Below are 72,089 nucleotides of genomic sequence, written 5' to 3'. Positions count from 1 at the left end.
TGCGCTATGCTTAGGATTGGGTCTTGTCCATCACATCATTCTCCTAATGATGTGATCCCGTTATCAATGACATCCAATGTCCATAGCCAGGAAACCATGACTATCTGTTGATCAACGAGCTAGTCAACTAGAGGCTTACTAGGGACATGTTGGTGTCTGTTATTCACACATGTATTACGATTTCCGGATAATACAATTATAGCATGAATAAAGACAATTATCATGAACAAAGAAATATAATAATAATGCTTTTATTATTGCCTCTAGGGCATATTTCCAACAGTCTCCCACTTGCACTAGAGTCAATAATCTAGTTACATTGTGATGAATCGAACACCCATGGAATTCTGGTGTTGATCATGTTTTGCCCTAGGGAGAGGTTTAGTCAACGGATCTGCTACATTCAGGTCCGTATGTACTTTACAAATCTCTATGTCTCCATCTTGAACATTTTCACGAATGGAGTTGAAGCGACGCTTGATGTGCCTTGTCTTCTTGTGAAACCTGGGCTCCTTGGCAAGTGCAATAGCTCCAGTGTTGTCACAAAAGAGTTTGATTGGCCCCGACGCATTGGGTATGACTCCTAGGTCGGTGATGAACTCCTTCACCCATATTGCTTCATGTGCTGCCTCCGAGGCTGCCATGTACTCCGCTTCACATGTAGATCCCGCCACGACGCTCTGCTTGCAGCTGCACCAGCTCACTGCTCCACCATTCAACATATACACGTATCCGGTTTGTGACTTAGAGTCATCCAGATCTGTGTCGAAGCTAGCGTCGACGTAACCCTTTACGACGAGCTCTTCGTCACCTCCATAAACGAGAAACATGTCCTTTGTCCTTTTCAGGTACTTCAGGATATTCTTGACCGCTGTCCAGTGTTCCTTGCCGGGATTACTTTGGTACCTTCCTACCAAACTTACGGCAAGGTTTACATCAGGTCTGGTACACAGCATGGCATACATAATAGATCCTATGGCTGAAGCATAGGGGATGACACTCATCTCTTCTTTATCTTTTGCCGTGGTCGGGCATTGAGCCGAGCTCAATCTCACACCTTGCAAAACAGGCAAGAACCCTTTCTTGGACTGATCCATTTTGAACTTCTTCAAAATCTTATCAAGGTATGTGCTTTGTGAAAGACCTATGAGGCGTCTTGATCTATCTCTATAGATCTTGATGCCTAATATATAAGCAGCTTCTCCAAGGTCCTTCATTGAAAAACTCTTATTCAAGTAGGCCTTGATGCTGTCCAAGAGTTCTATATCATTTCCCATCAAAAGTATGTCATCTACATATAGTATGAGAAATGCTACAGAGCTCCCACTCACTTTCTTGTAAACGCAGGCTTCTCCATAAGTCTGCGTAAACCCAAACGCTTTGATCATCTCATCAAAGCGAATGTTCCAACTCCGAGATGCTTGCACCAGCCCATAAATCGAGCGTTGGAGCTTGCACACCTTGTTAGCATTCTTAGGATCGACAAAACCTTCCGGCTGCATCATATACAACTCTTCCTTAAGGAAACCATTAAGGAATGCCGTTTTGACGTCCATTTGCCATATCTCATAATCGTAGAATGCGGCAATTGCTAACATGATTCGGACGGACTTTAGCTTCGCTACCGGTGAGAAAGTCTCATCGTAGTCAACTCCTTGAACTTGTCGATAACCCTTAGCGACAAGCCGAGCTTTATAGATGGTCACATTACCATCCGCGTCTGTCTTCTTCTTAAAGATCCATTTATTTTCTATGGCTCGCCGCTCAACGGGCAAGTCAGTCAAAGTCCATACTTCGTTTTCATACATGGATCCTATCTCGGATTTCATGGCTTCTAGCCATTTGTCGGAATCCGGGCCCGCCATCGCTTCTTCATAGTTTGAAGGTTCACTGTTGTCTAACAACATGATTTCCAAGACAGGGTTGCCGTACCACTCTGGTGCGGAACGTGTCCTTGTGGACCTTCGAATTTCAGCAGGAGCTTGATCAGAAGTATCTTGATCATTATCATTAACTTCCTCTCTAGTCGGTGCAGGCACCTCAGGAACATTTTCTTGAGTTGCGCCATTTTCCGGTTCAAGAGGTAATACTTCATCAAGTTCTACTTTCCTCCCACTTACTTCTTTCGAGAGAAACTCTTTCTCCAGAAAGAGTTCATTCTTGGCAACAAATATCTTGCCTTCGAATCTTAGGTAGAAGGTATACCCAATGGTTTCCTTAGGGTATCCTATGAAGACGCATTTTTCCGACTTGGGTTCGAGCTTTTCAGGTTGAAGTTTCTTGACATAAGCATCGCATCCCCAAACTTTTAGAAATGACAGCTTAGGTTTCTTGCCAAACCATAATTCATACGGTGTCGTCTCAACGGATTTAGACGGAGCCCTATTTAAAGTGAATGTAGCTGTCTCTAGAGCGTATCCCCAAAATGATAGCGGTAAATCGGTAAGAGACATCATAGACCGCACCATATCCAATAGACTGCGATTACGATGTTCGGACACACCGTTACGCTGAGGTGTTCCAGGCGGCGTGAGTTGTGAAACGATTCCACATTTCCTTAGTGTGTGCCAAATTCATGACTCAAGTATTCTCCTCCACGATCTGATCGTAGAAACTTGATTTTCCTATCACGTTGATTCTCAACCTCACTCTGGAATTCCTTGAACTTTTCAAAGGTTTCAGACTTGTGTTTCATTAAGTAGACATACCCATATCTACTCAAGTCATCAGTGAGGGTGAGAACATAACGATAGCCACCGCGAGCCTCAACACTCATTGGACCGCACACATCAGTATGTATGATTTCCAATAAGTTGGTTGCTCGCTCCATTGTTCCTGAGAACGGAGTCTTGGTCATCTTACCCATGAGGCATGGCTCGCACGTGTCAAATGATTCATAATCAAGAGACTCTAAAAGTCCATCTGCATGGAGCTTCTTCATGCGTTTGACACCTATGTGACCAAGGCGGCAGTGCCACAAGTATGTGGGACTATCATTATCAACCTTACATCTTTTGGTACTCACACTATGAATATGTGTAGCATTACGCTCGAGATTCATTAAGAATAAACCATTGACCATCGGAGCATGACCATAAAACATATCTCTCATATAAATAGAACAATCATTATTCTCGGATTTAAATGAGTAGCCATCTCGTATTAAACGAGATCCTGATACAATGTTCATGCTCAAACTTGGCACTAAATAACAATTATTGAGGTTTATAACTAATCCCGTAGGTAAATGTAGAGGTAGCGTGCCGACGGCGATCACATCGACCTTGGAACCATTCCCGACGCGCATCGTCACCTCGTCCTTCGCCAGTCTCCGTTTATTCCGCAGCTCCTGCTGTGAGTTACAAATATGAGCAACCACACCGGTATCAAATACCCAGGAGTCACTACGAGTACTGGTAAGGTGCACATCAATTACATGTATATCAAATATACCTTTGGTGTTGCCGGCCTTCTTGTCCGCTAAGTATTTGGGGCAGTTCCGTTTCCAGTGACCCTTCCCTTTGCAATAAAAGCACTCCGTCTCAGGCTTGGGTCCATTCTTTGACTTCTTCCCGGCAGCTTGCTTGCCGGGCGCGGCAACTTCCTTGCCGTCCTTCTTGAAGTTCTTTTTACCCTTGCCCTTCTTGAACTTAGTGGTTTTATTCACCATCAACACTTGATGTTCCTTCTTGACTTCTACCTCTGCTGATTTCAGCATAGCAAATACTTTAGGAATGGTCTTTTCCATTCCCTGCATATTGAAGTTCATCACAAAGCTCTTGTAGCTTGGTGGAAGCGACTGGAGGATTCTGTCAATGACCGCATCATCCGGGAGATTAACTCCCAGCTGAGTCAAGCGATTATGTAACCCAGACATAGTGAGTATGTGCTCACTGACAGAACTATTTTCCTCCATCTTACAGCTGAAGAATTTGTCGGAGACTTCATATCTCTCGATCCGGGCATGAGCTTGAAAAACCATTTTCAGCTCTTCGAACATCTCATATGCTCCATGTCTCTCAAAACGCTTTTGGAGCCCCGGCTCTAGGCTGTAAAGCATGCCGCACTGAACGAGGGAGTAGTCATCAGCACGTGTCTGCCAAGCGTTCATAACGTCTTGGTTCTGTGGGACGGGTGGATCACCTAACGGTGCTTGTAGGACATAATCTTTCTTGGCAGCTATGAGGATGATCCTCAGGTTCCGGACCCAGTCCGTATAGTTGCTGCCATCGTCTTTCAGCTTGGTTTTCTCTAGGAACGCGTTGAAGTTGAGGACTACGTTGGCCATTTGATCTACAAGACATATTGTAAAGTTTTAGACTAAGTTCATGATAATTAAGTTCATCTAATCAAATTATTAATGAACTCCCACTCAGATTAGACATCCCTCTAGTCATCTAAGTGTTACACGATCCGAGTCGACTAGGCCGTGTCCGATCATCACGTGAGACGGACTAGTCATCGTCGGTGAACATCTTCATGTTGATCGTATCTTCCATACGACTCGTGTTCGACCTTTCGGTCTCTGTGTTCCGAGGCCATGTCTGTACATGCTAGGCTCGTCAAGTTAACCCTAAGTGTTTTGCATGTGTAAAACTGTCTTACACCCGTTGTATGTGAACGTAAGGATCTATCACACCCGATCATCACGTGGTGCTTCGAAACGACGAACTTTAGCAACGGTGCACAGTTAGGGGAGAACACTTCTTGAAATTGTTGTAAGGGATCATCTTATTTACTACCGTCGTTCTAAGTAAACAAGATGCAAAACATGATAAACATCAAATGCAATCAAATAATAATAGTGACATGATATGGCCAATATCACATAGCTCCTTTGATCTCCATCTTGGGGCTCCATGATCATCTTGTCACCGGCATGACACCATGATCTCCATCATCATGATCTCCATCATTGTGTCTCCACGAAGTTGCTCGCCAACTATTACTTCTACTACTATGGCTAACGCGTTTAGCAATAAAGTAAAGTAATTTACATGGCGTTTCTCAATGACACGCAGGTCATATAAAAATAAAGACAACTCCTATGGCTCCTGCCGGTTGTCATACTCATCGACATGCAAGTCGTGATTCTTATTACAATAGCATGAACAACTCATACATCACATATATATCATTCATCATTCATCACAACTTTGGCCATATCATATCACAAAGCACTTGCTACAAAAACAAGTTAGACGTCCTCTAATTGTTGTTGCAAGTTTTTTTTTACGTGGCTGAAGTAGGGTTCTAGCAAGAACGTTTTCTTACCTACGTGAAAGCCACAACGTGATTTGTCAACTTCTATTTACCCTTCATAAGGACCATGTTCATCGAATCCGCTCCAACTAAAGTAGGAGAGACAGACACCCGCCAGCCACCTTATGCAACTTGTGCATGTTAGTCGGTGGAACCGGTCTCACGTAAGCGTACGTGTAAGGTTGGTCCGGGCCGCTTCATCCCACAATACCGTTGAAGCAAGATAAGACTAGTAGCGGCAAGAAAGTTGACAACATCTACGCCCACAACAAATTGTGTTCTACTCGCGCAAGAAGAACTACGCATAGACCTAGCTCTGGTACCACTGTTGGGGAACGTTGCAGAAAACAAAAATTTTCCTACGGTTTCACCAAGATCCATGTACCTTGTATATCGCGAGCGGAAGCATTCAAAGAACGTGGATGAGGGAGTCGTACTCGACGTGATTCGAATCACCGAAGATCCTAGCACCGAACGGACGACACCTCTGCGTTCAACACACGTACGGAACAGCCACGTCTCCTTCTTCTTGATCCAGCAAGGGGGAAGGAGAAGTTGAGGGAGATGGCACCAGCAGCAGCACGACGGCGTGGTGATGATGGAGCTGCAGTACTCCGTCAGGGCTTCGCCAAGCGCTATGGAGGAGGAGGAGGTGTTGGAGAGGGAGAAGGAGGCAACCAAAGGCGTGGGAGAAAAGCCCTCCTTCCCTCACTATATATAGGAGGGCCAAGGGGGGGCGCCGGCCCTAGGAGATCCAATCTCCTAGGGTGGGGCGGCGGCCAACGGGGGTTTCCCTCCCCCCCAAGGCACCTAGGAGGTGCCTTCCCCTCCTAGGACTCTTTCCCCTTGTAACCCTAGGTGCATGGGTCTCTTGGGGCTGGTGCCCTTGGCCCATGTAGGCCAAGGCGCACCCCCTACAGCCCATGTGGCCCCCTGGGACAGGTGGCCCCACCCGGTGGACCCCCAGGACCCTTCCGGTGGTCCTGGTACAATACCGATTACCCCGAAACTTGTCCCGATGGCTGAAATAGGACTTCCCATATATAAATCTTTACCTCCGGACCATTCCGGAACTCCTCGTGACGTCCGAGATCTCATCCGGGACTCCGAACAACATTCGGGTTACTGCATATACATATCCCTACAACCCTAGCGTCACCGAACCTTAAGTGTGTAGACCCTACGGGTTCGGGAGACATGTAGACATGACCGAGATGACTCTCCGGTCAATAACCAACAGCGGGATCTGGATACCCATGTTAGCTCCCACATGCTCCACGATGATCTCATCGGATGAACCACGATGTCGAGGATTCAAGCAACCCCGTATGCAATTCCCTTTGTCAATCGGTATGTTACTTGCCCGAGATTCGATCGTCGGTATCCCAATACCTCGTTTAATCTCGTTACCGGCAAGTCACTTTACTCGTACCGTAATGCATGATCCCGTGACCAGACACTTGGTCACTTTGAGCTCATTATGATGATGCATTACCGAGTGGGCCCAGTGATACCTCTCCGTCATACGGAGTGACAAATCCCAGTCTCGATCCGTGTCAACCCAACAGACACTTTCGGAGATACCTGTAGTGCACCTTTATAGTCACCCAGTTATGTTGTGACGTTTGGTACACCCAAAGCACTCCTACGATATCCGGGAGTTACACGATCTCATGGTCAAAGGAAAAGATACTTGACATTGGAAAAGCTCTAGCAAACGAACTACATGATCTTGCGCTATGCTTAGGATTGGGTCTTGTCCATCACATCATTCTCCTAATGATGTGATCCCGTTATCAATGACATCCAATGTCCATAGCCAGGAAACCATGACTATCTGTTGATCAACGAGCTAGTCAACTAGAGGCTTACTAGGGACATGTTGGTGTCTGTTATTCACACATGTATTACGATTTCCGAATAATACAATTATAGCATGAATAAAGACAATTATCATGAACAAAGAAATATAATAATAATGCTTTTATTATTGCCTCTAGGGCATATTTCTAACACGAAGCTGTCTAAATCCTCGTCTAGTGTTGCATTTCTTGATTCTGCCCAACCCCTCTCAAGCTACCACATAGATGCGTTGGCCTCACGACTAAGTCCTTCCGATAGGACATCTGACGTGACAGTTCCACGACAAGCCCTGAAGCCGGTGGTTGAAGAACTGACCGGCTTAAAACGGCAGATTAATGCCATGACCTCTGTTGTATTTGGTGAGTATCCTCATATGAAGTTTCTCCAATTCATAGTATCTTACCAATGGCCGGTTTACTGATGCTTTACCATGACAGGGACCCGCATCACTCATCTGGGTTCCGACATGCGGATGAAGCTTAAAGCGGCCTATACTTTGATAGAACAACTGTATTCTGGATCCCAGCGAGCCATTTGCACTGCAGCGTATAACAAGCCTCCTCCAACGCTGACAAAAGAAACCATTGAAAAGCTGGCCATGATGCCTGTCCGGTTGGATGAACTGAAGAGATCAGCCGCAAGGTCAGGTGCGCTGACCGCGCTAATCCGGGCCAAGGCGTGGATTCCAGATCTTGAACCGGCAGATATCAGCAAAGGTTATCCTGGTGTGAAGGAAGACGGTTCAGATTTCAACAATGACGATCGCTGAAGGCTCACAAAGGAAATGCGGCCTATAGCAAGCAAATTGGCGGATGACACAGATCTATCTCATTATCAACCGGTTTATGATGTTGAAGGGAAAAGACAGCCTGCGCCGATTCATGATGTAGAAGATCTTGTTCCGCCGATTCATAAGCATACTTATGCCCCTGACATTGACCGTTCCAACCTTATTCATGAAGAACCGTTTTTCAAGCCTTAACTGGAATCGATTGGTCAATGATTGATTTCCAGCGACTGGGTAGGATGAGGAGAATGCACCCGCTCAAGATGACCCTCAATCTTCAAGCCGTCCGGATGAAGAATCTTAATCCGGAAGCCGGTTTAATCATTTGCCAAACTTTGTGGGCACTAAAGCGCCTTGTAATAGGCTAGTTCAAATACTTATCTGCTTATGCCATCGAGCATACTTGTTTTGCTTGACATTGATAACTTGCCATGCTTTTGGGATCTATTATATGCATAATCCACAGTGGCTTTATTTAGCTTATTCCTACAAAAAAATTGAAAGTGTCCTAGCGGTTTACCGCTGGACGGGTCATGGTGCCCAAACATATATATAACCTGGATGCCGAACCAAGGCTGTAATATGTAGATATAAAATAGATGATACCTGTGGTATATCTTGTTTGGCTTACCAACTGTTGTTATAACAAAAGGTGATAACACCAATCTGGAGTGTTGATGACTCCTTGCATCCTTGTCGGTTCATACCGAAATCTTGTCGGGTGATGGTAAACACCGGTTTATGCATATAATTGTGGTGACCTGTAGTCAAACCAGACCGGAGCAATATTATTGTCAAATTAAAACTGACCATGTACTGACAACTTAGCGTTGAAAGCCATGCCGGGTTGTAACAAAAACCGGTTTATCGGAAAATATTCATAAATCCCTTATCAAAAGATGTTTAAAACAGCAAATAAAAAAGAAATATGCAAGGCTTTTCATGGGCTACCAGGCCCTAAATTGAGGCTTTTCATGGGCTGCCAGGCCGCTGAGTTAAACCATTTTTCAAAGCCTTTTAAGATGGACCTCAATCTTTAACCAATCATCATTTTAACTTTGACAAGTTCAGGGTCTATGAGATTGACTTGACAAACGTTCGATGGGTCATACCAGGTTTACCTAGACGGAGTGGCTTACTTAAAAAGGCAGGATAACCCAGGGTTTTAGGTGAATACACCTGGCTTCCAAGCCTGGCTTGATAGCCTATTACAAGGGTGCAAGCTCGTTGTTCTTTGAGAAGCAAGGAGCCCCCAAGTAATATTTTAGCTATGCTCAGTGGTTACCTATGTTTGAGTTGTGCTTTATGCAACATACTCTCTTTGGTTCCACATAATTTCCCTTTGGCTTTAAGCCTATCAAAAGGTGTAGCTATGGTGTAAATACAACCAAGCCCCCTAGTGATTTCCCTTTTTGGTCTTAAGCCGATCAAGAGGTGTAGCTATGGTTCGAATACGACCAAGCCCCCTAGTGACTTCCTTTATATCTGTGTGGCTTTATAGGCCGAGTTAATAGAACCCCGCTTTGTAAGTAGAAGCCCCCATGTAACCACACATGATGTAAAAAAAGAACAGAGACCCCGCTTTAGCTGAGGCTCCGGTTTATTATATAATATATACATTGTCATAAGTATGTACATAAGAAGAGTCTGTGGCTCAAGTATAGTAAGGCCGAAGAAGATCTATATTCCATGGCCGCTGGGTCTCCTCCTCCGATTTGCGTGAGTCTTTGTGCTCTCGAACATCGATAAGGTAGTATGACCTATTGTGTAGGTTCTTGCTGACCACAAAAGGTCCTTCCCAAGGTGGGGATAACTTGTGCATATCAGTCTGATCCTGGATGAGCCGGAGCACCAGATCGCCCTCTTGAAAAGTTCTGGTCTTAACCCGGCGGCTGTGATAACGTCGGAGATCTTGTTGATAAATCGCCGACCACGCCGCTGCAAGATCACGCTCCTCATCTAACAGGTCCAGTGAGTCTCGACGTGCTTCTCATTTTCAGCTTCAACGTAAACCGCCACATGGGGCGAGTCATGACGGATGCCACTAGGGAGAACCACCTCTGCTCCGTAAACCATGAAGAAAGGCGTGTAACCCGTAGATTTGTTTGGTGTGGTGTTGATACTCCATAATACGGAAGGTAACTCCTCCAACCAACAACCCGGCGTCCACTTTATAGGAACCATAAGCCGGGGTTTAATACCTCTCAAAATTTCTTGATTTGCCCTCTCTGCTTGACCATTGGACTGAGGATGAGACACTGACGCTACATCAAGCCGGATGTGCTCACGTTGACAAAATTCCTCCATATCACCCTTGGATAGATTAGTACCGTTATCAGTTATAATGCTGTGTGGAAAACCAAACCGGAATATCACCTTTTTGATGAATTAGACCGCCGTGGCTGCATCACACTTACTGACTAGCTCTGCCTCTACCCACTTGGTAAACTTATCAACTGCCACCAACAGGTGGGTCTTTTTGTCCTTGGACCTCTTAAAGGGCCCAACCATATCTAGCCCCCAAGTTGCAAAAGGCCAAGTGATTGGAATCATTCTCAACTCTTGAGCCGGAACATGAGGGCGGCGTGCAAATTTCTGACAACCGTCACACCTTTTTACTAAATCCTCAGCATCAGCATGAGCTGTCAACCAATAGAAGCTGTGACGAAAAGCCTTAGCCACCAAGGATTTTGAACCGACGTGGTGACCACAATCTCCTTCGTGGATTTCTCGCAAAATCTCACAACCCTCTTGAGCAGACACACAACGCTGAATTGCTCCTGCGATGCTGTAATGATGTAGCTCCCCATTGATAATGGTCATTGATTTGGATCGCTGGATTATCTACCGTGCCAAGGTTTCATCATCCAGTAACTCGCCCCGGTTCATGTAAGCCAGGTACGGGACTGTCCAATCCGGTATAACATGCAAAGCCGCCACCAACCGGGCCTCCGGGTCAGGAATAGCCAACTCCTCCTCTGTGGGTATATTGACCGATGGATTATGAAGTACGTCGAGGAAGACATTAGGTGGCACCGGTTTACGCTGAGATCCTAGACGACTTAAAGCGTCTGCTGCTTCATTCTTTCACCGGTCTATATGGTCAACTTGATAACCCTTGAAATGACCAGCCACTATGTCCACCTCTCGTCGGTATGCAACCATGAGTGGATCCATAGAATCCCAAGTGCCAGATACCTGCTGAGCCACTAGGTCCGAGTCACCGAAGCATTTAACCCGGCTTAAGTTCATCTCCTTAGCCATCCTCAGACCGTGGAGTAAGGCCTCATACTTAGCTGCATTGTTAGTGCAAGGGAACATTAAGCGGAGAACATAACAAAACTTGTCACCTCATGGGGAAGTTAATATGACTCTAGCCCCAAGCCCTCCAACTATCTAGACCCATCAAAGTGAACGGTCCAATATGTGTTATCTGGCTTTCCCTTCGGTGCCTGCAACTCTGTCCAATCATTGATGAAGTCCACAAGTGCTTGGGATTTGATTGCTGTGCGAGGCGTATATTTTATCCCGTGAGGTCCAAGCTCAATAGCCCATTTGGCAATCCGGCCAGTTGCTTCTCTGTTTTGAATGATATCTCCCAGAGGGGCTGAACTGACCACTGTGATAGGATGACCCTGAAAATAATGCATGAGCTTTCGGCTTGCCATGAAAACCCCATACACCAACTTCTACCAATGCGGATACCTCTGCTTTGACTCGATAAGCACCTCACTGATATAATAAACCGGCCGTTGAACCGAATACTCCTTTCCAGCCTCCTTGCGCTCCACAACAACAGCCACACTAACAGCCCAGGCATTAGCAGCCACATATAGCAATAAGGGCTCTTTACCGATCGGAGCTGCAAGGACTGGCGGTTCAGCTAACTATCTCTTCAAATCCTCAAACGTTTTATCAGCTGCGTCACTCCAGACAAAGTCATCCGTTTTCTTTAGCATCTGATATAAAGGGATAGCCTTCTCCCCAAGATGGCTGATAAACCGACTCAAAGCCGCAATCTGACCCGCCAAACGTTGAACGTCATTGATACATGTCGACTTAGCCAGAGAGGTGATAGCTATGATCTTCTCCGGATTAGCCTCAATGCCCCTGTTAGACACCAGAAAACCCAAGAGCTTGCCTGTCGGAACACCAAAGACACATTTGGACGGATTAAGCATCGTCTTATAAACCCGGAGGTTATCAAAGGTTTCCTTCAAGTCATCTATTAATGTTTCCTTCTTCCTAGATTTCACCACAATGTCATCCACATATGCATGAACATTGCGCCCAATCTGTTTATGAAGACAATTCTGAACACACCATTGATAAGTCGTCTGGGCACTCTTGAGCCCAAAGGGCATAGATACATAGCAGAAGGCTCCAAAGGGAGTTATAAAAGCTGTCTTTTCCTGGCCCTTAACTGTCATTTTGATCCGATGATAACCAAAATAAGCATCCAGAAAACACAAACGGTCACAACCCGCCGTAGCATCAATAATCTGATCAATACGAGAGAGGGCAAAGGGATTAGTTGGACAAGCCTTGTTCAAGTCTGTGTAGTCCACACACATACGCCAAGTGCCGTTTTTCTTAAGAACCAGCACTGGATTGGCCAGCCACTCAGGGTGAAAGACCTCCACGATAAACCCTGCGGCCAACAGCCGAGCTACCTCCTTACCAATAGCCTTACGCCTTTATTCGTTGAAGCGGCGAAGAAACTGCCTGACCGGTTTAAACTTAGGATCTATATGAAGTGTGTGCTCAGCGAGTTCGCTCGGTACACCTGGCATGTCAGAAGGCTTCCATGCAAAGATGTCCCGGTTCTCACGGATGAACTCGATGAGTGCGCTTTCCTATTTGGGATCTAGGTTAGCACTGATGCTGAACTACTTGGACAAATCGCCAGGAACAAAATCAACCATCTTAGTATATGTAGCCGATTTACACTTCAACGCCGAATCATGCTCCGTAGTTGGTTTTTTCAAATAAGTCATGTCTGCCGGATCAACATTGTCCTTATAAAACTTCAGCTCCTCTATGGCACAAACCGACTCAGCATAAGCCGCATCACCCTCTTCACATTCCAAAGCAATCTTCCTGCTCCCATGTACTATGATGGTCCCCTTATGACCCGGCATCTTAAGCTGTAGGTAAACATAACACGGCCTCGCCATGAACTTGGCATAAGCTGGTCGTCCGAACAGGGCATGATACGGACTCTTGATTTTTACCACCTCAAAAGTCAACGTTTCTGACCTTGAATCATGATCATCTCCAAAAGCCACCTCTAGGGCTATCTTGCCAACTGGATACGCCGATTCACCAGGCACCACACCATGAAAAACGGTGTTCAACGGTTTAAGAATCTTATCTGTCAGTCCCATACGGCGGAAGGTATCATAGTAAAGGATATTGATACTGCTTCCCCCATCCATAAGCACCTTGGTGAACTTATACCCCCCAACTTGAGGCGCCACCACTAAGGCTAGATGACCCGGATTATCAACCCGGGGTGGGTGATCCTCTCGACTCCATAAAATGGGTTGCTCAGACCATCGCAGATACCGAGGCACCGCCGGTTCAACAGAGTTCATGGCCCTTTTATGAAGCTTCTGATCGCATTTACACAAGCTAGTGGTGAAGACATGATACTGCCCACTATTCAACTGCTTCGGATTACTCTAATAACCCGATTGCTGCTGCTGCTGATTCCCCTGATGGTTATAACCTCCCTGATTACCCTGATTGCCTTGATTACCATGTCCGGTTTGATTGCCTTGGAACCCTGAACCGGAGTTGTTACCTCCATAACCTGGCCCATGAAATCCACCTCCTGAACCGCCGGGCAAGCCATTGTCGTATTGAAATAGATTGGAATTTTTGAACTCCCGCATAATGAAGCAATCCTTCCAAAGATGCGAAGCTGGCCTCTCCTTCGATCTGTGTTTTGGGCAAGGCTGATTTAGCAGGCGTTCAAGATTGGGACCTGATCCTCCACCCCGCTGGGGCGGTTTAACCTTGCGATGCTGACCGTTATCCTGGGCATTAGTGTTAGCCACAAATTCCAAGCTATTGTCTGCCTTGCGCTTACCATTGTTCCCATGACTTGCCAGATTATGCTGTTGTCCCTTGGCACTGCCGTCCTTTTTCCCCTTCCCCGGTTTGTCATCCTCAGACTCAGGGTCTTCGGTACTATCTGAATCGGCATATTTCACCAAAGCAGCCATAAGGGTTAACATGTCATTGCAGTGACGTCTGAGCCTTCCTAACTTCAGTTTTAATGGCATGAACCGGCAATTGCCTTCCAACGTCAAAAATGTTGTATCCGCGTTGATGCGGTCTGACGAATGCAGAATAGCTGAGACTCGCTTCACCCAATGGGTTGTAGACTCCCCATCCTCTTGAACACAAGCGGCCAGGTCCACAATCGACATAGGCTGCTTACACGTATCTTTAAAATTCTGGATAAACCGGTTTTTTAACTCGGCCCATGACCCAACAGAGTTAGCCGATAAGCTCTTTAACCAAGTACGAGTTGTCCCCTCCAGTATCATGGTGAAGTACTTAGCACACACCGCTTCATCCACATCCAGCATCTCCATCGCCATCTCATAACTCTCAACCCATGACTCAGGGGGTAAATCGGCAGTGTAATTGGGCACTTTACGAGGGCCTTTAAAATCCTTGGGTAGTCGCACATTACGCAAAGCGGGGGTGAGGCACGGCACTCCTAAAGAACTGAAGACCACACCTGGCTCCACTGAAGCGGTAGGACGAACCGGAGTAAGCTGACGAGCCGCATGTTGTGCTGCTAACTCAGCTTCTTAACGTGCGCGACCATGATCCACCACATCCTGTGCATTAGCTCCACCACCCGCCGGGTTATGCCCTTGCGGCGAGTTATGGTGACGTGGACTGCTTGACACGGCCGGTTCATCAATGTGCCTGCTGTAGCTCCGACTCGGACAGGGGGGTGGAATGAATCCTCTCGCGACTATGCGAATAAGCCTGCTGCTGGGTTAAAGCTGTTTGAATGAGCTCTCTGGCCCGTTGTGTCTCAATCGCCACTGGTGACTCGCCGTTAATTGGGAGGGCTACCAATCGTTAAGCGGCGGCCACAATGTTATCCAACGGGTTGGAGTAATGCCTCGGGGGCGTCGGAACATACAGTGGCACAATGTTGTTCTGACGAGGCGTGTCCATCATGTGCGGCTGACCCGGCGCTCCTGTTACCGGTGCCTTCGTCCGGTTTATCACTGGCTGGTTACTGGTTCCCGCTCCTGGCATGTTGAAGAGGTTTCTTGGCTCATAACCTGGCGGGAGGTGCGACCGGTATCTCCTCCTCATGACATCATCTGAGGCACTCTGATCCAGCCTAAGCCGGTAGGCCTGAGCTTCTAACTCGGCCCGTTCTGTAGCCATCCTGGCGTTCACTGCTGCCAGGTCCGCTTTAGCCTAAGTTATCTGATCTTTCACCTTTGCAATCTCCGCGTTGTGCTGATCTCGGTTTGCTGCATCCACCTCTGCTGCCAGCAACGTTGCTAAAGCGTCGAACAAATCAGACAAAACCTAAGCCGGAGGTGGCACAGAGCCCCTGCCCCTGCCGGCGTTGTTGTTGCTGAACCGGAGATCATTGCCGTAGCTGTAGAAGAGTGTTGTGTTGGCTGTGTACCGGCCATGAAGACCGCGACCCGGTTTGGCAGATCAAGGGGGTCCGGAATACTGGTGCCATCAGAACCTCCACTAATACGACCATCATGTAACTGGTATAGCGACCCGGTCTCTCCGGTTGAAGACTTGTCATCAGAGAAGACAACGGTTTCGCCACCAGATACCGATCCATCCGCATATTCCGCTCCGTGGATGACACCTACGAAGACATGCTTTACGACAGGCTGAACCGGGGCAGAGCTTGCACACTGAGCCATCTCGATGGTGTTGGTGCAGATGTCCGGCTCAGGGCCCGGTTCGCCGGTCTTGCCGATGAAGACGTGAATTCCACCAAAGGGGACCTGGTACCCGTATTCAATTGAACCGGCCACGGGACCCCATCCTACGTCGTCGATGTAGAGCTTGACGTGATGCTACCTCTTGAGCACTGCGTTGGTTTTCCCTTGAAGAGGAAAGGGTGATGCATGATACGTCCATTTTGCATCATGCTTTTATATCGATGTTTATCGCATTATGGACTATTATTTAACTTTATGTCACAATACTTATGGCTATTCTCTCTTATTTTACAAGGTTTACACAAGGAGGGAGAATGCCGGCAGCTGGAATTCTGGTCTGGAAAAGGAGCAAATATTAGAGACCTATTCTGCGCAACTCCAAAAGTCTTGAAACTCCACGGAATGTCTTAAAAGAAATAAAGAAAAATCCACGCCAAAGATGAAGGCCAGGGGGCCCACACCCTTCTCACGAGGGTGGGCCCCCCCCTAGGGCGCGCCCCCTACCTCGTGAGCCCCCTGGTGGCTCTCCGATTCCCATCTTCTCCTATATGAGGTCTTTCGATGAGAAAAAAAGAGAGAGGAACTTTTCAGGACGAGACTCCGCCGCCACGAGGCGGAACCTTGGCAGATGCAATCTAGAGCTCTGGCAGAGCTATTCTGCCGGGGATACTTCCCTCCCGGAGGGGGAAATCATCACCATAATCATCACCAATGCTCCTCTCATTAGGAGAGGGCAATCTCCATCAACATCTTCACCAGCACCATCTCATCTCCAAACCCTAGTTCATCTCTTGTATCCAATTCTTGTCTTAAAGTCCGGGATTGGTGCTAGTAGGTTGCTAGTAGTGTTGATTACTCCTTGTAGTCGATGCTAGTTGGTTTATTTGGTGGAAGATCATATGTTCAGATCCTATATGCATATTATTACCCCTCTGATTATGAACATGAATATGCTTTGTGAGTAATTATGTTCGTTCTTGAGGACAAGGGAGAAGTCTTGCTATGAGTACTCATGTGAATTTGGTATTCGTTTGATATTTTGATAAGATGTATGTTGTCTAGCCTCTAGTGGTGTTATGTGAACGTCGACTACATAACACTTCACCATTATTTGGGCCTAGAGGAAGGCACTGGGAAGTAATAAGTAGATGATGGGTTGCTAGAGTGACAGAAGCTTAAAGCCTAGTTTATGCGTTGCTTCGTAAGGGGCTGATTTGGATCCATATGTTTCATGCTATGGTTAGGTTTACCTTAATACTTTTGTTGTAGTTGCGGATGCTTGCAATAGAGGTTAATCATAAGTGGGATGCTTGTTCAAGTAAGAACAGCACCCAAACACCGGTCCACCCACATATCAAATTATCAAAGTATCAAACGAGCATCATATGAACATGATGAAAACTAGCTTGATGATATTCCCATGTGTCCTCGGGAGCGCTTTTCCTATTATAAGAGTTTGTTCCGGCTTGTCCTTTGCTACAAAAGGATTGGGGCCACCTTGCTGCACTTTATTTACTTTTGTTACTTGTTGCTCGTTACAATTTATCCCGTCACAAAACTATCTATTACCACTTATTTCAGTACTTGCAGAGAACACCTCGCTGAAAACCGCTTATCATTTCCTTCTACTCCTCGTTGGGTTCGACACTCTTACTTATCGAAAGGACTATGATAGATCCCCTATACTTGTGGGTCATCAAGACTCTTTTCTGGCGCCGTTGCCGGGGAGTGTAGCGCCTTTGGTAGGTGGAATTTGGTAAGGAAAAATTATATAGTGTGCTGAAATTTACTATCACTTGTTACTATGGAAAGTAATTCTCTGAGGGGCTTGTTCGGGGTATCTTCACCCTGTCCAGTAGAGCAAAGAGTTGCTCCTCAACCTATTGAACCTATTGAAAATGAAACTCCTTTTGAATTTCCTGTGGCTATGATGTAAAAACTGCTAGCTAATCCTTTTACAGGAGATGGAACAAAACATCCTGATGAGCACTTAATATATGTGGATGAAGTTTGTGGATTATTTAAGCTTGCAGGTATACCCGATGATGTTGCTAAGAAGAAGGTCTTCCCTTTATCTTTGAAGGGAGACGCATTGATATGGTATAGGTTATGTGATGATATGAGATCGTGGGACTATAAAAGATTGAAGCTGGAATTTCATCAAAAGTATTACCCTATGCATCTTGTTCATCGTGATCGCAATTATATATATAATTTCTGGCCTCGCGAAGGAGAAAGCATCGCTCAAGCTTGGGGGAGGCTTAAATCAATGTTATATTCATGCCCCAATCATGAGCTCCAAAGAGAAATAATTATGCAAAGTTTTTGTGCTCGGCTTTCTGAAAACAATCGCAACATGCTTGATACTTCTTGTGTTGGCTCTTTTATGATGAAGACTATTAAATTCAGATGGAATTTATTGGATAGAATTAAACGCAACTCTAAAGATTGGGACCTCGACAAAGGTAAGGAGTCAGGTATGACACCTAAGTTTGATTATGTTAAATCTTTTATGGATACCGACATTTTTCGTAAGTTTAGCACTAAATATGGACTTGACTCTGAGATAGTAGCTTCTTTCTGTGAATCTTTTGCTACTTATGTTGATCTCCCTAAGGAGAAGTGGTTTAAATATCATCCTCCCATTGAAGTAAAAGTAGTTGCACCTATTAAAGCTGAAGAAAAGACTGTCACTTATAATGATCCTATTGTTCCTACTTCTTATATTGAGAAACCACCTTTCCCTGTTAGAATAAAGGATCATGCTAAAGCTTCAATTGTTGTTCGTAAAAGCAATATTAGAACTTATACACCTCCTGAGCAAGTTAAAATAGAACCTAATATTGCTATTGTTAAAGATCTCCTGTCTGATAATATTGATGGGCATGTTATTCAGTTCGAAGGTGAAACTACTAGAATTGCTAAACCTTGTGATAAGGATAAACATAGACCTGTGGTAGGCGTGCCTATTATTTCTGTTAAAATAGGAGATCATTGTTATCATGGCTTATGTGATATGGGTGCTAGTGCTAGTGTTATACCTCATGACTTATACAAAGAAATTAAGAATGAAATTGCACCTGTTGAGTTAGAAGATATTGATGTTACTATTAAACTTGCTAATAGAGATACTATTGCACCAATTGGAATTGTTAGAGATGTTGAAGTCTTGTGTGGGAAAACTAAATATCCTGCTAATTTTCTTGTTCTTACTTCTCCGGAAGATAGCTTTTGTCCAATTATATTTGGTAGACCTTTCTTAAATACTGTCAATGCTACCATAGACTACACTAAGAATATTGTTATTGTTGGTTTGGATGATATGGTTCATGAGTTTAATTTCTCTAAATTTAGTAAACAACAACGTGAGGAAGAATTGCCTAGTAAGGATGAAATTATTGGTCTTGCTTCTATTGCCGTACCTCGTAGTGATCCTTTAGAACATTATTTGCTAGACCATGAAAATGATATGTTCATGAATGAAAGAAGGGAAATAGATGAAGTATTCTTTAAACAGGAACCTGTTCTGAAACACAATTTGCCTGTTGAAATCCTAGGGGATCCTCCTCCACGCAAGGGTGATCCCGTGTTTGAACGTAAGCCTTTGCCTGATAATCTTAAATATGCTTATCTTGATGAAAAGAAGATATATCCTGTTATTATTAGTGCTAACCTTTCAGAGCATGAAGAAGAAAGATTATTGAAAACTCTAAAGAAGCATCGTGCTGCTATTGGATATACTCTTGATGATCTTAAGGGCATTAATCCCACTCTATGTCAACATAAAATAAATTTGGAAGCAGATGCCAAACCAGTTCGTGATCCTCAACGATGTCTGAATCCTAAAATGAAAGAAGTGGTAAGAAAAGAAATACTCAAGCTTCTAGAGGCAGGTATAATTTATCTCGTTGTTGATAGTGAGTGGGTAAGTCCTGTCCATTGTGTCCCTAAGAAGGGAGGTATTACTATTGTTCCTAATGATAAAGATGAATTGATTCCACAAAGAATTATCACAGGTTATAGGATGGTAATTGATTTCCATAAATTAAATAAAGCTACTAAGAAAGATCATTACCCCTTACCTTTTATTGATCAAATGCTAGAAATATTATGCAAACATACACACTATTGCTTTCTAGATGGTTATTCTGGTTTCTCTCAAATACCTGTGTCGGCTAAAGATCAATCAAAGACTACTTTTACATGCCCTTTTGGTACTTTTGCTTATAGACGTATGCCTTTTGGTTTATGTAATGCACCTGCTACCTTTCAAAGATGCATGATGGCTATATTCTCTGACTTTTGTGAAAAGATTTGTGAGGTTTTCATGGACGACTTTTCCATCTATGGTTCCTCTTTTGATGATTGCTTGAGCAATCTTGAACGAGTTTTGCAGAGATGTGAAGAAACTAATCTTATCTTGAATTGGGAAAAGTGCCACTTTATGGTTAATGAAGGTATTGTCTTGGGGCACAAAGTTTCTGAAAGAGGTATTGAAGTTGATAAAGCCAAGGTTGATGCTATTGAAAAGATGTTGTGTCCCAAGGACATCAAAGGTATAAGAAGTTTCCTTGGTCACGCTGGATTTTATAGGAGGTTCATTAAGGACTTCTCAAAAATTTCTCGGCCTCTGACTAATTTATTGCAAAAAGACATACCATTTTTCTTTGATGATGATTGTGTAGAAGCATTTGAAATACTTAAGAAAGCATTAGTCTCTGCACCTATTGTTCAGCCACCTGATTAGAATTTACCCTTTGAAATTATGTGTGATGCTAGTGATTATGCTGTAGGTGCTGTTCTAGGGCAAAGAGTTGATAAGAAATTAAATGTTATTCATTATGCTAGTAAGACTCTAGACAATGCTCAAAGAAATTATGCTACTACTGGAAAAGAGCTTTTAGCAGTTGTATTTGCTTGCGATAAGTTCAGATCTTATATTGTTGATTCTAAAGTAACTATTCATACTGATCATGCTGCTATTAAATATCTTATGGAAAAGAAAGATGCTAAACCTAGACTTATTAGATGGGTTCTCTTGCTACAAGAATTTGATTTGAATATTGTTGATAGAAAGGGAGCTGAGAACCCCGTTGCAGACAACTTATCTAGATTAGAAAATATTCTTGATGACCCACTACCTATTAATGATGACTTTCCTGATGAACAATTAAATGTTATAAGTACTTCTCGTAGTACTCCATGGTATGCTGATTATGCTAATTATGTTGTTGCTAAGTTTATACCACCTAGCTTCACATACCAACAAAAGAAAAAGTTTTTCTATGATTTAAGACATTACTTTTGGGATGACCCACATATTTATAAAGAAGGAGTAGATGGTGTTATTAGGCGTTGTGTACCTGAGCATGAACAGGAACATATCCTACGCAAGTGTCATTCTGAGTCTTATGGAGGACACCACGCTGGAGATAGAACTGCACATAAGGTATTGCAATCTGGTTTTTATTGGCCTACTCTCTTCAAGGATGCCCGTAAGTTTGTCTTGTCTTGTGATGAATGTCAAAGAATTGGTAATATTAGTAGAAGTCAAGAAATGCCTATGAATTATTCACTTGTTATTGAACCGTTTGATGTTTGGGGCTTTGCTTACATGGGACCTTTTCCTGCCTCTAATGGATACACACATATTTTAGTTGCTGTTGATTACGTTACTAAGTGGGTATAAGCTATTCCAACTAGTAGTGCTGATCATAACACTTCTATTAAAATGCTTAAGGAAGTTACTTTCCCGAGGTTTGGAGTCCCTAGATATTTAATGACTGATGGTGGTTCACACTTTATTCATGGTGCTTTCCATAAAATGCTTGCTAAATATGATGTTAATCATAGAATTGCATCTCCTTATCACCCTCAGTCTAGTGGTCAAGTAGAACTGAGCAATAGAGAGCTCAAATTAATTTTGCAAAAGACTGTTAATAGGTCTAGAAAGAATTGGTCTAAGAAACTTGATGATGCATTATGGGCTTATAGAACTGCATACAAAAATCCTATGGGTATGTCTCCGTATAAAATGGTTTATGGAAAAGCATGTCACTTACCTCTCGAACTAGAACACAAGGCATATTGGGCTATTAAGGAGCTCAACTATGATTTTAAACTTGCCGGTGAGAAGAGGTTATTTGATATTAGCTCACTTGATGAATGGAGAACCCAAGCTTATGAAAATGCCAAGTTGTTTAAAGAAAAAGTTAAAAGATGGCATGACAAAAGGATACAAAAGCGTGAGTTTAATGTAGGTGATTATGTATTGCTATACAACTCTCGTTTAAGGTTTTTTGCAGGAAAACTTCTCTCCAAATGGGAAGGCCCCTACGTTATCGAGGAGGTCTATCGTTCCGGTGCCATAAAAATCAACAACATCGAGGGCACAAATCCAAAGGTGGTAAATGGTCAAAGAATTAAACATTATATCTCAGGTAATCCCATAAATGTTGAAACCAATATTATTGAAACCATAACCCCGGAGGAATACATAAGGGATACTTTCCAGAACGTTTCAGACTCCAAAAAGGAATAGGTATGCGGTACGGTAAGTAAACCGACTCCAAAACAATTTTTAAGGCAATATCTCTCCGTTTTGGAATATTTAGAAAAATAGAAAAATAAGTAGCAGTCAGGGAAGGACACGAGGGCCCCACGAGGGTGGTGGGCGCGCCCTACCCCCCTGGGCGCGCCCCCCTACCTCGTGAGCACCTCGTGTGCCTTCCGAACTCTGTTTTCTTGCACATTACGTATTTTGGTCGGTAAAAATTCATTATATAATCTCCCGGAGGTTTTGACTCCCGTATCACGCAATTATCCTCTGTTTTCGTTTCGAGCTGTCCCGTTGCAGATTAAATCAACATGTCTTCCCAGGATTCGGAAGGAGAAAGCTATGTGGGTGATTACTTAGCAAATCCCAAGGTCTATGGGATGTGGAGTACAATGGATGGACCACGGAGGAAGAAGAGGACTATGAACCCAAGGGGAAGGAGGAGACGAGCTCAGATGAAGATGAAGCACCATTACCTCAACCTAGGGACATGCACGTGGAGTTCAAAAAGTCAAGTCTCCCTGATAGAGTAAAGAAACCCAAGTTCGAGTTTATCCCTTTTCGTCTCTTGCAGGAAAATAAGCAGGACCTATGCAAAAAGATATTAACCCTGGAGTGGGAAATTGATGATCTGAGGGATCAAAATGTCGTCCTCAAGCGCAAATTAAGGGAGAAGCCTAAGCCATCAACTAAATCAAAAACACCTCCACCGTCTCCTCCAACAAAGAAGAATTGAGTATCTGGGTATGGGCACTCCCCTTGGCAACTGCCAAGCTTGGGGGAGGTGCCCCGGTATCGTTTCACAATTACAACTCCTATCTTTACCGTTTTTCTTAGTTCGATCCTATTAGTAGTATCTTGATCCAGTAGAATAAAGTTTATGGCATGACCTAGTTTTGAGTTTTGCTTTATGATCTCTCTATGTAATCGAGTCCGTGAGCTATATATAATAAAGATTAGTGTTGAGTCTAGGGCTTGACTATTTTGCCATGATCTTGGGTGAATAAAAGAAAAGAGAAAAGAAAAAAAAGAAAAAAAGTTCATATTGATCTTATTGAGAGTAATGACTTCACATAGAAAGAGTATGATGATTAAAAGTTGTTGGGAATTGGCAGACATAGCTTTGGTCATTGTTGCAATTAATAGGAAGTAATAAGGAAAGAGAGGTTTTCACATATAGATATATTATCATTGACATCTTTTATGATTGGTAGCACTCATTAAAATATGACATGCTAAAGAGTTGATGTTGGACAAGGAAGACAACGTAATGAGTTATGTCTTTCTTATATCTTAGATAAAGTATGTTGTCATGGTTCCTCTAACTTGTTGAGCTTGCTTTTCCCCCTCATGCTAGCCAAATTCTCAGCACCAAGTAGAAATACTACTTGTGCTTCCAAATACCCTTAAACCAGTTTTGCCATGAGAGTCCACCATATCTACCTATGGATTGAGTAAGATCCTTCAAGTAAGTTGTCATCGGTGCAAAGCAATAAAAAATGCTGTAAAAATATATGATTGATTGGTGTGGGAGAAATAAGCTTTATACGATCTTGTGATGTGGAAGTAATAAAAGCGACAGACTGCATAATAAAGGTTCATATCACAAGGGGCAATATAAAGTGACGTTCTTTCACATTGAGATTTTATATATCCAACCATAAAAGCGCATGGAAACCTCTGCTTCCCTATGTGAAGGGCCTATCCTTTATTATTATCTTCTACCTTATGCAAGAGTCATGGTGATTTTCACCTTTTCTTTTTCATTTTATCCTTTGGCAAGCTCAGCATGTTGGAAAGAACATGATATATATATCTAATTGGATGTAGGGGATCATGAACCATTATTGTTGACATTACCCTTGAGGTAAAAGGTTGTGGGGCAAAACTATAAGCCCCTATCTTTCTCTGTGTCCGGTTAAAACTCCATAACCACAAGTATCGCGTGAGTGTTAGCAGTTATGGAGGACTAAATGATAGTTGAGTATGTGGACTTGCTTTTTAGCTCTGACATAGACTCTTTCCGATGTTACGATAAATTGCAATTGCTTCAGTGACTGAGATTATAATTTGTTGGAGCCCAATAAGGTTTATGATTTATACTTTTGCATTGTGAATAGATCATCACTTGAACATAAGTAATCATATGACAAAATCTATATATGTTGCTGTTATGAGAATAATCATGATGCCTTCATGTCCGTATTTTATTTTTATCGATGCCTCTACCTCTAAACATGAGGACATATTTATTGTTATCGACTTTTCGCTTGAGGACAAGCGAGGTCTAAGCTTGGGGGAGTTGATACGTCCATTTTGCATCATGCTTTTATATCGATATTTATCGCATTATGGACTGTTATTTCACTTTATGTCACAATACTTATGGCTATTCCCTCTTATTTTACAAGGTTTACACAAGGAGGGAGAATGCCGGCAGCTGGAATTCTGGTTTGGAAAAGGAGCAAATATTAGAGACCTATTCTGCGCAACTCCAAAAGTCCTGAAACTCCACGGAACGTCTTAAAAGAAATAAAGAAAAATCCACGCCAAAGATGAAGGCCAGGGGGCCCACACCCTTCTCATGAGGGTGGGCCCCCCTAGGGCGCGCCCCTACCTCGTGGGCCCCCTGGTGGCTCTCCGATGCCCATCTTCTCCTATATGAGATCTTTCGATGAGAAAAAAAGAAAGGTGAACTTTTCGGGACGAGACTCCGCCACCACGAGGCGGAACCTTGGCGGATCCAATCTAGAGCTCCGGCAGAGCTGTTCTGCCGGGGATACTTCCCTCCCGGAGGGGGAAATCATCACCATCGTCATCACCAACGCTCCTCTCATCGGGAGAGGGCAATCTCCATCAACATCTTCACCAGCACCATCTCATATCAAACCCTAGTTCATCTCTTGTATCCAATTCTTGACTTAAAGTCCGGGATTGGTGCTAGTAGGTTCCTAGTAGTGTTGATTACTCCTTGTAGTCGATGCTAGTTGGTTTATTTGGTGGAAGATCATATGTTCAGATCCTATATGCATATTATTACCCCTCTGATTATGAACATGAATATGCTTTGTGAGTAATTATGTTCGTTCTTGAGGACAAGGGAGAAGTCTTGCTATGAGTACTCATGTGAATTTGGTATTCGTTTGATATTTTGATAAGATGTATGTTGTCTAGCCTCTAGTGGTGTTATGTGAACGTCGACTACATAACACTTCACCATTATTTGGGCCTAGAGGAAGGCATTGGGAAGTAATAAGTAGATGATGGGTTGCTAGAGTGACAGAAGCTTAAACCCTAGTTTATGTGTTGCTTCGTAAGGGGCTGATTTGGATCCATATGTTTCATGCTATGGTTAGGTTTACCTTAATACTTTTGTTGTAGTTGTGGATGCTTGCAATAGAGGTTAATCATAAGTGGGATGCTTGTTCAAGTAAGAACAGCACCCAAACACCGGTCCACCCACATATCAAATTATCAAAGTATCAAACGAGAATCATATGAACGTGATGAAAACTAGCTTGATGATATTCCCATCTGTCCTCGGGAGCGCTTTTCCTATTATAAGAGTTTGTCCCGGCTTGTCCTTTGCTACAAAAGGATTGGGGCCACCTTGCTGCACTTTATTTACTTTTGTTACTTGTTGCTCGTTACAATTTATCCCGTCACAAAACTATCTGTTACCACTTATTTCAGTACTTGCAGAGAACACCTTGCTCAAAACCGCTTATCATTTCCTTCTACTCCTCATTGGGTTCGACACTCTTACTTGTGGGTCATCAATGCATCAAAGTAGCGTAAGTATTTCCCTCAATTTTTGAGAACCAAGGTATCAATCCAATAGGAGGCTACGCGCGAGTCCCTCGCACCTACACAAAACAAATAAATCCTCGCAACCAATGCGATAAGGGGTTGTCAATCCCTACACGGTCACTTACGAGAGTGAGATCTGATAGATATGATAAGATAATATTTTTGGTATTTTTATGATAAAGATGCAAAGTAAAATAAAGGGCAATGAAAATAACTAAGTGTTGGAAGATTAATATGATGGAAGATAGACCCGGGGGGCCATAGGTTTCACTAGTGTCTTCTCTCATGAGCATAAGTATTTTACGGTGGGTGAACAAATTATTGTTGAGCAATTGAAAGAATTGAGCATAGTTATGATAATATCTAGGTATGATCATGTATATAGGCATCACGTCCGAGACAAGTAGACCGACTCCTGCCTGCACCTACTACTATTACTCCACACATCGACCGCTATCCAGCATGCATCTAGAGTATTAAGTTCATAAGAACAGAGTAACACTTTAAGCAAGATGACATGATGTAGAGGGATAAATTCATGCAATATGATAAAAAACCATCTTGTTATCCTCGATGGCAACAATACAACACGTGCCTTGCTGCCCCTACTATCACTGGGAAAGGACACCGCAAGATTGAACCCAAAGCTAAGCACTTCTCAAATTACAAGAAAGATCAATCTAGTAGGCCAAACCAAACTAATAATTCGAAGAGACTTGCAAAGATAACCAATCATACATAAAAGAATTCAAAAGATCCAAATATTGTTCATAGATAAACTTGATCATAAACCCACAATTCATCGGTCTCAACAAACACACCGCAAAAGAAGATTACGTCGAATAGATCTCCACAAGAGAGGGGGAGAACATTGTATTGAGATCCAAAAGGAGAGAAGAAGCCATCTAGCTAATAACTATGGAGCCGAAGGTCTGAGGTAAACTACTCACACATCATCGGAGAGGCTATGGTGTTGATGTAGAAGCCCTCCGTGATCGATGCCCCCTCCGGCGGAGCTTCGGAACAAGCCCCAAGATGGGATCTCATGGATACAGAAAGTTACGGCGGTGGAATTAGGGGTTTGGCTCCGTCTTTGATCGTTTGGGGGTACGTAGGTATATATAGGAGGAAGGAGTACGTCAGTGGAGCAACAGGGGGCCCACGAGGGTGGAGGGCGTGCCTGGGGGGGTAGGCGCGCCCCCTACCTCATGGCTTCCCTGTTGTTTGCTTGACGTAGGGTCCAAGTCTCCTGGATCATGTTCGTTCCGAAAATCACGTTCCCGAAGGTTTCATTCCGTTTGGAGTCCGCTTGATATTCTTTTTCTGCGAACCTCTGAAATAGGCAAAAACAGCAATTCTGGGCTGGGCCTCCGGTTAATAGGTTAGTCCCAAAAATAATATAAAAGTGAATAATAAAGCCCAATAATGTCCAAAACAGAAGATAATATAGCATGGAGCAATCAAAAATTATAGATACATTGGAGACGTATCAAGCATCCCCAAGCTTAATTCTTGCTCGTCCTTGAGTAGGTAAATGATAAAAACAGAATTTTTGATGTGGAATGCTACTAGGCATAATTTCAATGTAATTCTTCTTAATTGTGGCATAAATATTCAGATCCGAAAGATTCAAGATAAAAGTTTAATATTGACATAGAAATAATAATACTTCAAGCATACTAACTAAGCAATTATGTCTTCTCAAAATAACATGGCCAAAGAAAGTTCATCCCTACAAAATCATATAGTTTAGTCATGCTCCATTTTCGCCACGCAAGAATGCTCTCATCATGCACAACCCCGATGACAAGCCAAGCAATTGTTTCATACTTTAGTAATCTCAAACTTTATAAACCTTCACGCAATATATGAGCATGAGCCATGGATATAGCACTATGGGTGGAATAGAGTATAATGACAGGGGTTATGTGGAGAAGACAAAAAAGGAGAAAGTCTCACATCAACGAGGCTAATCAATGAGCTATGGAGATGCCCATTGATTGATGTTAATTCAAGGAGTAGGGATTGCCATGCAACGGATGCACTAGAGCTATAAATGTATGAAAGCTCAACAAAAGAAACTAGTGGGGTGCATCCAACTTGCTTGCTCACGAAGACCTAGGGCACTTGAGGAGGCCCATTGTTGGAATATACAAGCCAAGTTCTATAATAAAAAATTCCCACTAGTATATGAAAGTGACAAAGCAAGAGACTCTCTATTATGAAGATCATGGTGCTACTTTGAAGCACAAGTGTGGGAAAAAGGATAGTAGCATTGTCCCTTTTCATTTCTTCTTTTGGGGGGGGGGCTTCTCTTTTTTTTTTCCTTTCCCTTTCTTTATTTTTTTATTGGGACAATGCTCCATTAAATGATGATCATCACACTTCTGTTTATTTACAACTCAATGATTACAACTCGATACTAGAACAAGGTATGACTCTATATGAATGCCTCCGGCGGTGTACCGGGATATGCAATGAACCAAGAGTGACATGTATGAAAGAATTATGAACGGTGGCTTTGCCACAAATACTATGTCAACTACATGATCATGCTAAAAAATATGACAATGATGAACGTGTCATGATAAACGGGATGGTGGAAAGTTGCATGGCAATATATCTCGGAATGGCTATGGAAATGCCATAATAGGTAGGTATGGTGGCTGTTTTGAGGAAGATATAAGGAGGTTTATGTGTGAAAGAGTGTATCATATCACAGGGTTTGGATGCACCAGCGAAGTTTGCACCAACTCTCAATGTGAGAAAGGGCAATGCAAGGTACCGAACAGGCTAGCAATGATGGAAAGGTGAGAGTGTGTATAATCCACGGACTCAACATTAGTCATAAAGAACTCACATACTTATTGAAAAAATCTACAAGTCATCAAAAACCAAGCACTACGCGCATGCTCCTAGGGGGATAGATTGGTAGGAAAAGACCATCGCTCGTCCCCAACCGCCACTCATAAGGAGGACAATCAAAGAACACCTCATGTTTAAAATTCGTTACATAACGTTTACCATACGTGCATGCTACGGGACTTGCAAACTTCAACACAAGTATTTCTCAAATTCACAACTACTCAACTAGCACAAGTTTAATATCACTACCTCCATATCTCAAAACAATCATCAAGCATCAAACTTCTCTTAGTATTCAAAACACTCATAAGAAAGTTTTTACTAATCTTGAATACCTAGCATATTAGGATTATTTAAGCAAATTACCATGCTATTTAAGACTCTCAAAATAATCTGAAGCATGAGAGATCAATAGTTTCTATAAAACAAATCCACCACCGTGCTCTAAAAGATATAAGTGAAGCACATAGAGTATTCTAATAATTTCCTAATCATGTGTGTGTCTCTCAAAAGGTGTGTACAGCAAAGATGATTGTGTAACTAAAAATCAAAGCCTCAAATCATACAAGGCGCTCCAAGCAAAACACATATCATGTGGTGAATAAAAATATAGCTCCAAGTAAAGTTACTAATGGAAGTAGACGAAAGAGGGGATGCCCCAAGCTTTGGCTTTTTGGTGTCCTTAGATTATCTTAGGGGTGACATGGGCATCCCCAAGCTTAGGCTCTTGCCACTCCTTGTTCCATAATCCATCAAATCCTTACCCAAAACTTGAAAACTTCACAACACAAAACTTAAAGTAGAAAATCTCATGAGCTCTGTTAGCAAAAGAAAACACAACACCACTTCAAGGTACTGTAATGAACTCATTCTTTATTTATATTGGTGTTAAACCTACTGTATTCCAACTTCTCTATGGTTTATAAACTATTTTACTAGCCATAGATTCATCAAAATAAGCAAACAACACACGAAAAACAGAATCTGTCAAAAACAGAACAGTCTGTAGTAATATGTAGCTAACGCAAGATCTAGAACCCCAAAAATTCTAAAATAAATTGCTGGACGTGAGGAATTTATCTATTAATAATCTTCAAGAAGAATTAACTAAATATCACTTTCCAAATAAAAATGGTAGCAGTTCTCGTGAGCGCTAAAGTTTCTGTTTTTTACAGCAAGATTAACAAGACTTTCCCCAAGTCTTCCCAACGGTTCTGCTTGGCACAAACACTAATTAAACACAAAAAACACAACAAAAACAGAGGCTAGATAAATTATTTATTACTAAACAGGAGCAAAAAGCAAGTACTAAAAATAAAATTGGGTTGCCTCCCAACAAGCGCTATCGTTTAACGCCTCTAGCTAGGCATAAAAAGCAAGGATAGATCTAGGTATTGCCATCTTTGGTAGGCAATCCATAAGTGGCTCTCATAATAGATTCATAAGGTAATTTTATTTTATTTCTAGGAAAGTATTCCATGTGTTTCCTTAACGGAAATTGGAATCTAATATTTCCTTCCTTCATATCAATAATTGCACCAATCGTTCTAAGGAAAGGTCTACCAAGAATAATAGGACATGAAGGATTGCAATCTATGTCAAGAACAATAAAATCTATGGGCACATAGTTCCTATTTGCAAAAATAAAAACATCATTAATTCTTCCCATAGGTCTCTTAATAGTGGAATCCGCAAGGTGCAAGTTTAAAGAGCAATCATCAAAATCATGGAAACCTAACAAATCACACAAAGTCTTTGGAATCGTGGAAACACTAGCACCCAAATCACACAAAGCATAGCATTCATGATCTTTAATTTTAATTTTAATAGTTGGTTCCCACTCATCATAAAGTTTTCCAGGGATAGAAACTTCCAACTCAAGTTTTTCTTCATAAGATTGCATCAAAGCATCAACGATATGTTTGGTAAAAGCTTTATTTTGACTATAAGAATGGGGAGAATTTAGCACGGATTGCAACAAGGAAATACAATCTATCAAAGAGCAGCTATCATAATTAAATTCCTTGAAATCCAAAATAGTAGGTTCATTAACATCTAGAGTTTTGATCTCTTCAATCCCACTTTAATCAAATTTAGCATCAAGATCTAAAATCTCCGAATTTTTGGAACGCCTTCTAGGTAAAGGTGGATCATATTCAGTCCCATCATTCTCAAGATTCATATTGCAAAACAAAGATTTAATAGGGGACACATCAATAACTTTTAGATCTTCATCTTTATTATCATGGAAACTAGAAGAACACGCTCTTATAAAGGAATCTTTCTTAGCACGCATCCTAGCGGTTCTTTCTTTGCACTCATCAATGGAAATTCTCATGGCTTTGAGAGACTCATTGATATCATGCTTAGTGGGAATAGATCTAAGTTTTAAAGAATCAACATCAAGAGAAATTCTATCAATGTTCCTAGCCAAATCATCAACTTTAAGCAATTTCTCTTCAAGCAAAGCATTGAAATTCTTTTGTGAATTCATAAATTCCTTAACACTAGTCTCAAATTCAGAGGGCATCTTATTAAAATTTCCATAAGAATTTTTGTAGGAATTACCATAATTATTAGAGGAATTACTAGGATAAGGCCTAGGATTAAAGTTTCCTCTATACGCGTTGTTACCAAAATTATTCCTGCCAACTAAATTCACATCCATAGATTCATTATTATTCTCAATCAAAGTAGACAAAGGCATATCATTAGGATCAGAAGAAACACTCTTAGTAGCAAATAATTTCATAAGTTCATCCAACTTTCCACTCAAAACATTAATTTCTTCTATCGCAAGCACTTTTTTATTAGTTGATCTTTCAGTGTGCCATTGAGAATAATTAACCATAATATTATCTAGGAGTTTAGTAGCTTCTCCTAAAGTGATTTCCATAAAAGTGCCTCCCGTGGCCGAATCTAAAAGATTTCTAGAAGCAAAATTCAATCCGGCATAAATTTTTTGTATGATCATCCACAAATTCAAACCATGTGTTGGGCAATTACGTATCATTCATTTCATCCTCTCCCAAGCTTGTGCAACATGTTCATGATCAAGTTGCTTAAAATTCATAATATCGTTTCTAAGAGAGATGATCTTAGCGGGAGGAAAATATTTAGAGATAAAAGCATCTTTGCACTTATTCCAAGAATCAATACTATTTTTAGGCAAAGACAAAAACCAAGTTTTAGCATGATCTCTAAGCGAAAAAGGAAATAGCTTCAATTTAACAATATCATTGTCCACATCTTTCTTCTTTTGCATATCACACAAATCAACGAAGCTATTTATATGTGTAGCGGCATCTTCACTGGGAAGGCTGGAAAACGGATTTTTCATGACAAGATTCAGCAAGGCAACATTAATTTCACAAGATTTAGCATCGGTAAGAGGAGAAATTGGAGTGCTAATAAAATCATTGTTGTTGGTATTGGTAAAGTCACACAATTTAGTGTTATCTTGAGCCATCGTGACAAGCAAGCAATCCAACACACAAGCAAATGAGGAACAGGCAAAAAAGAGGCAAATATAGAAAGAGAGGGAGGATAGAGAGAGAGGGCGAATAAAACGGCAAGGGTGAAGTGGGGGAAAGAAAACGAGAGGAAAATGGCAAATAATGTAATGCGGGAGATAAGGGTTTGTGATGGGTACTTGGTATGTTGACTTTTGCGTAGACCTCCCCGGCAACGGCGCCAGAAATCCTTCTTGCTACCTCTTGAGCACTGCGTTGGTTTTCCCTTGAAGAGGAAAGGGTGATGCAGCAAAGTAGCGTAAGTATTTCCCTCAGTTTTTGAGAACCAAGGTATCAATCCAATAGGAGGGTACGCGCGAGTCCCTCGCACCTACACAAAACAAATAAATCCTCGCAACCAACGCGATAAGGGGTTGTCAATCCCTACAAGGTCACTTACGAGAGTGAGATCTGATAGATATGATAAGATAATATTTTTGGTATTTTTATGATAAAGATGCAAAGTAAAATAAAAGGCAATGAAAATAACTAAGTGTTGGAAGATTAATATGATGGAAGATAGACCCGGGGGCCATAGGTTTCACTAGTGGCTTCTCTCAAGAGTATAAGTATTTTACGGTGGGTGAACAAATAGAATTGAGCATAGTTATGAGAATATCTAGGTATGATCATGTATATAGGCATCACGTCCGAGACAAGTAGACTGACTCCTACCTGCATCTACTACTATTACTCCACACATCGACCGCTATCCAGCATGCATCTAGAGTATTAAGTTCATAAGAACAGAGTAACGCTTTAAGCAAGATGACATGATGTAGAGGGATAAATTCATGCAATATGATAAAAAAACCCATCTTGTTATCCTCGATGGCAACAATACAATACGTGCCTTGCTGCCCCTACTGTCACTGGGAAAGTACACCGCAAGATTGAACCCAAAGCTAAGCACTTCTCCCATTGCAAGAAATATCAATCTAGTAGGCCAAACCAAACTGATAATTCGAAGAGACTTGGAAAGATAACCAATCATACATAAAAGAATTCAGAAGATCCAAATATTGTTCATAGATAAACTTGATCATAAACCCACAATTCATCGGTCTCAACAAACACACCGCAAAAGAAGATTACATCGAATAGATCTCCACGAGAGAGGGGGAGAACATTGTATTGAGATCCAAAAAGAGAGAAGAAGCCATCTAGCTAATAACTATAGACCCAAAGGTCTGAGGTAAACTACTCACACATCATCGGAGAGGCTATGGTGTTGATGTAGAAGCCCTCCGTGATCGATGCCCCCTCCGGTGGAGCTCCGGAACAGGCCCCAAGATGGGATCTCGTGGATACAGAAAGTTACGGTGGTGGAATTAGGGTTTTGGCTCCGTCTTTGGTCGTTTGGGGGTATGTAGGTATATATAGGAGGAAGGAGTACGTCGGTGGAGCAACAGGGGGCCCACGAGGGTGGAGGGCGCGCCTGCGGGGGTAGGCGCGGCTTCCCTGTTGGTTGCTTGACGTAGGGTCTAAGTCTCCTGGATCATGTTCATTCCGAAAATCACGTTCCCGAAGGTTTCATTCCGTTTGGACTCCTTTGATATTCTTTTTCTGCGAAACTCTGAAATAGGCAAAAAACAGCAATTCTGGGTTGGGCCTCCGGTTAATAGGTTAGTCCCAAAAATAATATAAAAGTGAATAATAACGCCCCAATAATGTCCAAAACAGAAGATAATATAGCATGGAGCAATCAAAAATTATAGATACGTTGGAGACGTATCACGCGACGACTCTTAGTTATCTGGCCCACAGCGTATCCCTTGAGTCCTTCGAAGCTGCCCTTAAAGAACTCGAAACCATCGTGCGATAGCCCACAGTGGGCGCCAACTGTCGTTGAGTTGTCACGGCAGATGTCCTCGTGAAAGAACTTAGTCGTGGAGCCATCGCTACGGGTTAGCTTAAAGGGGTTAAACCGAACAAGGGACACGAGAGTTTTATACTAGTTCAGCCCCTTACGATGAAGGTAAAAGCCTACGTCTAGTTGTGATGGAATTGCTGGAGTTTCGATGACCAGGGAGAGAATCCGCTTTTCTTGGCTCCCGAGTTGTTGTCTGTTGTCCCTAAACCGCCGCCGGGTCGTCCCTTTATATACATAGGTTGACACCCGCCAGTTTACAGAGTCCCGAGGCCGGATCATAAACGTGTCCGGCTCGGTCTCTATTCCTTCTAACTTACAATAGAAGTTACATATTCATGCCGGTTTATGTCTACAGGCCTTAACCCGCCTTTGGGCCTTGGACCTTCCTGAAGCGCCACCATCCTTGTCTTCATGGGCCTTTGAATAAAGCAACCATCATGGGGATAATCCAGCCTCTCCTAGCCGGTTTACGCCCGATGGTAATATCCCCAACAGAACGTCTAACTTGATTTTGCAGAGTATGCATGTGATGTGGTATAATCTTCATCATGATAATGAGTTTATGTATGAGATGATTATATGTTAAGTGGCTTATGTGTCACGACATGATGGCTGGAGCCACGAGATTGCCACGTTAATGTAAATATCATAGAGATAGCCTACATGTTACGGGTGACAATGGCAAACATATGCAGAGGACCCTGACGAGGAGAAGGTGTACTTGGCGCGGGGCGAGGAGCTATAATTTGGTGCCATGGCAGAATTTCTGAAATTGCCGCCACGGCAGCGTTTTTCAAACGATTGCCACGCCAATGAAATATTGGCCGTCACGACGCTTCAACTAGAGACAGAAGATGATCATGGAGATTCCCGGCGCCTAGGGCTATACCATATAATACTTTTATAAATTGCCTGAGATGTTTATCCCAGGGCTATATTATATCATTGCTTTTATAACAAACACGAACGCAAAGGCAACATAGGCTATCTTGAACGGAAACACTCCCAAAGTCTGCAGCGTCGCATCGTTCGTGTCGGGCCGTAGCGACCACGAGGCTGGCCCATCCACGTCTATTGTGTACCTCACTTTGATCGGCGGCTGACTTCGGCGAAGAGTAGGACATGGGACCCGGAATGGTCCACATCCGGGGAAGAGTAGGACGTGGGACACGGACGTGTCCACAACCTGCGAAGATTTAGAGATTTAGACTAGGATAGCGTTTGCTACCTTAAAACAATGCTATGTCTGCTTTTGTCTAATGAAATATGTTGAACTTTTCATAAATTTGATCTAGTTTTAAATAAAAATCAACCGTTTTGCATGAATTTTGTCTGTTCGCTCAATTCACGATGTAATGTGCACGGACGTTTTGGGTATGACGTTGGATGGCCGGCTCTCTTATCCGTGTTCACGAACACATTCAAAGACGTCCGTGAATGAATAGTGAGTCCGATTTAGGGCACAAGGAGGGATGCCCTAAGGTTACTACTTGCCCACCAGTGCGTTAGAGCGAGCAGCAGCTCGGAAAAAAATTCCAAACGGACTAAAAAATTGCTGGCCCTAAAAAATGGCAATCCCTATTTAGCGCTTTACGCGCCGGTTGCAGTTCATTATGAATACCGGAGCACGCCTGCCTAAGTTTTGGGCCAGCCTATTTACATTTTTTTTCTGTTTTAAAACACGAAAAAAATGAGTGTGCAAAAGTGTACGCGGCAGGGTTCAAACCGGCGATCTCACTGTTACAACAGAACTGCACTGACAACTGCGATCCTTTCTTGTTTTTATACATACAGGATAGCAAAAGCCCCCTATGTTTTCTGTGTTTTTTTCCTTTTCCAGTATGTTTTTTTGTTTTCTTAAATGTGCGAAATTTTCCAATTTGATGATATTTCTTTTTCAAATTTGATGAACTTTTTTCAAATTCTTTGAATATTTTTCTAAAAGAATGTCTTTTTATTTTACTGAACTTTTTTAAATAATGGTGATTTTTTCGAATTTGATGTTTTTTTCAAAATTGATGAAGTTCTTTTCAATTTCGAACTGTTTTTAAAAAATTGATGAACTTTTTTCAGTTTTTTTGAAATTTTTCTACAATTGATGATTTTTTAAAAACTTTTGATGAACTTTTTTTTAATGGAGCAACGTTTTTTTTTCATGTTCATGAACTTTTTCTGAAATTGTGAACTTTCACTTTTTAAAAAAGAGAATCATGTATGAGCGACTATAATAGTTCTTAAAGCATTAGTGCTGCATTCAATCACTTGCAACGACATTGCCCTAGTAGTTAGCCAAACACCTGTAGGTAATGTACGGTGTAAGTTTGATTTGTCGTGGGAGCACATTTTATTGGGGTTTTTTCGAGCTTTTATTACCATTATGTGCGGTGCGCCTTCATGAGCCGGCCCATTTGGCCTTGTAGCGAGCGCCGATTGTGTTACGCAGCGCTAACAGCGCTGAATAGGGAGCTCCCTGAAAAAACAGAGTAATAACCAAGAAAAAGACGAAGGCAATAACAAGGCCGGCAAGACAATGATAGAAAAAACCCAGACTAGATGAAGGACTAAAATAGGCTGGGCAACTATTGGATTATGTCATCGGACGGAGTAAGTCTCGTCGACTCAAACATAGACAGATCTATTGTTTTTCAACAATGGGTGAATTTTACGGACTCAAAATGAAGCATTAAATGGATACAAACACAGTGAACATACACACGGCCTCCACATAACTAGTAGAATGCACATAACCAACACTAACAAACGCATACAAAACACGACGACAAAAGAGTAAAGTCATAAAAGACTAAAGCTATGTCGGAGTGAGAAAAAGGAAAAAAAATCTCAAAGTGATCAAAACAACATCACAAACTACAATAACGAATATATCTACACTAATCATCTCTTGACGCTATGAGGACAACGATGTTGTTTAACAGCAACACCTTCAAGAATGAAACAACGCTCAAGCATTGTGGTCATCGGGTCCAACCACCATAGGTCAGATTCAAAGTTTTCACCCTGAAAAACAAGTCCAAGCATATCCGCGCAACACCTTCAGCAAGGTAACAACGTAAAAACATCGTCATTGTTATGTATAACCCACATGGGCCAGACCTAGAGTTTTCACTCCCGAGCTCAAGACCGGGCACTGAAGAAGCATCACCAAAACAAAGTCAATCATGTGTCGTCGTCATCATTTTTTCACGATCCTACCAGCTATATAATCATCACCATCACTGCACAACCATACCCTTTACGTCAAACTGCCGTCTATAAATTGTGTCTCGCTGTCAAAGGCAAACGAGCGAGAGCTGTCAAAACTCACAGAGGAGTCGAATATCATAGCAGCTTCGTCCCGCGCCCATGCTCGAAAGAAAGCCGTACCGTACATCACCGCCATGCGACGGTGACAACGGCGGCAAGATGCGCCATGCCGTACATCACCGTCCCACTACACTGCAGCACCTATTTTTTGGACTGCTTTCACACAAACATATTTTTCAACAAGATGTCAGACCCCACAAAAATTATCACTTTACAACTAGCATGGTGATCGGACGGTGAGGCTGCATGCAAGACATCGTGAGAGGCAGGTGGGGGGCATCGATGGACCAACACACGTTGCGCGCAGGCGCAGTTGACTTGAAGTTTGAACGGGATGGCCAGAGTATGTTAGGTTATCTACGGTTCGGGGATGGGGATTGGACGGGTCAAAATGTCAAATGATGCCAAACCGAGCAACTGGTATACTCTTTCATATTCAGCGAACGAAGCGGTGGTCAAGGCCAAGCTTGACATTTTCTGCTCTCCTCCCCTAGAGGTGGAGGAAGTTCAACGAAGTGGAACCATTGAGCTGAGCTGAGCCGACCATGCCATTTTTTCCCCTTCCCGGAAGAAACTAGTGTACTCCCCTGGTCAGATCTGTTTGAAGAAACTAGTAGTAGTACACCAGCTCGTGCAGAGTCGATGCCAAACTACGGTCAAACTAGCTAACCAATTGATTGCTATCATCGCGGGCTCGCGGCAAATAGACCTAGTCCATCTCCCAAGCCGAGCCTCAAACTGTTAGCATACGATTCGGACAGGGCGGTCTGGATGAGTTGTGCCACTCAACACGGTCCTGTGTCGATCGAGCGGTCTGGGCCACGTTTTTTCGTTAAACTGAAACTAAACATGAGGTTTTGTGAGAGTCCGGACAACAAACACGTAGGACTCCGATATTTCTGACACACCCCAAAGGCAGACGGAGCCTGCGCTTTTGTAGCTGCCCGCCATGTTTCCGCGACAAAATCCACAATCCCTTCTTCCATCTCGTCGCTCTCCATCCAACTCCTGCTCTTTTCTCCCGCTATCTTCTTCCCTTCGGCCGCCACCGCCGCATGGAACTAGAGGAGAGCCTGTCGGAGATGGAGGATGTGGTGGATGTGCTGGAGGATCCGACCATCGCGCTTGCCCGAAAGATCAACTCGGTGACGTGGCAAAAGCGTTGCGTCAAAGCGAAAGCCGCAAAGGAGGAGACCCTCAAGAAGCGGGCCGCCGGCGGAGGGCACGCAGGCAGGCATGCTGGTCACGGACGAGGTGGAGGCTATGGGCGCGGTGCGCAGATGGTGTCGCCCACCGTACAGACGCCGCCATGGCCGAAGCATTACAAGACTCCGTACTTCTACGCCGGGAAGCAGCTGGATAGGCAGTCTCCGGCAGGCGCTACCATGCCATTCATCGTCGACGTCAACGTAATGTCGCTGCTCTTCTCTGAGTATTCTTCACGGACGGCGGACGGGGAGCAAATGGGTGCCTGAATTTTGTTTGCTTGTATGCCTAAAGTGGGGAGTCGACCTACGACGAAGACGGACTGCTAGGTATAATGGACATCATTCACAATGAAGGCGAAGAAGGAGGTGCCTATGAGGACGGATAGGTGAAAATTTTTAAATTGCCTTTTACTGATGGATATATACGCGATAGCATTGAATAATGTCTTTGGTATCAGAGTATTTTACGGGTCAGCCTCGGATGCCCTTATACTACTACTCCGATAGACGGACTGCTAGGAATTTGTTACATTATCAGGAGTTGAATAATCTGTTGGAGGTTGACGGGGGAACGTGAAGAATCCACGCAGCTCGGTCGCCACGAATATGCGACGGAGACACTCGAATTCCAATGATATTTTTAATTTCAATAATATCACTTGCTCGCCTTGTCTGATACGTTCTCACAGGTCCATTTGCTGTCACGGACCGGGGGGACTCTGAACGAGTCCTGCGTAGTACGTGGTACAACCAGTAACTGTCTTCCGCCAGCATTCAAGGATTGGAGCGAAGCTAGAAACTGAAAGAGGTTCCGTTGACTAAGGTTTTACTGTCACTCTGTCACCTTACAATTCTACCGAACCCATGTATTGTATCATTTTTTTTGGTTTCTAGTCACATATTGCCACACTTTGCCACAACTCATCTTAAGCAAATTTAATCAAGTTAGATGGGTGTTTGGTTCTAGCCACACCTAAGGTAATAATTTTTTATTAGCAGTGAAGCTAGAAACTGAAAGAGGTTCCGTTGACTAAGGTTTTACTGTCACTCTGTCACCTTACAATTCTACCGAACCCATGTATTGTATCATTTTTTTTGGTTTCTAGTCACATATTGCCACACTTTGCCACAACTCATCTTAAGCAAATTTAATCAAGTTAGATGGGTGTTTGGTTCTAGCCACACCTAAGGTAATAATTTTTTATTAGCAGTGAAGCTAGAAACTGAAAGAGGTTCCGTTGACTAAGGTTTTACTGTCACTCTGTCACCTTACAATTCTACCGAACCCATGTATTGTATCATTTTTTTTGGTTTCTAGTCACATATTGCCACACTTTGCCACAACTCATCTTAAGCAAATTTAATCAAGTTAGATGGGTGTTTGGTTCTAGCCACACCTAAGGTAATAATTTTTTATTAGCAGTGAACCGCACATGTCATAAGCATAAAAAGTGTGGCAAGATTCCCTTAGGCAAGCCAAAATGTGGCTAACAATTTAAACAACTCAAGTTAGGCAAATGTGGCAAGTGTAACAAAAATAATGTGGCAATATAAGGCAAACATAGTCACAATCCAGACAACCTAGTTTTGCGAGGGATATTGTGACAGTTTCTTTACTCGTAATCAACAGGGGAAGCCTGATGTTTTCCCTCATTTTGTAATTGTGTTTTCGAAATCATGTGAATCAAATAACATGCCTACGAGTATACCTTTTTTTTCTTCAGATTTTCTTCTTGAGCTGTAGAATTATAAGATGACAGTAAAACCTTATTAGTGATCTTTTCATGAGATCACTGAGTGCTTTCGATGGGAAAAAGAAACAAGCTCCTGTAGCCGGTCCATCAAAAGCACTTTCCACCCTTATTTTTGTTTTCTACCCTCAAGCAAGCAGTCGAACTTTAGAAAACTCGTCTTTTCTATTTACTTTTAGAAAAAAGGAAAAACCCCGTCCAGTTTCAAGTAACTATATAATGTCTTCCCGACAAGGGAAATGATTCACCCGCAAAAAGAAAAAAGATAAGGAAGATGATTGGGACCAACCGACTGAAAACCACTTTGGCACTGGTCGTCTCCTCCACTTGCCACGTGTCTGCTTCCCTTACCGCAACCTTATCTCTTCCTTCTCGCCTCTTCTTCCCCGCTGCCATGCACGGCCTTCTCGTGGTGCTCCAGTTGCGATTTGTGGCCCCCGTAGATGGCCATCTTCCCTGACCTATGCCCCATCACCCAGATTCATGGCCTATGTTGCCGGCCTTCTCCCTCACCATCAGTGGCGGAGCCAGCGTTGAGTCGATGGGTTCAGCTGAACCCAACGATTTTTCCGTCGCTCCTCGTGCATGCATGTATTTTTCTGGCATGAACCCAACAAAAAACCATGGCTGAACCCATCAAATCAGCATTCCACGTACAGAGAAAAAAAAGAAAAAAGATCCCACGTAGTAGCCAGTCAAAAGCCCAAAAGCCCACATCATGTGAAGTGCCTAGGTCTGTTTGTGCGTCTTCTCTTTACGAGTACTTGGCCGCCGCCTCTCCGTTCGTTGAATCGCTTCCTACAAGAAAACTCAAACAATCTCATCTCTCCTGTTGGGTGTTTCACCGTCGATTGGTCGCCACAGGCCAGCTGCTGAGGGACAACCGAACCACTAATACAGATTCAAGGTAATGAATCACAATCTGCGCATCTCCTCTCTCATCTGCAGGTCCTATCTAGTCTACTACGATCCAAGTATCGATTTTTGCGCGAGTTTTCTAGTTCCTTATCCCCTGTACTTTGATTATATGGACATTGGGATTATCCCCAGTACTATTGAATGATATTTCTTAACTAAAAAAATAAATCGCCAGATCCAGATATGATGCAGACATTTCAAGGCCAACTATTATGCCCAGGAAAAATGCATCAAATTTCAATGCTGCAAGTAATCCGCCTGATCGAAAGAAACTTTGGTAGTACATAAAAATTTCTAAGAAGCAAGATGTGATTAGGTGAAGATATTTAATCATTGGATCTTATGGGCAACCACCTAACTTTGATTATCCACTTAGGGTCATTGAAGATGCTTCACCAAGATTTGATCCAGAATGATGGTTCACTTGAGTATAGCGACAATATGCATAAGACCTCATGTTCGTGCTGCTTTCTTTTCAGGGATAACAATAAGGGACAAGTTAAGAGTGATGCATTAGCAAGTATAATGGTAGTTATTTTAGATGGGTCAAACTAACTTGTCGATTTCTTCAACGTTTCAGCAAGATGAGAAAGCTATACTTGAATCTATGAAGTTTTTTGGTCCTGGACTAGCTATAATATCTAACCGGTATGTCTGTCGTGCACTCTTCAATTTTTTATGTAACACAATATATGATAAGTGATGTCATATTTTTCATTTGTATCTTGCTTTTGAGTGCTATGATCTTTTGTTGTGAGATTGTGTGAAATTAGACTTTACACTAGATTAATTTGTAGCAATCTTCACAAGTCAATAAATGAACCCAATGGCTAAATTTACTGGCTCCGCCCCTACTCACCATGAACGCCCGCCCGACCATGCTGCAGGTGTGTCACTTGCTGCCAGACCAAATCCATGAGCCCCATCTTGTCCCTCTCTCCACGTGATTTTTCCTACGGATCGCCTTTTCTTCTTCTAAAGAAGCCAAAGATGCCTTTTGCAACAAGTGTCTTTGTTTCAATGGCAATTATGCCATCGAGCAGGCTAGATGAGGTTTTCTGCAGCAAGATATCTGTTGCAAAAATTTGTACAACATAATTTCCGTTGCAAAGGGTTCTGTAGCATTAACTCTGTTGCAACCGTGAAAGGGGCCGCTTGGTCGCTCCACGGCATCACATCTGACGGCTCGCGACCCGACTGATCTTTTCATAGCACGCCTCTTCATACCTCTCATGTACTAGTGGGAGAGGTAAAACAGAATAGTACACGCATATCATCCCACTTAGGTGCTAGGCCAACCTCTCGCAGGGGGCTAACCAAGACCGGGGCAACGGTTGTTCCCACTACCATTTGAATTTTCTTGTGCCATGCATCCTAGATCCTACCCCTTTCCCTACTTAACTCCAGTTAGCAAATCTCACACTAGTACACTATATAAACCCGGCTCGCTCCACTTTCCTCCTCAGCTCCACTCCGCGAGCGTTATCAACCTGAAACCCCCACAATCGAATAACCCAACAAAACAAAAAAGCAAAAAAAAGCCAGAGCTTCCAGCAGTTTGAGTAACAGTCAATGGTGGGCTTGGCCAAGATCGCCATGGGATGGCTCAAAGAGCCACTGAGCTGGCTTTTCATTGCCTCCGTGGTCTTCGTGGTGCTGCAGCGGCAGCGGCGGCGTGGCAAGGCCAAGGCGCCGCCGCTGCCTCCGGGGCCGTACCCGCTGCCGATCGTCGGCAACATGTTCATAATGGACCAGCTGACCCACCGGGGCCTCGCGGCTCTGGCAAAGCGGTACGGCGGCATTCTCCACCTCCGCCTCGGCCAGGTCCACGCCGTCGTCCTGTCGACGCCGGAGTATGCCCGGGAGGTGCTGCAGGCGCAGGACGTCGCCTTCTCGAACCGGCCAGCCACGGTCGCCGCCATCTACCTCACCTACGACCGCGCCGACATGGCGTTCGCGCACTACGGGCCCTTCTGGCGCCAGATGCGCAAGCTGTGCGTGATGAAGCTCTTCAGCCGGCGCCGCGCGGGGACCTGGCTCGCCGTGCGCGACGAGTCCGCGGCGCTGGTCCGGGCCGTGGCACGGCGGAGCGGCGAGTGCGTGAACCTCGGCGAGCTCATCTTCAACCTCACCAAGAACGTCACCTTCCGCGCCGCGTTCGGCGCCGACGCCGCCGGCGACGCCGTGAAGCGGGACGAGTTCATCGCCATCATGCAGGAGTTCTCCCAGCTCTTCGGCGGGTCCAGCATCGGCGACTTCATCCCGTGGCTCGGCTGGGCGGACCAGGGCCTCAACGTGCGCGCCCGCGCCGCGCGCGCCGCCCTGGACGAGTTCATCGACAGGATCATCGACGAGCACATGAGGAGAGGCAAGAACCCCGACGACGTGGACGCCGACATGGTGGACGACATGCTCGCGTTCCTCCCTGAGGCGAAGCCGAAGAAGACCGCTGGCGACGACCTGCAGAACTCGCTCCGCCTCACTCGTGAAAATATCAAGGCCATGATCATGGTAAGGGCACCGAAAATTCCATTCTTAGTTTTCATATTATTATAAATATTTTGGTCTAAGTCAACTCTTTAATTACTCGTAAAATCCTGGTGAGTGAGCATCGCCTTCAACTCTTTAATTATACTCGTAAAATATTGCTAGTCAGGCTCTAGTGGTCCCCATTCGTTCTTGTCGAAGATGCACATATAGGATATACTACCTCCGATTCAGTTTACAAGTCCTACGCGTATATCTAGGTTATCAATTTTATCAACTTAATATAAACTATATAACATAAAAATTATACGGTTTGAAAATAAAACATCTAAAGTTTGCATTGATATATTTTTTGTAATATAAGACTTGTATTAGGTTGGTCAAATTGACGACCTAGGGGCACGCGCACGCCCTGTAAATTGAGAGAGAGATAGTATATAGCTATGAGTATTTTCAGAAGAAAAAAATCCAGCTTATCCGTTTATTATTCCGGTTTTGTGTTTTTGTCTTTTTTCTGAAATTTTCCTTGATATTTTTATTACTTTTGTTTTCCATGTTTCATTTTACAAAAAGATAACAATGTTTCTATAAACACACAACATTTTATAAAAATACTTTAATACTTTTCCAAAAAATCATTAACATTAAAAATAATAAACTGAGCACATTTTATTTTATAAATATTTGAACACATTTTAAATTTACATGGAACTTTTTGAAACTGCATGAATATTTTAAAACATCAAATTGTTTTTAAAATTACAGGTACGGTGCTTAAATGCTTCAATATTTTTAAAATTGTGTGAATATTTGAAAGAAGTATGCGAACCCATTTATAGGATACAAAACACTTTTCAAAATCACACAAGTAATTTATAAAATATCTAAAAAAAATCCTTTTTAAAACCAATTTCAAGTCCAATCTTCCTACACTGTGAGTATGACATCATGTGTGATCTCATTGTGTACACCGTGAGTATGTCATATGAGAACGATCTGCTTTTGCTTGTGTGTGTGCGGGCACACACGCGTAATAAAAATCTAATATAACGTGGTTGCGTGTTTTATATGTGTATGCTCGGCAGGACGTGATGTTTGGTGGGACGGAGACGGTGGCATCGGGGATCGAGTGGGCAATGACGGAGATGATGCACAGCCCCGACGACATTTGTCGGCTGCAGCAGGAGCTCGCCGACGTGGTGGGTCTCGACCGGAACGTGGACGAGTCAGACCTCGACAAGCTCCCCTTCCTCAAGTGTGTAATCAAGGAGACACTCCGGCTACACCCGCCCATCCCGATTCTCCACCACGAGAACGTCGAGGACTGTGTCGTCGGTGGCTATTCAGTGCCCCGGGGATCCAGTGTCATGATCAACGTATTCGCCATTGGCCGCGACGCCAAGGTGTGGAAGGACGCCAACATGTTCCGACCGTCGAGGTTTATGGCGGGGGAAGGGGAGGCTGCAAGGGTTGACTTCAAGGGCAACTGCTTTGAGTTCCTGCCATTCGGGTCCGGTCGCCGCTCGTGCCCCGGGATGGCGCTTGGCATCTACTCACTGGAATTTGCTGTCGCGCAGCTCGCCCACGGGTTCAGCTGGGCGCTGCCCGACGGCATGAAGCCATCGGAGCTCGACATGACTGACATCTTCGGTCTCACCGCGCCACGCTCCACTAGGCTGTGTGCAATGCCCACACCCCGGCTTACTTACCCTTTGGTCTCTGATGTCGATGCCACGCCCAAGGCGTGACGTCACGTCATATGCGCACATAAAAGTATGTAGCACAATAAAGATGTTTCACTCGATTCAGGGTAACACTATATCAGATTATTAGACAACGGGTCCATGGATCCAAAATCGAGTCAAACTTTGTAAACATTGACCAGGTTCATAGATACTTTTAGATTCACCATGAAACATATTGTGCATTTGTGCGGGCGCTTGCTACAGCCAAGCATGCATTTTACTTTATTCTTAAAGAAAACGAACTGTTAATTATTGCAAGAGTCATCCGTAAAACATTTTATTGCAAGAGTCCATTGCTCCAAAGAAACATTCTTAATATACTAAATCTAGCCTGGTTTGATTTATCTGGATTTTTTGACTTTTTCCTTTCAGTAAAATCAGGCCAATAGGATAGTGACACGTTAATTTGTGGGGGAGCTGACGGGGTGCGCTTCTGCGTGCATTTGATGATTTTGATGTGGATAGACGGTCAAAGTTTGGCTGTTGACTATAGATTGCAATCTGACTGATTTGTTACGTTTGTATAGTTGGTGGCCGCTGAAATCGCTAGCCCTACGCGCTTCGAGAGAGACCTCGTCGACGTCAAGGCCACCACGGCACCGCCGAACAAGACTATAAATAGACTCTCCTTTGCTCTTGTCAGGCTTGCTTCTTCAGTTAACAAGTGTCGTTCTTCTTCAGTTAACGAACGACCAAGATCTACGCTACGTTGCTGATCGGACGGCTCACATTGCTCGCCGTCTCACTGTACCGTTTCAACCGTTCCGTGTAGCGTTTCGTTTACTACACTGTGGCCGTCACCGCGTGCCAGCTGAGCTATAAAGCTTGCACCCCTCAACTTGTAAGGGATCAATTATTGGGAGAACCATTTCATTACTCAAACATACATCTTATATCAATACAAACCCTAGTTCGTCCCTACTATTCCCTTTCTCCTTCGTGAGATCTGTGATCCTTCTGTGGAAATCCGCCTCGATCTCCTCTGGGGTGTGACAGTTGGTATCATGAGCGTAGGTTATCCTCGGCGACGCAGCAGATCGGAGCTGCGATGGTGATCTCCCACCCTTCCCTCCCTCTTTCGTCGACGGTGACGATTTCGATGGCGTTGGCGGCGGTGTAGGTGGCGCTGGTGGTGGTAGACCCATTTGTCGGCAGCGCGTCGAGCTTGACTGGTTGTGTGAGAAAATCGCTCACTCGGTAAAATCCCAGGTCGGCGGCGTGTGGTGCTGTTCTTGGGGGCGATCTATAGCGGCGGCGGCAGGGCTGAGTTTTCAGATCCGATTCCCGGGCTAGTTCCGCGGGTAAAATTCCTCTCTGCACTACTCAGCCAAGATGGGGCGATCCAAGGCTAGTCTCGACGAGTCAGAAATCGCCGAACTCCTGGCCATGAAGGGCGAATTTCTCCAACACCGCGAAGAAACCGCTGAGCTGCGCGGCGAAGTCGATGATCTTCGCAAGGATGTGCACGCCATCGGCCTCAAGCAGGACACAATGGTCTCAGTGATGGACGGGGTTCAGAAGGCGGTATCCTCATTAAACACTCATCTCGCAAACATGGCAGATGTACTGAAAGCATTAACCGCTCCTGGGGCTTCGACATCGTCACCTCCGGACCAACCAGTTCCTGAACATCAACAAGCGAACAAGGAAACCGTTGCACCAGATGACAGGCAACTGACAGAAGAACTAAGAAAACGACTGGCCTTGGAACAAGAGAAAACTAGACAAGTTGCATCTCAAATCCCTCCCCACCTGGCACCCATCCAAGTGCCCAGACACTCAGCTCCCCCAGGGTTCAGAAACAACTCAGTTTTCGAGATCCACTCGGCCAATGGAACACCAACCGCAGCATACAAAACTGCCCGTACTCCTGGATTTCATGGATTCCAGCCACCCGGTGTTCGTCAGAGTTGGGACGACTTTCAAAAGCAGTATGATCAAGACATGTGTACACGGTTCCTCAAAAGCATCACAAAAGGACCTCGAATGGATTTCCCTCGTTTCGATGGTGACAACCCAGCCGGCTGGATACGGCAGTGTGAAAAGTAATTCCAAATGGCTTGTGCCCCTGTTGAATACAGAGTCAATTTGGCACAATTATATGTCGTGGGCAGAGCCGATGTGTGGCTACGTCGTTCGGGCATCCTCAAGAAGCAACCAACTTGGGCACAGTTCACTGAAGAAATCATGCGCCGTTTCTCATCTGCCAGCTCTTATGAACTTACTGAACGATTCAACAACCTGAAGCAAAACACCTTGAACGTGTCAAACTACACTGACCAATTCGAAGAACTGATGGCATAAATCCAACCTGACAACCCAATAATGGATGAACAGTGGTTTGTCAAATGCTATGTTAATGGGCTACGCTCACAGATCAAGTTTCAACTTAGATCACTGAGACCTAAATCCCTCACAGAAGCTTACTGGTTGGCAGTCGATATGGAGAAGGGAACAATAGAAAAGAAAGCTTTTCAAGCCCACACAAGCACAAGCAAAAGCTATACTGGTTTTCACAAAACCTATAGCCCAGCAACAGAAAAAGGGGCAGATCCCAAACCAACTATAGTGAACCAAAGAGCCAGAGAACCTGGCAAATGCTGGAGATGTGGAGATGCTTGGTTTCATGGCCATAAGTGCAAATTGGCCCCTGCTCTGAATGTCTTGACAGGTGAGGAACCTACTGATCAACAAAGAGAACATGAAGAAATAGAGGAACAAGATGTAGAAGAACAACCACAAACAGAAGAACATTGCATGACAATATCTGCACAGGCAATGCAATCAGACAATGTCAACACAATATCCATACTAGTGCAAATCGGGGGCAAACAGGGCATTGCTCTAGTAGACTCTGGAAGTAACTCTACCTTTATCAGCCTCAAGTTTGCCCTGACCACTTCTTGCACTATTCTTAAAGACACTAGTAGAGCTGCCACTGTTGCTGGGGAGAAACATTGTGGTCAGGTTCATATATACCCACAACCACATTCACTACTGGCAGTACCAAGTTCCAACAGCAATTCAGAGTGCTAGATCTCCCTGGACATGACATGGTGCTAGGCAGTGACTGGATGTCCAAGCATAGCCCTGTTGCTTTTCACTATAACCCTAGACAGATCACAGTGATGCAGAACAAGGACACTCCTATTACAATTAAGGACTGTGACACTTTATCTGAAGCTACTCATATTGAGGCTGCAGAAGTGAACAAACTTCTTTCCTCAGGAGCTCCAGGCTATGTACTACAACTCATCAGAGACACTACCATGACTAAACTAGAGAAACACATAGTTCCTCAGCCTGTGGAAGAAGTTCTGCAGAAATTCTCTGAAGTATTCCAAGAACCAAAGGGTTTGCCCCCTAAAAGATCACATGATCACAAAATACCACTGAAAGAAAAAGCAATCCCTCCTAACTCCAGGCCCTACAGAGTACCTCACATGCAGAAAAATGAATTGGAAAGGCAAATTGATGCAATGCTCAGGGATAAAATCATCAGGGCTAGTGAGAGTCCCTACTCCTCTCCAGCAATTCTAGTAATGAAAAAGGATGGTACTTGGAGGATGTGCATAGACTACAGAAAATTGAATGAAGCAACAATAAAGAACAAGTTCCCAATTCCAGTAATTGAAGATTTGCTAGATGAATTACATGGAGCATCTTACTTCACCAAGTTGGACCTCAGATCTGGGTATCATCAAGTGAGAATGGATGAAAATGATATACCCAAAACTGCATTTAGAACCTACTTTGGGCACTATGAGTTCTTAGTTATGCCTTTTGAACTTGGAAATGCACCTGGAACATTTCAAGCCCTCATGAACAGCATCTTTGGCCCATATTTAAGGAAGTTTGTGCTGGTTTTCTTTGATGATATCCTCATCTTTAGTAAATCCTTATCAGAACACTTGGAACACTTGCAAATAGTGTTACAGTTACTGAAAGAACACCAACTGTATGCCAAACTCTCTAAGTGTGTTTTTGCAGTGACACAAGTGGATTACTTGGGCCATGTTATAAATGCAGAAGGAGTTTCTACTGACCCCTCTAAAGTAGCAGCAGTAGCTGAATGGCCAACCCCCACCACTCCTAAACAAGTCAGAGGATTCTTGGGCCTCTGTGGCTACTATAGAAGATTTGTCAGAAATTTTGGCACTATTGCAAGACCTCTGCATGACCTGCTCAAGAAAGACAATTTCTCCTGGACAGATAAACAAACCAGTACTTTTCAACAACTGAAACAAGCTTAGACAAATGCCCCAGTGCTGGCCCTACCAAACTTCACTGAGCCCTTTGTCCTAGAAACAGATGCTTCAGGTACTGGGATATGAGGAGTCATGATGCAGCAAGGAAATCCCATAGCCTACTACAGCTCCACCCTCTGTCCAAAGAATGCTGCCCTGTCCACTTATGAAAAGGAAGCCCTAGCAATTCTAGCTGCATTGAAAAAATGGAGACATTATTTCCTGGGCAATAATCTCATCATAAAAATAGACCACCAGAGTCTACAGTTTATGACAGACCAAAAGATCAACACTAGCATACAACACAAGCTGATGTTGAAGCTCCTAGAGTTTAACTTTAATCTGCAGTACAAAAAGGGCAAGGAAAACACAGTGGCTGATGCCCTTTCAAGAAAAAACACAATCATGGCTATATCACTGGTCACTCCTCAATGGATTTCTACAGTAGAGGAGTCCTATGCCAATGACAACACTTGCCAGTCTCTTCTGGAAAAGTTACTACTATCCCCTGATCATTCAGTAAACCAGAACAGATTACACTCTGGAATTATCAGGCACAAAGGAAGAATATATGTGGGCAAGGATTTAGCTCTGAGGAAGAAACTATTGTCTGCCCTACATGCTTCTGCTTTGGGAGGCCACTCAGGCAGGAAAGCTACCTATCACAGGATCAAGCAAATCTTCTACTGGCCTGGTCTCAAGCAAGAGGTGGACAACTTTGTATCTGCATGTCCTGTCTGTCAGAAAAACAAAGGAGAGAACTGCCCTTATCCAGGATATTTGGACCCTCTCCAACTGCCTGATATGATCTGGACACACATCAGTATGGATTTTACTAAGGGCCTACCTAAATCACAAGGAAAGGAAGTAATCTTTGTGGTGGTTGACAGATTATCCAAGTTTGCTCACTTCATCCCTCTCTCTCATCCATACACTGTTCACACAGTTGCCACTGCATTCATAGATAATGTACTGAAACTACATGGCCCTCCAGTCGCCATTGTCTCTGACAGAGATTGCATTTTCACTAGTCAGCTCTGGCAAGAAATCTTCAAAGGTATGGGCACTGAACTGCGATACAGTTCTGCATACCACCCGCAGTCCGATGGCATCTACTCAGCCCAAGAAGTGGGCACATCACCTGTCCATGGCCGAGTACTGGTATAACACATCATACCACTCTTCCCTCCAGAAAACACCATTTGAAGCAGCTTATGGATATCCACCTCCCAACATTTGCGAGAACATTTTACCTGACAACATGTCAACAGAAGCTCAACAGTTTTACTCTGACAGAGATGCACTTCTCCAGCACCTGAAAACCAATTTAACAGCTGCACATGCCCGCATGAAGAAATATGCAGATCGCAAACGAACTGAGCGAGTACTCGAAGTTGGGGATATGGTATATCTTAAGATGCAACCCTACTGTTTGAATGCCTTTGGCGCACGCTCTCACATCAAACTACGGAGCAAGTACTATGGGCCTTTCCAGGTCATAGCCAAAGTTGGGCGCGTCGCTTACAAGCTCCTCCTACCTGACAACACGGGCATCCACCCAGTATTCCATGTCAGCCAGTTGAAAAAACATGTTGGACACTCGGCCGTTCCCTGTGTTGATCTTCCTCTGGTTCGAGCAGATGGGCTGATACTTACTGAACCTGTTCTGGTATTGGAGACTCGCCAGGTGCCACGCAACAATCTGCCGGTGGTTCAATGGCTAGTCCAATGGGCAAACCTACCACCTGATGAAGCATCATGGGAAGACGCATCATTCATGAAGAAGACCTTCCCTGCATTCTTCAAAGCAACCATTGATCGTTGCTTCAACAGATCACCTTCTTGAGGACAAGTTCGTTTTCGCCCGGGGGCATTGTCAGGCCTGCTTCTTCATTTAACAAGTGTCGTTCTTCTTCAGTTAACGAACGGCCAAAATCTACGCTGCGCTGCTGATCGGACGGCTCACATTGCTCGCCGTCTCACTGTACCGTTTCAACCGTTCCCTGTAGCGTTTCGTTTACTGCACTGTTGTTGTCACCGCGTGCCAGCTGAGCTATAAAGCTTGCACCCCTCAACTTGTAAGGGATCAATTATTGGGAGAACCATTTCATTACTCAAACATACATCTTATATCAATACAAACCCTAGTTCGTCCCTACTTTCCTCTTTTCTCCTTCGTGAGATCTGTGATCCTTCTGTGGAAATCCGCCTCGATCTCCTCTGGGGTGTGACAGCTCTGCCTCACCTTCCTCCCCGCTCCACAGCCGAGCTCCCGTTCCCTTCATCCAGCGCCTCCCCTTTCCCCCCGTCTCCTCTCCGCCCGCGTCCCGCCCGAAACCCACGCGCAATCATCTTCCACATCCGTGTGCTCCGCTGTGGTGCTGCCGACGGTAGTCTGCGCCGTGGCTATACTCCCCACGCGTCGCCTGCCCCGACGGCCCGAGGGTCCTCACGTGTCACGCCGCCTCGGCTGGAGTGTGCCAAGGTGAGGAGCTGCCATGACCGTAGACCCCCCAACCTCCTCTGCTCCTTCTAACCTCTTCTACCACTCCCCTGACATGCTGCTCTCGCGACAGAGATGATGGTCAACCTTTGGTTGCACGGCGCGGTGGCCCGCCATAGGACTCAACGGTAATGTCGCCGGCGCTCTGCACCTTCCGCCGGTGTCTCCTGTACGTGCCTACATCACTCCCTGTCCCTTGTCCCCGCTACAGCCGGTGGACCTCCACATGTCGGACGAGAACGAGGGCACTGACGACCATGGTCAGTCCCATGACACCATGCCTCTCCCACCTCTTTCGGTGGCTTTCTGCTGCCCCTGCACTGGGAGCTCAACGTGGAGGGACTCGCCATGGATCGAGCATCGTTATGGAGTCTGGACGCGGCTGCCCACTGCCGTGCAAGTTGACTGTTCCAACGCCCACCAAGTGTCTGACGTAATGTTTGGACGGCTGTAGGTAAAAGAAAATCAATTCTATCCAGAAACTATGTTGCTATACTCCTAATTTTGTGTTCTTCCAAGAGATTTGACTTCACCATTAATAGAGCGAACGGACTTTCCTCAACAATGCACCATATGTTGTTTCCATATTCAATTTTCTCTTTATTAACTTAGTTATTCTCTTATTACCATGTTTATGATTTCCACTGCAAAGTTTGATGACATGTTTCCTCTTATAGTGCTGATGATAAACCATCAAAGGTTATATGCGTGTTCCATCCCAAGCACAATTCTTTTTCTTTACATGTTCCTTTTGTGATATGTCTGCTTATGCAATGAGGCTCAGCTTGCTACTGGTGGATTGCAGCTTGGAAATATGTTGAAAGAGAGCTTTACTGTCAGGAAGCCCTCCATAGGAAATAGGATGCAGTGTAAAATGGACTGTGCCTTAACCCTTGTTTGGCATGAACTTCATGGATGAGGCAATTGAGCTCTACACAACAAGCATATTTAATACATCAAGGTTGTTAGGCACAATTGTTCATGTAGAACCATCTGCTAAACTTACTATGACTTCCTTTCTAGGGTGCTCCATGGAATCTTCGAACAGATCAATGGATAAAGAAAAAAAGAGAAGTCAACACAGGGCTCTGTTAGGCCTGCTGCTTCCGGTCGTCCCCCCCCCCCCCCCCCCCAAGAGTGTCGGGAGAAGCGGCTGCTACAGAACGCAACGCACGCTATATGCTCATGGGTCTTCAGGTCAGCTCCCTCTCGAGTCATGCGTGCATCTTCTTCTGAGGCAAATTTAGCATGCATTTCAGTTAATTGTTCCATTAATGTGTTTGCAGGTCAGGGATGGGAGGCTCTTCTACAAGCTCATGATCGACATCGAGGAGCTGCATATCCTTATTTATAGAGATAATTATAAGTTTACGAGAAATTTAGTGTGCTCTACATCTAATTTCAGAGGAAGTACATGCACTGTAGCAGCATGCAAGTGGGTTCATGCCATTGTACATAGCAAGTTCCAGCTGCTGTATATCCTTACTTTCAGAGACAATTTGTAGTTTCTGAGAAATATATATTTCATAGCACGAGCACGTGACTATGAGAGATTATTAGAACAGTAGTTCTACCTACTATCACATGTATTTTTCCGTTGATTGTACGAGTTTACATGTACATCTCTGAATAAAGAAGAACCTTATTACTGAAGTTATAGAAACTGAGGTGGTGTTGCTCTATATATACAGGCTATTATTTGCATGCTTTTTCTGAATAAGTGCAGTTTAAAATGTGTTGAAATCTAAGAGCAGACAGTTGCATGTTCGACTTCCGTTGTGCAGTACCATTTCTTGCAAAATACTTTCAATTAGAATAGTTGTCGTGCAATATTTGCCTAGCTCTAATACCAACCATTCCTCACAAAATACATACATCTTTTTTAGTGTCTGAATTTTATTATCTGTTGGCGATCAGTTTTTCCTACTGCAGTTCTTGGATGTGCTATCCTTCCTTCTCACTCTCAGGTTGTAGCAGTAAATGGATGGCAAGCATCACGAAGCAGCTCAGCTCCATCGCCTCCAGTGGCAGCAAGGTCTGTATGCTCAGCCCAACCCTGATGCTCTCTGTGCATTTTATTTATACACCAAAATATACTGAATGGAGGACAAGTTCTACTTTTTGTTAATGGAGCTAGCTTGATTGATTTTTTTTCAGCATTAGCTTGATTGATTTAATCCCCGTGGACGTGCTACTTTTTGTTCATGCCAACGTGTATTTGTGTTAATGTCTACAAGGGAGCAAGTGTACTAGAAGGATGGTTGGACGGAGAGTAATCTGCTACAATGTTTTACATCTTTTATGGTTATTTCTTGAATCTGTGATATAATATATAATGCGTTCTGTAGAAATCAAAATGATGTTCATTGCAGCTTCTCTCTTGCTATGTTTCTTCCATTCATTTATGCTTTGAGAAAACTCCATACTTGAAAAATGTCTCTTCATAGCTTCTTCGAAATTCTTTCTGTACTTCTCAGTCCTGGGTGCATGCAGTTTCTTCATGTCACATCTGAAATTTGGGTCCGTGTATGTACATTCTAATTAGTAGAGCCTTCCCAGTTTATGATACTAAATGAGGTACTTCTATATATAGGTTTGCACCATGACATTTTTTCCTGTGATTAATTGATCTTCATACCAAGAAAATCCTGTTCAAGGGATATCGTGCACTCTGATTTTCAGTGCTTTTTATGAGAAGAGGGTTGTCAAGTAATTAATTTTATCTTTGATATGAACAACAATAATACTTTAGGGTTGATCAATGATCAACACCTGTGTAATATGTAGCATAAGTTGTGGCTCATGGTAGTACAACAGTACCTGAGATGGAAAGCCAATCATTAAGATTTTTTTCGAAGACAATCACTTAAGTATTTTGAACATATTTTTCCTGCCATCTTTTTTTGAAATTGGTTGCTTGATTAGAAATACACACTGTTAGTATATACTAGGATAAAGTGCTGAGGCGTTGCCTATGAAGATCATGTATAACGGCGGCACGCGGCACCGCGCGGGATGGCTTCACCATTCAATAGAACTTTTTTGTGAAAATTCAATAAAGTTATCAAATAAAAGAGGAGAAAAGAAAACCCTTGCGGAAAGGTTGATGAGAAGATTTACCAACAGGAAATATCTTCCAGCCAAACGGAAAAATATGACAGAGACGTGATGATTCTTTTCATTCAATAAATATTTTCTTTATGAAAGATTTACCAATATGATTCTTGTATATACACCATAACATAAAAAGTAAAGTGAACAAGCAAAAACAGAACAGTTAATAGGATAATTAATGTATAAAGTTTAGTAACACCGTATACAGAATTTCTCACATAATGTATCAATAGGCGCGGCGTGACGACGCGCGGGCATAGCTAGTTACTGCTAGAGCTGCACAGTTTCAATGCTGCGATTTTGGACCAAGCAATTGAGCCATTGGGTTCAGCCGGTTGTGTTATGAAAAAAGCAAGGATGCCAAGCAAAGTGGTAACTGAATTCAGCCGGCCGTGATTTGCAAACAAGCACGCAAAATGTGCCTTGTCAAGTTAGATATTTGCAGATGTTGAATTCAGCAAAATTATTCCGCACGGAAAACCAAGCCCTTATCTACAAGTTTCGCAGGAAATTTATCTGTCTGGAACCATCACATTTGCATCCGTCTTGCCAGTAATGTGGCCTACACGTTTGCGCGCAAACTGTTGATAGCACTCACCATATCCCTCTCTGAAGTGAACTAACTACTACGACTACATACAAAAAGAAGTTCCCAGCAAAGAGTCTTCAGCCTAGGGCAGCGACCAGCTTCACGGCGACGAGCACGCACACATCTTGAAAGAACCACCACATCAGTCTGAGCTCCACGCATAAATCTTCCTTTGCCCGGTTGAGTTTCGCTTTCAACCTTTCGTCGACGAAGGACTTGATCCAGATGCGTTTGGAGAACCGTCCTAGGAGAGAAGTGCAGAAAAAGTTTAGAACTGGGAAATCATCAACAGGCCCGCGAAGGGTGATATCAGTGATAGATCAACCAGCAAACCCATCAAGAGAGGAATGATGACCATCTGGCAGCAGAGGCAATCAAGTTATTCAGCTGTAGCATACACCAGAAAAATGAATGAAACCACCTAGATTAAATTCCTGACCCATATGAAGAAAACCAGATGCCTCTTCAAAGCTACTCCCTCCGTTCAGAATTACTTGTCTTGAATATGGATGTATCTAGAGCTAAAATACATCTAGATACATCCATTTCTGCGACAAGTAATTCCGAATGGAGGGAGTACAAGGCATGTTTCTCCAGAAGTCATACAGGCAGATAAGTCTCTACAGGCGGCAACAATAGTTGATATGACGCACAGTCCGACAGTAATAGCAAACAGATCTGCAACAAAATATTTGCTCATGTAAGCCCAAACAAGATAGAATATTAACTTCCATCAAAGGAAGTTCAGTGATACTCTCTGAACATTCATTTACCATTGGACTTCAATCTGCCTGCTACCGGCAGCCGAGGGATGGCAAACAGCAATGGCAGAATTGAATACAACCGTGGTCAACCATGCTACGACTGCACGCGGCATTGTTTGAACAACAGCAAATTTCCTGGTGCAATGTGCGAGAAGGGTAAGTATTTGCCAAAAGTTCCACAACCAACACCTCTGGATTTACAAAATTTCAATTGATTGATTGGTAAAACAGTAAATTTATATAATTAAATATATCCACATGATCCTCACTATATTTCTATTTGCTTATGATCTAATCAGTGTTCAAATATTTTTATGTCTTCAGTCTGATCCTACTACAACTTACTTTATGAAACCCATGTATGCTATTATCAGATATTGTCATTGCTTCATTTTCATATGTCATGATACCATATAATGAGATAAAAGCATATCTCTTAAACTATCACATGCACATGGTTTGAAGACTCGGCTGGCCGATGCTTTTTGCACCATCGGCGCAACGGGTCATCTAGTAAAGTAAAAGAACGAGATAACAAATGAAAGCGATTTGAATCAACAATAACGCTAAGATGTTCTTGGGGAGTTTGGATTCACCACTAGTGTGTATAAAACATAATTATGTGATTGCATAATTCTAGGTCGGATAACTAAGCCACCTCACATCATTTCTATTACTGAGCAGAGTTTGGTACGACATACATGCCAACATGTGTAGCCATGTACCATACACGCTATCGCCATTCCACCCCACATTCAGCTGATACGGAGCTGCTGCATGTATGCACGTATATGTAATTGGCTCCGCCCACTTACAAAAACATATGAGGTGGATCAGTTATCCGAACCTAGGATTTTGCATCTGCATAGTGACGTAGCATACATACTAATGGAGAACCCTGATTTCTTAAGATCGCCTTAGCCATATTCATGTTTTCATCATTTCCATTGCCTCTTGTATTTTATTTTATTCTTGTGCACTTTAAATTCTCATTATAACCTCTTGCAATATTTTCACCTTTTGCAACACATTTGCTTTGAATCACAATTAACTTGTGGGCACATTCCGATAAACCACTAGAAAAGGCATATACCATTTCCCGTGCTCCATGTGGGATTGATACTTTTAATTCAAAAATACTACAACTAAATCATGTGCGCCTGCGGAACATCAACTAGTAGTTGTAAACGTAGCCGAGTATGTCGATGTCGAGGTAGTTGATCATGATGATGCAGATATGATTGAGGTAGTCGTGGACAATGGTGTAGTCGTCCTGGATGATGAGACCGCACAAAGCAGGAGGTGCAAAAAATTGCGATATGCTCTAGATGACGGAGTTGCAGTCATTGACGATGCACCTTGCGGATATCAGAGGGCGTTGTCAGCAATGAGACCACCGATTTTGCCAGGACCGGAGGAAACACATCGAGCACACATCATTTTTGCCAGAACCGTGTGACCGTATATGGGTCGTCACTACACTGACGCTGTGTCGATGCACTTGTGTTGTCCTGAATGAAGCGGTGAACGTCGTCGTCTTGAGCGGTCCTTGTTGCCGTCGATGAAGCATCTTGTAGTAGTACTGTCAGAGGACACTGGAGATATCCATCTTGTGGATGAGGTGGCAGCAGTGTTAATGAAAATGTTGATGAAGACAACGTCATAAATACCTTAGCCATGGTGTTGCAGCCCCGTTTCAACGACGATGCGTTGCTTGAAGGCGTCTCTTCTAACGACGAAGTGTCAATATCATGTCGTGTCAGAGATTGCATCTCGTTCCACACCGGTCTGTCGTGTGGATGATGCATGTTGGTGTCGCTTTTAGCAGATGTGCTTGACGGTTCGTTTTTTCCCCGTCATGTATTCGCACAACTTGACGGAGGGATTCAGCTTGCTGGTGCAGATCGGTGGCTCGGCGTAGATGACGTCGCGTAGTCCGATGATGCACCCGATCGTCGTGGTTGAAGGCGAGGAGTGGATGGAGGCGAGTGGACAGGATGGTGTGCGGTTGCGCGTGTCGCCCTTCCGGTCTCGATGCGCTCGTACGAGTCACACGCGGGAGTTGCCGATCTCCTTTCGCTCCCCTCTCGTCGTCTCGTGTAGTAGGCGCTTGGAGTTTGCTGCTTGGCTGTGTTGCGCTAGGGCGCTAGTACATACGTGAAGCACGACCTTTTATGCACGACACGTGGGACGATGGTAGGATCTGACGTTGCTTAGGTATGGAGGGATTCAATCCAACGATTATTACCCAGTGTCGTCCATGCATCGTCCGCAAAATCATCATTGCTCACGTACATAGACGAGCTCACGTGCCGGATATACCAGCAAGCCGTCGTTGATGACGCCTTAGCCCGCACGTGTTTCCATGCAGATATCACGGGAGATCCGCGCACGCGAGTTGCTGCCGGCCGGCCGTCGGGAGAGGTAGCACCGGGCTGGAAACCTTCACGGTGAGGCAGCATGCATGAGCCGGAGCGATATGCATGCAATGCAATGCAAGAGACCGTGAGAGGTAGTAGGTGGGGGCATCATTCGACCTACACTACACGCGCGCAGTTGAAAGGGATGGGCAGACCGGCAGAGTATGTTAGGTTATCTAGGGTTCGAGGATGAGGAATGAGGATTAGAAGGGTCAAATGGCGCCTAGCCGAGCAAGTGTTACGCATACTGTTTCAAAGAAACGATGGTCAGCTCAAGGGCATTTTCTGCTCTTCACCCCTGAGCTGACCATGACATTTTTTGCATTTCCGGAAGAAGGAACATCACCACTGCCATGTGTTCAGCGCTTGCTGGGAGTTGGTGAGCAGAGGGATGGATCAAGTCGGGGGTCCGGACGCCACGTTCAGACATGCAGACAACGAGCGGGAGAATATATATTAGCACTAGTGTATGGTAAACGCGTTCGAGTAGTTAGTAGTTACCAGCTGCATGACGAATGATGGAATTATTTGACTACGTAGCCGGTGGATAAGGTGACACGGGTGACGGAGGAAACTGGAGTGGGTTTAGTACTCCGGAAATTCGACCGGGAAATTCGATAGCGACGACGACGTATCCTTGGTCGATCCATTTCCCTTGTCAGACTTGCTTGAAGAAACCAGTACCAGCTCGTTCAAAGTCAGCACTAAACCAAAGGTCAAACTAGCTAACCAATTAATTGCTGCCGTTAGAATTGCTATATAACAGTTTGTTACATTGTCAGGAGTTGGAGGTTGACGGAAGAACGTAAATAATTCACGCAGCCCAGGCGCCCTATATATGAGACCGAGAAACGTGCCCTGAAGAAATATAAGGAAGGTAACTGGACTGGTAATGGAATCAAGTAGCGGTGGAATCATGGTGTAACAGGTGCTTTTGCTCTTCTGTTCGTTTCATATATGCAAACAATCTCTCTGTTTTTGTAATGTTATATGGGACATCGGAGAGCAGATGACATGTCACATCCCCAGTAAATGTGTCGATCATACTAAATCATCGATGGTTTTCTAATTTTGGATATTGAAAGAATGCTATTTTCTCGAGTATAATATGACAGTACTAATTAACTCATTTTCTGTTTGTAAGCTATCTTGATATTTCTTAGCTGTTTTGATGTTTTGCTTGGCAGAAAGTATCGTTGTAGTACTGCTTGAGAAGACATAAGTGCGGGAGATTGTGGTTTCGAAGTTAATTGTAAAAAGTACTCCTCGGTCCCATAATATAAGAACGTTTTTCAAGCTATGCTAGCTTGAAAAACAATCTTATATTGTTGGACGGAGGGAGTAATTCATATTTATCTTAAGGTTACTAACATACTAGCTTCGTGTGAACTCTATTTTTCCTCTTCATTATCATATAGGCCAAGATGTTCTCAACATGCTACATCTGGAATGCCTACGAAGAGATTTACCATCTGAAGACTCAGTCACCTGGTTTTATTTTAAAAGAAGTTGTGTGTGTGAGGGAGCGAGCAATAAATTTGTGCATGATCGTAAAATTGGTGAGATGAATACCATGATTGTAGTTAGTTGGTTGTAACTAACATCGTACACTGTTTTAATGATGATCAATAGATTGTTGTGTTCATCAGAAGATAAAACGTGTCAGGAATGGTATGTTGTCGATAATTTTTCGGTTCACTGAAGCACGAGCAACGGAGCGAGGTGGGACTCGGAAGGGAGGAAGCAAACTATCACTTGGAGTATCTACAATTGGACCCCCATTACTTCGTCCTCATTTCTTTGGATGGAAAATCCGGACAGGAGAGAAGGAAAAAGTCCACCCGATCAACGACGGAGCCAAGAAATATACACAAGGGGGGCCGAACATTGACCACAACTCCAAAATTTAATAAGGTATACGGAATTTATAAGAATATATAGAAATTCATATTGAGATAGCAAAATATGTAAGTATATAACCAACCAAGTGTTCATAACATAGGCATATCTCTATACATCAATAGGTTGGAAGCAAAATATACAATTAGACGTTGATGAACTAACAGTTATCACTCGAAGTCCACGCGACGGTCCGTTGTATTGAATTCATCAATAATTGCATCAGTTGAGAATCCTACTGCAATCTCTTTCTCGATGTAGATCAACAAGCAATCTCTTAAAAACATGTCTTCCATTTTATTTCGGAGTCTTGTTTTAACAACTTTCATTGCCGAAAATGCACGTTCTGTTGTTGCGGTTGAGACAGGCAAAGTGAGAACAAGTCGAATTAACCTGCAAATAAAATCAATTAACACTTGATGTAATGGTCAAAGCAAATAATACAAGAGCGGAAATATTGTATGACCTGTCAATCAAATAATAATCCACTGATTTTCCTGTTTTTGCAAGTTGTTGACAAAGATCTCCTACACTTGACAGATTCTGAAACCTTGGATTTGTAGGTACATCAAGCTCATAATGTTGTAGTTGACATCTCAAATTGTTTCTTTACTGTTCTGAAAAGTCAGCGGGGTAGTATTTTGAGGCGAGAGAACATACATCATCAATGTTCAATGAACTAAATGAGTCCTTGGGATTCAAAGAATTGCAGAGGATGAGAATCTCTGTTGCTTGTTCGCTGAACCTGCAGTTTAGTTCATGTAGTTGTTGGTCAACTGCAACTGTAAAAATATCATACCGATAGTGATGCTCGGCTGTACTGAGATCATCTGCACGAGACCGAATGAAATCAACATAGTTGTCAGTCATATTTGGAGCAGTAATTCCATGTTTCTGGCAAAACAAATTCACATCACTAATCAACTTAGCCCAGCCATCATCTCTTAGCTGCTGTACCAATTTCTTTGTAGTGGAAACATCATCCATGGAATTCAAAATATCTTGGGATTTCTACTGTAGTTTCTTGCATAACATATCTGTTATTCCCATCAAATCTTTCATGACATGCAGAATAAATATGAAGTCAAATGACATCATCAACCTAACAGCACCAGCAGCCTTAACTCGTGCAGAAGGTGAAGAACCTGACCCACTAGTAGTAGCAATATTTTTTAGTACCAAAAATGTAGGACCGTAAAGCTTCAAGAGGCTACAAACCGAACCATAGTGAGAACTCCATCTAGTGTCACAAGGCCGCCGCAAAGTTCTGGCCTGGTTTGCTCCACTTCCTGTTTCAAGCTCACTGAGCTCAATGAGATGCTCCATTGCAGCCACTTGATTAGCATGCAGCTCATCATTTCTCTTGCTAGAAGACACAACAGTATTGACAACAAGAGCAAGATGATCAAAAAAATTATGGACTTCGGTTACTTCTTTAGATGCACCAACAAGAGCTAATTGCAATCGATGAGCAAAACAATGAACATAGTATGCGTATGGACACCCTTCCATAAACTTGGCATGTAGACCGTTTCACTCTCCATGCATGTTGCTAGCACCATCATATCCTTGTCCCCGAATATTTTGAACATCCAAATCATGTTGGGACAAAACAAAATCTATTTCTTCTTTTAAAGTTGCTGAAGATGTATCTTTAACATGAACAAGATCAAAAAGACGTTCTCGATTGAAACCTTGTTTATCAACAAAATGGAGAACAATGGCCATTTGCTCTCTTTTAGATTCATCTCTTGATTCATCAATAAGCAGGCAAAACTTGGCATCGCCAATTTCATTGCGGATTGAACTTTGCACATCACAAGCCATAATATGCATGATTTCTTTTTGAATTGTTGGTGAAGTATACTTTGCATTTCCTGGAGCATTGCCTAGTACAACAGCACCAACCTCCTCATCATAAGAAGCTATCAGTTTTACCATTTCAAGAAAATTACCTTGATTCTTTGAGCCCACACTTTCATCATGTCCTCAGAAAGGGCAGGCTTGAAATGCTAGCCACCGCAATGTATCAATTGTTGCCCTAAGCCTCGGCCTGTTTGCTCTTATATCTTTTGTTGTTTGTCTCTCCATTAGCTGTTCAATATGGCACTGTTGATTCTTCAAATTGTCATAACATTTGGCCGCATAGTTGTGAGCAGAGTTACAACTATTTTCCATATGAGTTAAGAAAGCACAATTCTTTTCGTTGTTAACCTTTCTCCAATTCTTGAACCCTTTCACAGTGAACACATCTGATCCAACTTTCCCAAGTGGCTTCTTAGAAAACAGAAAACATGGAAAGCAAAAGACTGCATTTTCTGTAGGTGAGTATTCTAACCAAGGAAATGCCTTGAACCAATGATATTGAAACCTGCGTGGGTGGCTTTCTGGACCAGTAGGAGGGTATATTTCCTTTTTAAAGTGATATGCTCCACACTTCACATACGCTTTTCTTGCTTTCTCTTGGTCATTGACAGGAAGATCCCAAAGTTGGCAACGCAGCCCTGGGTCTCTTTCCACTACCAGAACACCACTACCATCATTGACCCTATTAATTCTAAGTGGAGCCTCTTCTTCTTCCTCCTCCTCAATAGGTTGCTCCTCCTCCCCTCCATCATCTTCTTTTTCTTCTTCCTCCTCCTCTCCCCCTCCCCCTCCCTCTGCTTCTTCCAAATCAGGACAAGCAACATCTGAAACCAATGCCTCATCAAGTCTAATTTTCTTCTTATAGAAAGAATCCATAGTCTTCATTTTATTTTTAGCCATGAGTATCCTACAGAGATTAATCACGGTTCTAATAAAAAACCAGATCCACAAATAGATAATACAAATAAGAAGAACAAAGTGACAGATCTGTGACCTTTTACCTGGATGAGTGCTTCCTGATGTGCTCCAAACGCAGAAAGAGAGAATTAAGAAGCGGTTCTTGGGGAATTTCCTCCTCTTTCCGCCTTGGTCTTGGAAGAACAGAGAAGGAGAGACAGCGAGACGCTTCAGGAATGAGAAAGAAAAAAATGGGATGGCTCGTGTGTGTGGCTGGGAGTGAGAACAAAAGTCAACAAAGCAAGGCACTTTCAGTGGGATCTTCTGTGCACAATACTAGCACTCTATTTTGTCAAAATGCACTTTTGGAGAGAGGCATACAGCAGACCACATGGTTCTCTACATAAATAAGCATAGGTATTAAAAAAAATCCTGCATGTTGGGGGGAGCCGTGGACCCTGCTGGTCCCCCCTAGCTCCGCCGTTGCACCCGATTGGACCCCCTACTTCATCCTCATATGTTTTGGTTGTTTGTGAAAACTCAAACTCAGTTTGTATATGGGAAAGAAATGTGGATGTACAGGCAGTTTGCTACATTGAATGCAGCCCACCCTAGACAACTTTAGTTCTTTCTTTTCTCTCTCTTTCCTCATCCTAACCAATCATATGCATGTGAATGAAAACTCCGCGTGGATGGACAAAAGCAGACACTTTTGGAAACTGCACGATGTGTCAGTGGACATATAGGGGTGGGTCATATTGGTCCAGTCTAATTGTAGATGCTCTTATCCCCTTAGCAGGTGAGGTTAAGAGAGAGAAAACCATGACTTCCAAACGATACGTGCGTTGCACGTGCATGCTTACTAGTGCATGTAAAGGTATCAAGTAACAAAATTGTACTGTGTTTGGATGTGTGTGTAATCAGACCACATAACTGGATGAGTTCTATAGATTGTATGTAGAACGGACTCACCACATGATCTTGGCAAATGTGAATAAACAAGGACTTGGTGGCGAACGATGGCAATAAACAGATCATGGAAAAGGATCTTGGCGGCTTGTAAGGATTGTAGAGGAGTCTAGGCAGAGGGACAAGAGGGGGTCGTCCTCGGGTCTGTCAACGTCAAGGGAGATATGCGCACCGGGCTGGAAAACTTCACGGTGAGGCGATGCATGCAATGCAATGCAAGAGGCCGTGTGAGAGGTAGGTGTGGGCATCGATCGACCTACACATGCAGTGCGGTTGACTTGAAGCTTGAAAGGGATGGGCAGAGTATGTTAGGTTATCTAGGGTTCGAGGATGAGGAACGAGGATTAGAAGGGTCAAATGGTGCCCAGCCGAGCAAGGAAATTCGACCAGGAAATTCGATAGCGACGACGACGTATCCTTGGTCGGGGGTCACTTGGTCAGGCTTGTTTGAAGAAACCAGAACCAGCTCGTGCAAAGTCAGCACTAAACCAACTAGCTAACCAATTAACCAATTAATTTGTTACATTATCAGGAGTTGGAAGTTGACGGAAGAACGCAAATAATTCACGCAGCCCAGGCGCCGTATACATGAGACGGAGAAACGTGAATCTTAGGAGGTGTTTGGTACTCTCGTTATAAAGAAATATATAAGAGCATTTAGATGGCTGAGTACAACCAAAGGTAACAGGACTAGTAATGGAATCAAGCGGCGGTGGGAGTGGGACACGGTGTAACAGGTGCATCTACTCTTTTGTTTGTTTCATGCATGTAAAGGTACCAAGTGACTGGGTGAGATCTGTAGATTGTATGCACAGAACAGACTCACCACATGATCTTGTCAAATGCGAATAAACAAGGACTTGTCGACGAACGATAGCAATAACAGATCATGGAAAGGGATCTTGCCGGTTTGTGCGGATAGAAGAGGAGTCTAGGCTGATGGACAAGAGGGGGTCGTCCTCGGGTCCGTCGGTGTGAGGGGGCTCCTCGCCGAGATGCAGGCCAACGAGCGAGCTCCGGCGGCTGGCGTGGTGGCGCTGACCAGCGGCTTCGACGAGGCAGAGGAGATCGTGTGAAGGCGAACAAGATTGGGGCAACGTGACGAGGAGGATAGGATCGTGGGGAGGCGGAGAGGACGGTAACGCAACATGATTATGGTGGGGGACACGGGCGGTATCGAGCAAAAGTGTACATAATGTTACGGTGGAGTCAATTACGACGCAGCGTTACCAAAATGCACATGATGTTTTGGGATACTGCTGTAATTGGATGATGGACGAAAATCCCCGAACAAAACACCTTCAATTTCTTCTCTCTCTTTATCTGGACTTCCTTAATTTCAATATCACTGGTTTGCTTTGTCTGATATGATCTCACAACATATGCAGTTAGCACATCTTTGGATCACGTTTCCGATCGCTGTCACAGACTGGGGATTTGAACAAGTCCTGGTCCAATCAGGACTGTCTTTCCCCAACAGGACCTTTGCCTAGAAAAAAGGCATAGGCCAGGTGTTAACTTAATGGCGCTCTCATAAACAGAAAAAAAGTGAAAGAACAATGTGCAAGGTACATGGTGCTGAAGGATCAGCTTATAAGACATCAAACGAAACAAGCAATCTAAAATATATACACAAGAAGCGACGCCTGAAAGTCATACTCCTCAGCCACCAAGCAAAACACCAACACTGGGAGTGAAGGTAGGCGATGAACATTTATCAAGCAATGCACTAGAGGGAGATCATGCCATTGTCTTACACAATATGGTCGGACCGAGTTGAAATTAATCCCGCCTCCACCGTCGAAAAGGGCCCACCCGCCCTCTCGCCCTACTTCGAAGGGCGCCACACCGTCGGTCGGTAGAGTCACTCACCCCTGAGCTCGAACGGTAGCAACCAACAGCCGGTCAGGATCAACATCTTCATCGCCCACAAAGACTACTTTGGTTGACACTGGAGTGACACTTCGGAAGGAGCGGTGGCATATGAGGGATGCCGCTGAAGCATAGCCCCAACCCACCGGTAACTAAGCACACTTCCAGCCCCATTTTCCCACGATGGCGCTTTCAAGAAGGGGACAATGCAAGAGCATTGCCGACTGATGGGGTTATGTACCTAGGGTAGGGTCACGGACCTGTCCCAAGTAACTTACCCTAGGACATCCCTAGAAGAGGTTGCCTTCCAGTCGACCAACGAGGACTCACTCGACCAACGAGGACACACTCGACTGGCCTGAAGGACTCGACCACGAAGACTCACTCGACCACCAGGAGGTCAAGAGGCACTCTGCACCGCAACGGCCTGTAATTAAGTAGGCTTTATGATAATAAAGGCACTTTATGTGAGGCGTTACCAGTAACGCCCCAGACTTAACTCACCTTAAACCTTCTCCTACGTGGGCTGGCTGGGGTCCTGGCGCACTCTATATAAGCCACCCCCCTCCACAGGCAGAAGGGTTCGGCATCTTGTAATCCATACATTCATAATCCACTCGACCGCCTCCGGGCTCCGAGACGTAGGGCTGTTACTTCTTCCGAGAAGGGCCTGAACTCGTACATCCTTTGTGCTTACAACCTCTCCATAGCTAGGACCTTGCCTCTCAATACCTACCCCCCACTCTACTGTCAGGCTTAGAACCACGACACCGACGCCAAATCTAGAAAGGATTGAGTTTTCGCATGGGAACCCATGGGAGGAGGGGAAGGGTCCGAATGAGCACAGACATCATAAACATGAGACTGTTGTTGGTGCATTGAGCAATGAGTTAAATCATGCATCTTCTCATTTTGACCGAAGATTGATATTCCGCGTCATCCATATTTAAAAAAAATCTGAAAACAGCATCATTAAGCACCTACAGACCTATTCAGCTTCATGTGTGTTGTAACAAGTCAAACTTAATCGTGAGAAAATTCACGCTATTGAACACACGGATAATGAAGAACACAATCGAACCAGATTTTGTGTTAGCAACTCAGCATCCTCACAAAACTGAAAGCGCCCTACACACAATCTCTGGCATATGACACATTTTTATGGCCACTGCTATGTTGCACCACATAACATTACTTGTTGTATTTTATTCAGTTATACAGTATCTAGCGACAACTTACCAGAGAGATAAACACATTAAATTTGTCCATACTTCTATCCCATACTCCTTTACTATAGCACCACACGTAGTGCATGCATACACGCCCGCATGCAACGCATATGTATACGTGGAATTGCAGATACTCCCTCCGGTCCTTTTTAGTTTGCATATATATAAGATTTGACTGAAGTCAAGCGTCGTAAAGTTTGACCAACTAAGTGAAAAAAAGTGTCAACATTCACGGTATGAACTGAATACCACTAGATGTGTCATGACTTAAAGTTTCATATTATATAACTTTAGCATGGCAGATGTTGATACTTTTTCATATAAATATGGTTAAACTTTGTGAAATTTGACTTCAGAGAATTCAAATATGCAGAGTAAAAAGGACCGGAGGGAGTACATTTCAAAACAACCATCGATGTAAATCTACTCGAGGTTGTAGCAGCAGTTCTTGAAGGCGTCCATGTCGCGGCTGAAGAGGGGCACGTAGGCGTCCACGCTCCCGTCGCCGGCGAAAGACGGCAGCAGGATGAGCAGGCCCTCCACCGGCAGGTAGCTTGGCATGAAGAAGAATGGCTGCCCGCCGCCGAAGTCGAGGTCGTAGAACGGGATCCGCAGCCAGCTGTCCACCTCGATGTTGGGGCTCAGCGCCATCTCCGCCGCGTCGGCCGTCGGCACCAGCCGCTCCTTCTGCACCGCCTCGGAGCTGGCGAAGTCGATGAAGGACTCGAAGTAGCCGCCGCTGATCCGAGCCACCTCCCGGTTGATGAGCTCCACCGCGTGCTGCAGCGGCCTCATCACGAGCTCCTGCGCCGTGGCGGTGGGCCGCGCCCAGAGGACGACGTTGCCGGTGTAGCCGTCCGGCACCTGCGGGCTCATCCGCGCTCGCCCGTCCACGGCGATGGCCACGTTGGTGGAAACGCTCCCGTCGAGCCCGCGCGCCTTTGTCACGCACCGCCAGAGGTGGGCGACCAAGCACCGCAGCGTGCTGTACGGCCGTTGCGCGCCCACAGACGCCCGCGACTTGAGCTTGGAGATGAACTCCAGGCTGAGGTGCACCTTGTTTACCACCACCACGTCGCCGTCCCCGGCGTGTCCTTCGTCGTCGTTTTCGTCAATCTCCTCGTAGGGCTTGAACTCTACTCCGCGGTGCTCGTACTCAGCCTGCGGCAGATCGCGTGGTTTAAAGAAGGAGGCGCGGTCGTGCACCGGGACGGGGTCGACGGCGACGCCGCGGGTAGCCTGGCTCCACGCTAGGAAGAAGTTGCTGGTGGCACGGCCGTCGGACACGAGGTGCTGCGCGGTGAACCCCACGACGATGGACCCGCACGCGAAGCGCGTGACCTGAATGAGCATCAGCTCCTCGGGCCCGTCGTCGCCGCTCGGGTGCAGGCTCAGCACCTCCGTGGTCGGCTTCATCGGCATGACGCTGTCCAGCGCCACGTCGGCCGTCGCCTCCACGAACCGCGCTCCCGCGTCGGTGAGCAGGATCGCGCGGTCGCCGGTGGCCGCGTCGACGCCGAGCCGCCCAGCCCACTCGCGGTAATCCACCAGCGCCCTGGCCAGGCCGGCCTCAAGGACGGCGTTGGGCGGCGCCGGTGGGCGGAACGCGTAGATGACGGAGATGTACGCGTCGAAGTTGGCCTTGTCGAGCACGGTGAGCGGGACGACGTCGTCCGTGCTGCCCGGAGGTGCACCGCAAGCGCCGTAATCGGGCTTGACGGGCCTGGACGAGAGCATGGTGATCTTCATGGCGATAAGTGCAAGGTTACGTACAAAGAAAACAAAAACCTTGTATCACTCTATGTCTATGACCGTGCGGCGCAGTGAGCTGTTAGCTAAAATCATCCAGTGATGTGTATATATAGATAGCTAGAGATTGTTAATGCACGAGAAGAGATCAAAGGAGGGTAGGTGAACGCTACGGCTGAATATGTCAGCTGAATATGATTCTCTAACAATTATCTTCTGGGTGAGGGTTATGATTTCTCGGCGCCGGTCAGCCGTGGACGTGGACGTGTACTGCTCCCACGAGCACCATGTCTGCGGCTCTTCATGCATGCACATGCATGTCTGGTACACTAGCTATTGTACTGCTCCAACAAATGCAACGACACGGTCGAGCAGCTCCTCCATGCACTGTAGCCGGTTGACGGTGCCGCCTGTGTTCAACGGTGGTACCTGTGGCGGTGTGGTGCTTCAACGCTGGGAGTTGGTGAGCAGTGCGAAAATCGAGCCGCCACGTTCAGACGGATAGGTTTGGGCTGAACGGACATACCCCTACATACGCATATACTCCCTCCGTTTCAAAATAGATAACTCAACTTTGTACTAAAGTTAGTACAAAGTTGAGTCATCTATTTTGGAACGGAGGGAGTAGTTGCGTCGTTGTTCTGGGAAATATCCAAAAAAAAAAATTGATGGGCTGGGAAATATCCAATTTTGTGTGTGTAAATATCCTTCTTTCGTCTAAAGGAAAAGGTGGTGTTCCTGTCGGTTCCTCGGAAAAAATGGTTACGTTGGTGTGCGGTTGATGTAACTCCAGCAAGCGGCTACGATCGAGTGGCTCAGCTCCTAGCACAATGCGTACTCGTACTGATCGTGCGTGTGGGACGTGGAAAATGGGGCAAGAGGAAGCATGGTGTCGTGTATCGATCGGGGTACGCTGTCGACCGCCAGAAATTCGATGTGCACGTTACCCGATCGAGCGTGTTTCCAAGTTTGTAGATCGTGGTCAGATACTTAGACTAAGACAAGCTTGGACTAAATGCTGCTACTATTGTCTACAGTGATGAGCCTTTCTAAGAAAAAGTCTACAGATAAGCCATGGAATCATCCCCGGGTCAAACGCTACTGCTTCTACTAGTCTGTGGCTGTACGTGCAGCACACAGTTGTCTTGAAGTAAATATCATAGGCACTATCGGGCATTTTTGGTCGTCATCTGAATCTCCAATCTAAATGCGCAGCTTAAGTGCGAGTCTCAAAATAAGCACGGGACCTGAGCCTAGCTGCTTGGCATGTAAGGTGCTGCTAAGCCCACAACCAGGAGGCGAACCTCAGAGGCTCACACGACGTCGCTGTTGGAATAACATTTGTCGTCATCTATCCAATAAGTTTAAGTTTGCTTAATTCGAAGCTCATTTGCAGAAGTTATGACAGTCCAGGCTTTCATGCTTCCATCTGTTTTGTTTAGGCCTTTTTGTTGCTCTCTAGCAGTAGTGCTACTGCCCTGGGCAGCGGTAGTACCGCTTGCGCGATACTTCCGTGGTTCCAGTTCCGCAGGCACTACCGCTTGTTTTCGGGGTTCTGGACTTGTTTTCCTCTGCGCGGAAGTAGAGCTGCAGTAGTGGGCGGTAGTATCGCTCAGTGCAGTAGTACCGCGCTGCTCTACTCTACCACCGCGGTTTCACCTGTACTCGCAACACCTAGCGGTAGTACCGCTGGTGGGAGCGGTAGTACCGCTCCGGCAGCACTGCCGCCCTCTTGAGTTTCTTAGTTGCACGTCACGACTGAAACTATTGTGCCAATGGAAATACCACTCGCCCGAGCGGTACTACCGCTTGTGTGCGGGCTGAGGGCATAACTGTTGGATTTGTGGGTGCCTATAAAAGGGGGTCTTCTTTCCCATTAAACAATATCTCTTGAGCTCGTGTTCTTTCCCCATTATTGACCTTCTTCGAGCTTGCTAACTCTCAATCTTTTCATGGACGCTTGTTAGTTTTGAGGAAAAAGAGATAGGAGATCTAGATCCACATTCTCACCAACCACTTTCTCCTGTATGTGAGGGGAACCCCTTGGATCCAGATCTT

At 44.2% G+C, this 72,089-nt stretch overlaps 2 protein-coding genes, 1 long non-coding RNA gene and 1 pseudogene across 3 annotated transcripts; 2 read left to right on the top strand and 2 right to left on the bottom strand.

Annotated features, from left to right (window-relative positions):
* Window positions 1-43,163: 43,163 nt before the first annotated feature.
* On the top strand, window positions 43,164-46,120 carry LOC123186248 (cytochrome P450 84A1). Its single transcript, XM_044598033.1, has 2 exons — window positions 43,164-44,192; window positions 45,254-46,120. Exons 1-2 carry the CDS (start codon window positions 43,254-43,256, stop codon window positions 45,914-45,916), a joined length of 1,602 nt encoding a protein of 533 aa, XP_044453968.1. The 5' UTR covers window positions 43,164-43,253; the 3' UTR covers window positions 45,917-46,120.
* Window positions 46,121-52,267: 6,147 nt separating this feature from the next.
* LOC123186247 (uncharacterized) lies at window positions 52,268-55,034 on the top strand. Its single transcript, XR_006493583.1, has 3 exons — window positions 52,268-52,645; window positions 52,737-53,860; window positions 53,950-55,034. It is a non-coding gene; the product is annotated as an uncharacterized lncRNA (long non-coding RNA).
* Window positions 55,035-56,443: 1,409 nt separating this feature from the next.
* On the bottom strand, window positions 56,444-57,194 carry LOC123191936 (probable E3 ubiquitin ligase SUD1; annotated as a pseudogene).
* An 11,130-nt stretch (window positions 57,195-68,324) lies between these two features.
* LOC123186246 (agmatine coumaroyltransferase-2) lies at window positions 68,325-70,100 on the bottom strand. The gene has a single exon (XM_044598032.1). It carries the CDS (start codon window positions 70,029-70,031, stop codon window positions 68,706-68,708), a length of 1,326 nt encoding a protein of 441 aa, XP_044453967.1. The 5' UTR covers window positions 70,032-70,100; the 3' UTR covers window positions 68,325-68,705.
* Between the last annotated feature and the right edge of the window lie 1,989 nt (window positions 70,101-72,089).

Source organism: Triticum aestivum, chromosome 2A (genome assembly GCF_018294505.1).
Source record: "Triticum aestivum cultivar Chinese Spring chromosome 2A, IWGSC CS RefSeq v2.1, whole genome shotgun sequence".
NCBI lineage: Eukaryota > Viridiplantae > Streptophyta > Magnoliopsida > Poales > Poaceae > Triticum > Triticum aestivum.
Note: the sequence above shows the minus strand (reverse complement) of the source record. Positions and strands in the feature narration are given on the sequence as shown.

Excerpts from the sequence above, each read along its gene's own strand:
- LOC123186248 (XM_044598033.1), top strand. The coding sequence starts at position 43,254 with ATGGTGGGCTTGGCCAAGATCGCCATGGGATGGCTCAAAGAGCCACTG. Across the intron at positions 44,193-45,253 it reads ATATCAAGGCCATGATCATG|GACGTGATGTTTGGTGGGAC; the intron begins GTAAGGGCACCG and ends TATGCTCGGCAG.
- LOC123186246 (XM_044598032.1), bottom strand. The coding sequence starts at position 70,031 with ATGAAGATCACCATGCTCTCGTCCAGGCCCGTCAAGCCCGATTACGGC.